Source organism: Hemitrygon akajei, chromosome 8 (assembly GCF_048418815.1).
Source record: "Hemitrygon akajei chromosome 8, sHemAka1.3, whole genome shotgun sequence".
NCBI classification, from domain to species: domain Eukaryota; kingdom Metazoa; phylum Chordata; class Chondrichthyes; order Myliobatiformes; family Dasyatidae; genus Hemitrygon; species Hemitrygon akajei.
The window spans coordinates 125,795,093-125,867,181 of record NC_133131.1 but is presented as its reverse complement, the minus strand read 5'-3'; the positions used below and the strand labels follow the sequence as shown (position 1 = coordinate 125,867,181).

At 42.4% G+C, this 72,089-nt stretch overlaps 2 protein-coding genes across 5 annotated transcripts in view; both read left to right on the top strand.

Annotated features, from left to right (window-relative positions):
* Positions 1-202, top strand: part of LOC140732239 (STEAP1 protein-like) — an 18,966-nt gene extending 18,764 nt beyond the window's left edge. For all 3 annotated transcript variants that reach the window (XM_073054578.1, XM_073054577.1, XM_073054579.1), the window contains exon 5: positions 1-202. This exon is cut by the window's left edge and continues 3,641 nt beyond it. The gene's annotated coding sequence lies outside the window, so the exon portion shown is untranslated.
* An 11,968-nt stretch (positions 203-12,170) lies between these two features.
* LOC140732238 (metalloreductase STEAP2-like) lies at positions 12,171-68,779 on the top strand. Of its 2 annotated transcripts, none has more exons than XM_073054576.1 (6): positions 12,171-12,261; positions 30,292-30,345; positions 33,045-33,538; positions 47,239-47,766; positions 61,465-61,629; positions 67,499-68,779. In XM_073054576.1, exons 3-6 carry the CDS (start codon positions 33,047-33,049, stop codon positions 67,781-67,783), a joined length of 1,470 nt encoding a protein of 489 aa, XP_072910677.1. In that variant the 5' UTR covers positions 12,171-12,261; positions 30,292-30,345; positions 33,045-33,046; the 3' UTR covers positions 67,784-68,779. The 2 variants fall into 2 exon arrangements, with proteins under 2 accessions (XP_072910677.1, XP_072910676.1); XM_073054575.1 differs by lacking the exon at positions 12,171-12,261 and adding an exon at positions 12,330-12,357.
* Positions 68,780-72,089: the final 3,310 nt, after the last annotated feature.

Genomic DNA, 72,089 nt, shown 5'->3' with positions numbered 1-72,089 from the left:
GAATAAGACAAAGTTGCTTCATATTTGCTACCAGTTGTGCAGTAACCAAGTATTATTTTAAAAAAATTTAGTCATCAGTGTGTAAGCTGATTACTGTAATGTTAAAAATAAAGCTTTTTAGCTCTTCAATATTGAAGCCTGACTTCATGTTAATTATTATACTTGGTTGTGAAATTCTGTAATAAAGAAACCAAAAATTAAATGGTTGATAGATTTTAGTCATTGCACTTTTTCTCACAAAATCAGGGACAGGGTGGCTTTGGTATTGAGGAACATCGATATTTTGTGTTTTACTGCACTATTCTCTAATATTATCATGTAAAGAGTTTCATTTAGTACAACCAAATTCTTCCAATGTTTCTCTGTCTAAAACAAAAAATTGATACTCTTGCTGTTAGTGGTTGTATTTACCTGTGAAATAGACATTAGTTTGAATATGTTATATGGTTACTTTTGTAAAATACATGCCTTATACTTTCACATAAAGCACTGCAACTTAGAAGCAGGCCCTTCGGTCCATCTAGTCTGTACTGGTCTGATCCTCCATCTAGTGCTATCTACTTGCACCCAGACCATAGCCCTCCATACCCCTCTTTTCTATCCTAACTTATCTTAAATTGAACCCACACCTACCATACCCGCTGGCAGCTTATTCCACACTCACACCACCCTCTTCAAGGAAAGACATTCTTGCCATAGAGGGAGTACAGAGAAGGTTCACCAGATTGATTCCTGGGATGGCAGGACTTTCATATGAAGAAAGACTGGATCGACTAGGCTTATACTCAACGGAATTTAGAAGATTGAGGGGGGATCTTATTGAAACGTATAAAATTCTAAAGGGATTGGACAGGCTAGATGCAGGAAGATTGTTTCCGATGTTGGGGGAGTCCAGAATGAGGGGTCACAGTTTAAGGATAAAGGGGAAGCCTTTTAGGACCGAGATGAGGAAAAACTTCTTCACACAGAGAGTGGTGAATCTGTGGAATTCTCTGCCACAGGAAACAGTTGAGGCCAGTTCATTGACTATATTTAAGAGGAAGTTAGATATGGCCCTTGTGGCTAAAGGGATCAGGGGGTATGGAGAGAAAGCAGGTACAGGGTTCTGAGTTGGATGATCAGCCATGATCATACTGAATTGCGGTGCAGGCTCGAAGGGCTGAATGGCCTACTCCTGCACCGATTTTCTATGTTTCTACATGAAGCAATTCTTCCTCAGATTCCCCTTAAACATGTCACCTTTCACCCTAAGCATATAACCTGTAGTTCTTGTCTTATCCAAGCAGCCTATATGTATTCACCCTACCTCTGTCCCTCATAACTTCATATCTTGGCCTCCATTGTTTGGGGTCGACCATGGATGTTGTGTCCTCGCTGTTGAAGTCAATATGCAAGCCAGTACGCAGGCCAGGGCAGTACAATATGGGGAGCAAGCTGTGGTCCGTGCAGCAGGCTCCCCATCTCCATGTGGTATATGAAACCATAGGAGCAGCAGAGACTGATACAGTTTGGGACCAGTGGCATCACAAGAGTTGCCAGTCAGCATTGAACTCAAAGCAGGACTGCCTTAGGGACTCTAGCTCTGGATTTTTCCTTGGGGGTTTGCTCCCAAAGCATTCCCCATGAGTCGTATAGACACAAGGCGGTGTAGTTTTGAAATTAGTTTTCTCCTAGCTGATCTGCCAGCCATGGCTGATCTCCCCAGAGTGACTGGGTTTTTAGGCACCAGCAACCCACCTTTGCCCCTTCTCCCATCAGTAGAAACGATTCCGCCAGGATTAGTAGCTAAGCCACACATGAAGGCCAGGGATTTGGACTTGGTTGTCAGAAACTAATTGAGTTGCACGCCAATGGGAGCATTTAATAGTGAGTGGGAGCTTATCCCCACTACCTCCTTCCAGTTTTGACAACCTCAAGGAACCAATTCTGTATACTTCAATAAGATTTCCACACATTCTCCAGTACTTCAGGGAATAAAATCATAACCAGTTCAACCTATTCCTGTAACTTAGGTCTTCAAGTCCCAGCAATGTTTGTGAAAATTCCTCTGCAGTCTTTCAAATTTATTGATGTCCTTCCTATTGGTAAATGATCACAACTGCACTCACCACTCCAAATTTGGCCTCACCAATGTCTTATATCACTTCAACATAACATCCCAACTCCTGTACCTAATACTCTGATTTATGAAGGTTGATGTGCCAAAAGCTCTCTTTACAACTCTATCTGCCTGTGTTGACACTTCCAAGGAATTGTGGATCTGTATCCCCAGATCCCTTTGTTCTACCCCCACCTCAGTGTTCTCCCATCCATTATATCAATCCTACTATGGTTTCTCTTCCCAAAGTGCACATCTCATACTTCCCTGCATTATACCATCTCACATTTTTCAGCCATTTTTCTGGCTGGTCCAGATCACTTTGCAAGCTATGGGTAGCCTTCCTCACTGTTCTTCCTCCCCCAATCTTAGTGTCATCATGATGCACACCAATGTCTTTAGCTATCAGTGATAACTTGAATTGCTTAAAAGAACAGGAGCTGCCTGTTCAAACGCTCGTTGTAATGAAATGCATATCCATCTTGGGCAGATGGATTTGACAAAGATGAAATTGCAGTTTTCACCGGCGTTCCCTGGGGATTGGTGCTGGGAAGTTTTCACCGGCATTCCATGGGGATTGGTGCTGGGAAGTTTTCACCGGCATTCCATGGGGATTGGTGCTGGGAACTTTGCTGTTTAGAATGTATGAATAATTTGGAGGTGGATATAGGAAGCATGATCAGTAAGTTTACAGATGAACAAAGACTACTGGAGTTGTGGGCAGTGCGGAGCATACTCATACATAGAGGGTGATATGAAAGTGTTGATAGGTGGCAGAAGGAGTTTAATCCAGATAAATAAAAGGTGATCCATTTTGGGTGTACACATGAGGTTAGGGACCACACTATTAACGGAAGAGTCCTTGGGAGAATTCAGAAACAGAGGGACCTTGGCATTCCAAGTCCAACGATTCTTGAATGTAGCAGCAAAGGTTGATAATGTGGTTAAGTAGGCATATTCAATTCTCTGAAGACCTGATACTGGCCTTCATTAGTCAGAGCATAGAATACATGAGCAGAGAATTAATACCCCTTTATAAAAACCTTGAGCAGAACTTAGATGGAGCACTGCATGAAGCTCTGTTCACCACACCACAGGTAAGATCTGATAGCTATAGAGAGGGTGCAGAGGAGATTACTGAGACTGATGTGGGCTGGGAAGGGGCATTTCAGCTCTGAGGAGAGATTGAAGAAGATAGGCCTGTTTTTCCATGGATTGGAAGAAGCTAAGAGGAAACAGGATTGAGGAACTGTATATAAAATAGTAAGTGGTATACATAGGGTAGTTTGTTTACCCAGTGTTTTACCAGAAGCCAATAAAGCCACACAAACACAGATCTTATTAACGAATATAAAACAAAAAATGTATGGAAGATGTTTATCCGGAATGCTATTAAGCAAACAAAAGAACATAAATCGAACAAACTAAGAGTGTTTAAGTCTTCAATTCTGAGAGATTTTTCTTCATAGACAGTAGGCAGATGTGAAGTGAATTTCCTGATGAGGTGGCTGAGATGAAAACCCCTTCATTATTTTTCGAAATTACTGATGTACAAGTGGAGGAGCTTAGGTGTGTTCAGAATAAAAAGAAGTGATGAAAGGCTTTTTTGTCTATGCTGTACTTCAGAGATAAGTAAAGTTTCTTACCATGCCTGTGGCCCAGAATATAAATGACACTTGCTCTCTGCCAAAGCACAGTTTAGTAAAATATGGTAAGAATTCACAGAAAAATGTCAAAATATAATTTATTGATTTAAATGATTCATTAACTGATATATTCATGTTCTGTTTTACAATAAATGGTTTTCTTACTCACTCTGCTTCCTCTGTAGAAAAATTACCCCTTTGCATTACAATATCTTAGCTTTTGTCTTTTTAACTCCTTGTCCCAGCCTCGTTTTGATGACTTTGAAAACATTAGCAGCTTTTCACAACCAAAAAGGCTTGCATTTTCTGCATGATGTCACTAAGAGCATTACAATTTGGCAGTGGAGGGCTCAGAATTAATCATTATTCAGTCATAAAAGGGGTAATGTTATTTTCTTAGGAATTTGATTGATTGCTCAGTTAAGAAATGAGGAAAAAGCCATGTTTGTGCTCTGACTTTCAGCGGATATATTATTTTGATGTGACTTACAGATGCACTATGGATAGTTCTCACACGGTTAACGAAATAGCTGGAGATGACACACTCATTCAGAAACAATTCAAAATCAGAATCAGATTTATTATCATTTTTGCAGCAGCAGTATAATACAAGACATAAAATAGTGGTATAATTTACAAAAATAAATGAATAGTGTAAATATGAACAAGATCATGTTCGTGGGTTCATAGACCATTAAAAAATCCGATAGCAGAGAGGTAGAAACTATTCTTAAAACTTTGAGTGTGACTCCTGTACCTCTTCCCTGATGGTAGTAGCACAAAGAGCCATAGCCAGGATGATGAGAGACTTTAATTATGGATGCCACTTTTAGAAACATAGAAAACGTACAGCACAATACAGGCCTTTCAGCCTGCAAAGCTGTGCCGAACATGTCCTTATCTTAGAAATTTGTGTAAAAAACTTACCCCTGACATCTCCAATGTACCTGCTTCCAAGCACCTTAAAACTGTGACCTCTCGTACTAGCCATTTCAGCCCTGGGGAAAATCCTCTGGTAATCCACATGATCAATGCCACACATGATCTTATACACCTCTATCAGGTCACCTTTCATCCTCCATTGCTCCAAAGAGGAAAGGCTGAGTTCACTCAATCTATTCTCATGAGGTGTGCTCCCCAATCCAGGCATCATCCTTGTAAATCTCCTCTGCACATTTTCTATGATTTTCACATCCTTCCTGTAGTGAGGTGACCAGAATTGAGCACAGTACTCCAAGTGGGGTCTGACCAGGGTCCTATATAGCAGCAACATTACCTCTCGGCTCTTAAACTCAATCCCATGGTTGCTGAAGGCCAATGTACCATATACCTTCTTAACCACAGAGTCAGCCTGCGGAGCAGCTTTGAGTGTCCTATGGACTCAGACCTCAAGATCCTTCTGATCCTGCACACTGCCAAGAGTCTTACCATTAATACTATATTCTGCCTCCATATATGACCTACCAAAATGAACCACTTCACATTTATGGGATAAACTCCATCTGCCACTTCTTAGCCCAGTTTTGCATCTTATCAATGTCCCACTGTAACCTCTGACAGCCCTCCCCACTATACACAACACATCCAATCTTTGTGTCATCAGCAAATTTACTAACCCATCCCTCCACTTCCTCAAACAGGTCATTTATAAAAATCACGAAGAGTAAGGGTCACAGAACAGATCCCTGAGGCACACCACTGGTCACCAACTTCCATGAAGAATATGACCCATCTACAATCACTCTTTAGCAAACACAAAGTACACTGCAGATGCTGTGGTCAAATCAACACGTACAACACGCTGGAGGAACTCAGCAGGTCGGGCAGCATCCGCTGAAATGAGCAGTCAAAGTTTCGGGCTGAGACCCTTCGTCAGGTCTGAAGAAGGAGGGGGCAGGGGCCCTATAAAGAAGATGGGGGGAGGGTGGAAGGTGGAAGGTGCCAGGTGAAAAACCAATCAGGGGAAAGATCAAGGGGTAGGGGAGGGGAAGCAGGGAGGGGATAGGCAGGAAAGGTGAAGAGGGAATGTAAGGGAGTAGTAGAAGAAGGCAGAATCATGAGAGAGGTGATAGGCAGCTGGAAGAGGAAGCGGTGTGAAAGTGGGATGAGGGAAGGGAGAGAGAGGGAATTACCAGAAATTGGAGAATTCGATGTTCATACCAAGGGGCTGGAGGCTACCCAGACGGTATATGAGGTGTTGCTACTCCAACCTGAGTTTGGCCTCTTCAAGGCAGTAGAGGAGACCATGTATGGACATATCCGAATGGGAATGTGAGGCAAAGTTGAAGTGGATGGCAACCGGGAGATCCTGTCTGTTGTGGCGGACGGAGCAGAGGTGCTCAACGAAGCGGTCCCCCAATCTGTGTCGGATCTCACCGATGTAGAGGAGGCCGCACCGGGAGCACGGGATGCAATAGATGCTACTCGTTGAATACTCATTTCAATGGATGCAGCCCGAACTCCTGAGTTCCTCCAGCATGTTGTACGTGTACAACCACTCTTTGCCTTCTGTGGCAAGCCAGTTTTGGATCCACAAAGCAATGTCCCCTTGGATCCCATGCCTCCTTACTTTCTCAATAAGCCATGCATGGGGTACCTTATCAAATGCCTTGCTGAAATCCATATACATTACATTTACTGCTCTACCTTCATCAATGTGTTTAGTCACATTCTCAAAAAATTCAATCAGGCTCGTAAGGCACAACGTGCCTTTGACAAAGCCATGCTGACTTTTCCTAATCATATTATGCCTCTCTAAATGTTCATAACTCCTACCTCTCAAGATCTTTTCCATCAACTGAAGTAAGGCTCACTGGTCTATAATTTCCAGGGTTATCTCTACTCCCTTTCTTGAATAAGGGAACAATATCTGCAACCCTCCAATCCTCCAGAACCTCTCCCCATTGCTGATGCAAAGATCATTGCCAGAGGCTCAGCAATCTCCTCCCTCACCTACCACAGTAGCTGAGGTACATCTCGTCTGGTCCCGGTGACTTATCCAACTTGATGCTTTCCAAAAGCTCCAGCACATCCTCTTTCTTAACATCTACATGCTCAAGCTTTTCAGTCTGCTGTAAGTCATCCCTACAATCGCCAAGATCCTTTTCCGTAGTAAATACGGAAGCAAAGAATTCATTAAGTAACTCTGCTATCTCCACTGGTTCCATAGACACTTCTCCACGGTCACATTTGATTGGTCCTATTCTCTCACACCTTATCCTCTTGCTCTTCACATACTTGTAGAATGCCTTGGGGTTTTCCTTAATCCTGTCCGCCAACGCCTTCTCATGACCCCTTCTGGCTCTCCTAATTTCTTTGGGTTCTTGTACCCTACTATCCTTTCCCTGTCTCATTAGAACGTACCTATGCAGAACTCCAGGCAAACATCCCCCGAACATTTGCTTCCAAGATCTTGCATGACAGCCTCATATTTCCCCTTACTCTAAACGCTTTCCTAACTTGTCTGTTCCTATCCCTCTCCAATGCTATGGTAAAGGAGATAGAATTGTGATCACTATCTCCAAAATGCTCTCCCACTGAGAGATCTGACACCTGACCAGGTTCATTTCCCAATACCAGATCAAGTACAGACTCTTCTCTTGTAGGCTTATCTACATCTTGTGTCAAGTATCCTTCCTGAACACACCTAACAATCTCCACCCCATCTAAACCCTTCACTCTAGGGAGATGTTAATCAATATTTGGGAAATTAAAATCTCCCACCACGACATCTCTGTTATTATTACACCTTTCCAGAATCTGTCTCCCTATCTGCTCCTCGATGTCCCTGTTACTATTGTGTGGTGTACAAAAAACACCCAGTAGAGTTATTGACCCCTTCCTGTTCCTAACCTCCACCCACAGAGACTCCGTAGACAATCCCTCCATAACTTCCTCCTTTTCTGCAGCTGTGACACTATCTCTGATCAACAGTGCCACGCCCCCGCCTCTTTTGTCTCCTTCCCTGTCCTTTCAGAAACATCTAAAGCCAGGCACTCAAAGTAACTATTCCTGCCCCTGAGCCATCCAGTTCTCTGTAATTACCACAACGTCATAACTCCAAGTACTAATCCACACTCTTAAGCTCAGCCACTTTGTTCACAATAACCTTGCATTAAAATAGACACATCTCAAACCATCGGTCTGATCTTCTCCCTTCTCCATCACCTACATATCCTCCCTTTCACATTGTCTCCAAGCTTTCTCTATTTGTGAGGCAACTGCCGGTTCCTCCATCTCTTCAGTTCGGTTCCCACCCCCCAGCAATTCTAGTTTAAGCTCTACACAATAGCCTTAGGAAATGTCCCTGCCAGGATTTTGGTCCCCCTGTGCTTCAAATGCAACCCATCCTTTTTGTACAGATCCCACCTGCCCTAAAAGAGGTCCCAATGATCCAGATATCTGAATCCCTGCCCCCTGCTCCAATGCCTCAGCCACTCATTTATCCTTCACCTCATTCTATTCCTATACTCACTGTCATGTGGCATAGGCAGTAATCCCAAGATTACTACCTTTGTGGTCCTGCTTCTCAACTTTGTTCCTAACTCCCTGCAGTCTGCTTTCAGGACCTCCTCCCTTTTCCTACCTATGTCATTGGTACCAATATGTATCATGACCTTTGCCTGTCCTCCTTCCCACTTCAGGATATCGTGGACACGATCAGAAACATCCCGGACCCTGGCAGCTGAGAGTCAAACTACCATCTGCGTTTCTTTCCTGCATCCACAGAATCGCCTGTCTGACCCCCTGACTATAGAGTCCCCTATCACTACTGCCTTCCTCTTCCTTTCCCTACCCTTCTAAGCCACAGGGCCAGACTCTGTGCCAGAGGAACGGCCACTGTTGCTTCCCCCAGATAGGCCATCGCTCCCCAACAGTACTCAAGCAGAAGTACTTATTGTTAAGGGGGACATCTACAGGGGTGCTCTCTAGCATCTGACTCCTGTCCTTTCCTCTCCTGACTGTTACCCACTTAGCTGTCTCCTGAGGCCTCAGTATGACTACCTGCCTATAGCTCCTATCTATCACCTCCTCACTCTCCCTGATCAGATGAAGGTCATCCAGCTGCATCTCCAGTTCCCTAACACAGTCCCTTAGGAGCTGCAGCTCAATGCACCTGGACATCCCACATCTGACACCAAGCACAGAACACCGGCCTCACACATATAATTCCTGTCTGAATTCTACACAGGCAACCTACCTTGCCTTGCCTTGCCCGTTATCGCCGAAGCGCCTTTAAGCCAAAGCTCTCCTACTCTGTTTCCGTCTACTCCATAGCCCGCTTGGTAAAACTGTCTCCTTTTAAACTCTTCTTGCTGGTCTAACTGGCTGACATCCACGTGCTTGCGCAGTCGTGCCTCGATCAAACTGCTGAAGAAATAACAGCTAAACATCTAAAGCCTGTCACTCGACGTAAGCATTCCTGCCCCTGAGCATCCAAGTGTCTGTAATGGCTACAACATCATAGCTCCAAGTACTGATCCACGCTCTAAGCTCATCCGCTTTGTTCATAATACTTCTTGCATTAAATAGATCTGAGGCATCTTTCTTAAATCAGTATTTATATCATGGTTTCAGTTAATTAACCTGTTTCTCTATTCCCGATCTAACCTTGATACCTTGTTTGGTATTGACATAAGAATAACAATGAGGCTAATTAAGAGAATTTGACTGAATGCTCTGTGGTCTGCACAATAGTTAAGGGCAAAGTTGCTGTTGGAGATACTACAGTCCCCCTAAGGTTTTAGGATACTCAGCAACAAATGCATTGGCCTATTAATTGAGTACATGCTTATCAACTGAATCTAAGAAAAAGGATCAGGAATGTATCACGAGCCACCATTCATTAAGATCAAGGCTGATCTTCTTCAGTGCTATTTTCTAGAACTATGCCCATATCCCTTTCTTCTCAAAGTCCATAAATGTACTGATCTCTCTTTTGAATGAACACACGCATCAAGCCGCCACTGTGTGCTGAGGTAAAGAATTGCAAAAGTTCATCACCTTCTGAGTGAAAATCATCTCTGCCCTAAAATGCATGTCCCTCAGTCACAGACTGTGTCCTGATTTTAGCCAAGTGAAACATTTTTGTGTGGGAAGGGGGCATTTGGGATCGATGTGCCTGATCTGTTTTGTTCATTTTTTTTGTGCGGGAAAAGGGATTTGGGGGTTGATGTGCTTGTTCTGTTTGTTAGTTTTTTTGTGTGCAGGAGGAGGGATTTTGGGGTTGACATGTGCATACATGGGTGTAGAATCATAGTTAATTAAAATATGGAAAAATTAGAATTAAAATTAATATGGTGGAAGGTTGAAGTGGACCCAGTTGGTCTAAAGACATGTTTTCATGCTGCATCCTCCTATGATTCTGTGTTCTTGCTTGTTAATCCTTCATTATAGATTACAACGTTTTCCCATGCTAATTACAACTGGAGTGGTCAGAAATTTGCATTTTTCTATAAATATACTTTAAGAAAAAAACGTACAAAGGTAGATGATATAGAATTCTCCTGCAATGCACATAAATTGCTGGAGGAACTCAGCAGACCAGGCAGCATCAATGGAAAAACGTTTTGGGGCCGAGACCCTTCGGCAGGTCTATCTGGCCCGCTGAGTTCCTCCAGTATTTTGTGTGTGTTGCTTGAATTTCCAGCATCTGCAGATTTTCTCTTTTTTTGTGGTTAGAATTCTCGTGCAGCCATTTTTAGTACATGTTATGTCGTTCCATTCACAGTTGGTTGCAATGGCACCATATTTTGCTCCAGCAAAGTACCTATAGAGATTTTACACAACTTCCTGTCCCGCAGTGTGGATTGATGCGAAGGCCTTAAACTGTGGCTCTTCCCAACAGAGCCTCTGAAGCGGATATGCTAATGTACATTTGACATTTTTAGAGAACACTTTAAATGGCCTCATATTGAACACGCGTCGATACCCGCATCATTAATGTGTTTTCAAGAACGGGGGGCATACCTTCCCACTTGAACCACCCTTGGTTATCTAGTGTTTGCAGCTAGGATGAGGGGGCTGGATTTTGAGTAGCAGTAAACTCAGTCGTTCTCTCTCTCTCTCTCTCTCTGAGTTTACAGTTAATCTCTTGAAGTGAATTGTTACGTGTGGTTTAAACAGGAACTGCATCCCACTGTCAACGGGTCAATTGTTTGGAACCCATGAGTGATATCTACTTGTTTGGTGCTTACCATTAAACATGAACTGGGATTGGATATTCTGAATAGCTTTAGGATAACGGAACATTGGAGTCGAAGCACACCAACGAGTCCTTGAAGCCGTCCCCGCGCTCGCTCAGATCATGATTAAAATGGGCACACTCAGCCGCTGAAACTGCCTTATTTTGGAACTCCTTCCGTGACGGATTGTAATCAAGTTTAGGCAGTGGTTACTGTGGTAACTGATGTTACAAAGCAGCTTGAACAGGGGCCGGCTGGAAAGCTATGTTTTAGTTTTCAACCGTATATCAACGGAATAACATAGTGCGTTAGTGTGACAGTAAGGGGTCGCCCATTGATGCTATTACGCGACCTTTTGTACAGTGCAGGCTGCCTTCCATTTTCATGGCTCAGTGCCTAGTGCCCCGTGTCACTTTGTAGACCATATAATCTTTCAATATATATTGAATTTTTGTTTGTTTACCGTAGTATTCAATATATATATATATATCTTCAGCGGTTGGGTGTGCCCATTTTTAAGCTATTTTATGCATTTATATTTATTGTGTTTTTATCGTTTTCTTGATCTTATTGGTTAATTTTGTTTGCTGCATCGGTTCCGGTGTAACAATTATGTCGTTCTCCTTTACACTAGTCTACTGGAAATGGCATGAAACTATCCTGAATCTTGATCAAGAACTGTATTAGGGTTAGGGATAGGGTTAAGATTTTGGATGACATTATCAGCGTGTGGTGCGTGAAATCTGAAAGGGGCGGCAGTGACACAAGGATGCTATCTCCACCGTGCAAATGGTCACAGGATTATTACAACATTCTGACCTAAAAGGAGAATTGCTTAAATTATAGCTGGATTGAATACTACTGCAAACAAACAAAAAACAAATAACCTCCACACCTCTAAATCACATCAAAGCAAAGGCATCACTTGTGGTGACAAATACATTGTTTAGTTCAAATTTCTGAAGGTGGAAGCATTTAGGAAAAATGACACGGGCGACATTCATTCCGTAGACTAAGCGGGGGAAGTAGCAATCGGGCCCAGTCCCCACTTTAGATATATATATATGTATATATACGTTCTTGCTTCAGATGTGGGCGCTTTATTTTAATCTAAAATTCAAGAGCAGGTTTTAAGTATCTTCATCGGTGTGTTGTAACTGCACTTGGATTCTAACTTTTATTTAAATAGAGAGATCACCCCTCAGTTGAGAGGTGGAATGGATACTTCCCGAGAATTGGGATGAGAGGGGGAAGGGGAGTAGCCAGTTCTTCCCAAGGTTGTTCGCGGTTATTTAGGGAAGCTCATTGACAGTGCCTACGGTGGTTATAGCGGGTAAGTAGAGACGAGAGAGCAGGAGATGGTACCAGTGAAGATACGGAGATATGTTGCAGTTTGCTATTAGAACAGACAGAAATCGACCGACCACCGGTAAGAACCCTTGAGCCCAATTCAAACAGCTACCCGGGTTTTCTGGTATCCGTAGTGGTTAGAGAAAGGCTGCTGGTTGTGAGGCATCCAGGGTGAATGCTAGTTAACTTGAGGGCTGACTGGGGTTTCCTTGGAAACAGTTTAGTGTTAACAAAAGCTGGGCGCCGGTTTGCTTTTGTGCTGTAAACTCGGTAATGCCTTACGCAATCAGCCTGATTTCTGCGATGTGGAGTGAAGTGGTGGCTGGGAGCGGATCTTTTTCATTTCTCATTTGTGTGTGGCGGCGGTGAGCGGACGAATAGAGTCACTGCCAAGGCCAGGATTTACAGTATTGCCACCCAGACAGTCGTAGTGACCCACTACAATACTGTACTCCTGAAGCTGTTGTTTAGGAATGATCCAGGATTTAGCGTTAGCAGCGCCTATGAGATCGGGGAGAAGAGCGATACAAGTTGGGATATATGTAACATAAGGGGAAGTCTGCAGACATTAGTGTTCCTGTGCACCTGCTGGCCTTGTCCAACTTGGTAACAGAGGCCACATATTCAAAGTAAATTTATTATCATGTTTAGGTAACATTGTCATTATTTAAAAGAGTGAGAAATGGGGAGCTAGTTAACTTGGCAAAAGTTGTAGGAAAATGCTGAAATAAGTTATAAAGGAAGTGATTAATAGTGCACTTGGAAAAAATATAAGAGGATTGGACAGATTCAGTGCGGATCCAAACATTTTTGAGAAATTTGTTTTGAGCTGTAGCTAGCAGAATAGAAATGGAGAAACTAATAGTTGCTTCCTTTGGATTTTCAGAAGGTATTTGATACAAATTAGATAGATAGATAGATAGATAGATACTTTATTCATCCCCATGGGGAAATTCAACTTTTTTCCAATGTCCCATACACTTGTTGTAGCAAAACTAATTACATACAATACTTAACTCAGTAAAAAAATATGATATGCATCTAAATCACTATCTCAAAAAGCATTAATAATAGCTTTTAAAAAGTTCTTAAGTCCTGGCGGTAGAATTGTAAAGCCTAATGGCATTGGGGAGTATTGACCTCTTCATCCTGTCTGAGGAGCATTGCATCGATAGTAGCCTGTCGCTGAAACTGCTTCTCTGTCTCTGGATGGTGCTATGTAGAGGATGTTCAGAGTTTTCCATAATTGACCGTAGCCTACTCAGCGCCCTTCGCTCAGCTACCGATGTTAAACTCTCCAGTACTTTGCCCACGACAGAGCCCGCCTTCCTTACCAGCTTATTAAGACGTGAGGCGTCCCTCTTCTTAATGCTTCCTCCCCAACACGCCACCACAAAGAAGAGGGCGCTCTCCACAACTGACCTATAGAACATCTTCAGCATCTCACTACAGACATTGAATGACGCCAACCTTCTAAGGAAGTACAGTCGACCTAAATTCAACCTAAATTCGAAGTAAATTCAACCTGAGAGTTATTAAACAGAATTAGAACAGATGGCTGTGGAGATTAATAGACTAATGTCAATTGAAAGTTAACAAAAAGAAAACAAATAAGGAGTAAAACAGGTTATTTGCAGAGTGGGGAGGTATGATCAATGGAATATCACAGAGTGGTGCTGGTGACCCAACCTCCTACATCAGTGATTTGCATGAAGCACTCACGTGTAACGTATCCCAAGTTTTCTGCTGATACTAAGCATGGTATGAAGAGTATACAGAGAGATTTCAAGCTAGGTTAACAGGCAAAGATATGGTAGATGGAATATAATCCTAAAGTCATCCATTATGATAGAAAAACAGGTGGAGATTTTATTTTAAAGTGAGTGACTGAAAGATGTTGATTTCAAAGGAGGCGGAATAGCCTGGTACACAAGTCACTGCAGGTTTTGCATTCAAGTTTATTATCTGACTGTACATGTATACATCTGTGGTGCACCTACAATACATACATCACACACAGCACATGAAACAAAATATTACCACAAATAAGTTACTAAAATATAATTCAAAATGCATGGGAAGTGCAAAGCACTTGACAGTGAACAACACACAGCTTGCTGTGCTGGTGACAAGACCTTGTTGATGACAGAGTATTCATTAGTCTCACAGCCTGGGGGAAGAAGCTGTTACTCAGTCTGGTGGTCCTAGAGAGATTGTGGGATGGGTGGTAGGGATCCTCAACGATGTTGTTGGACCCTTTGTATACAACGCTCTCAGCAAATATGACGAATTGGCAGGGGGGGGGGTGGAATCCCAACTCTTGGTGGTTTTTAACTATCCTCTGTAGGGGCTTGCAGTCTGATGCCTTGCAGGCAGTTTCTGTGCCACATAATGATGCAGCCTGACAGGACACTCGTGATGGTGCTCCTGTAGGAAGTTGTTAGAATGAGGGTGGGGAGAATTGCACACCCCAGTCTCCTCAGAAAGTGTAGATGCTGCTGTGCTTTCTTGACTAGTGAGGAGATGTTGTGGGTCTAGGTTAGATCACCAGTTATAGGCACATCAAGGAACTTTGTGCTCTTCATTCTCTCCACAGCAGAGCCTTTGATGTGCAATGGAGAGTGGTTGACCTGTGCCTGCCTGAAGTCCACAATCATCTCTTTGTCTTGTCCATGGTGAGACTCGGGTTGTTCTCACACCATTTGACAAGCCTCTCTGTCTCCTCTCTGTTTGCCGACTCATCAGTGCTGATGAGGCTAACCACATTAGTATCACCAGTCAACTTAGTGCTCTAGTTTGATCTGGATCTGGCAGTGCAGTCATGGGTCAGCATCATGAAAGCAGTGATTTGAGCACATAGTTCTGGGGGGAGGCACCACTGCTGAGCATGATGGAGCTTGAGATGTTATTGCCAACTGGGACTTTCTGTTGAGAAGTCCAAGATAGTCAGTTTCAGAGAGGGATGTTGAATCCCAACAAGGACAGTTTACTTACCAGCCTCTGGGGGATTGTGTTAAATGCTGAGCTGAATTTGATAAATAACATCCTGACGTACGAGGAATCATTTTCTAGGTGGGACAGGGCAGAGTCCATGGAGTATTAGCACATCTCCAAAAAGCTTGTATCTTACTGGATTATATTTACTGTAATATATTGCCACTGATGTAGATGGCTTGAGAATTTCAACATTTGTTTAATAAAAATCTACAAATGTCAAGAGCCTGAAATCAACCACCAAAAAAAAGCAACACCAATCAGTAAAATGATTGTTATATCCAGCACTGCTCACTGATAATGGATCTCATAAAAAGGGATGTTTTGTCGAAATTCAAATTGTCAATATTCAAACTAACTGGTAGAACATTCTTGCATTTAAGAGATTTGTCCTCCTGTTCTCTTCTCCTATGCTCCAAGGTACTATATTATAACTGTAAGATGTAGCCAGTGACTTACAGTCCTTAGCGCACTGTAGAGTACTTGTAGATGCCACTGACTGAGTGTATGTGATGTGACTTTACCAGAACCCAAAGAGACTTTGTGGATTTGGGTTGGGTGTTCAATCTGATCAATTCTGTGTCAGGCTGTGCCTTCTTGACTAGGTCATTATCCAGGTTAGGATGTTTTGCTTGGTATTGCCACAGTACTGTAAATTGTCTTTCCATTTACCAAACAACACCTAATACTACTGCGCTAATATAAAGCTAAATACTCTTATTTCTGTTTCCCAATCACCTTCCTATTTTAACCAATACACTGTACTGTGCAAGTCTTAGGCATTTCAATGTATGTTTTGACATGCATGTGATTAATTTATCTGAATCATAAGATAGTAAGACATAGCAGAATTAGTCCATTGGACTCTTTGAGTTGGCTCTGCAATGCCATCATGGCTGATTCATTTTCCCTCTTAACCCCATTCTTATACCTTCTCACCATAAACTGTGACACCCTTACAAATCAAGAACCTATTGTCCTCCACTGTAAATATACTTGCCTGAGGCAATGAATTCCACATATTCATCACTGTCTGGCTAAAGTAATATCTTCTCATCTCTGTTCTATTCCAAGTCTGTGCCATCTGGTTCTGACTATCCCGCTTTTGGAAACACCCTCTCCACTTCCACTCTATTTAGGCCTTTCGATATTCAGTAGAGTTCCCCACTCTGATTAATATGGTGCCAAGCTGCAATGTTCACAAGGTTATGGCTTAGACTTGGTTGTTTTCTAACATTCGTAGAGATGGTTTTATGGTGTTGTGGGTGTTAAGATCAGGTTAAAGTTTAAGGACAGGGATAGGGGGAAGTAAGAGGTTAGAGGGAGCAAATGAAGAGTCAGGGGCAGGAGCCAGGGTCCAGGTTAATGCACTCCATGGTTGAAGCCCAGTGGTCCATTAGGCAGATGTATGGTCTGTGGACTCCATAGAAGAGGGCAAGTGAACCCCATCTCCCTAGGTCGGCAAGTCCCTCCAGGTTGGCGAGTTCACTCTACCTAGTCCTTTGAATAACTGGTGGGTTTCAATAATATACCTTCCTAATTTTTCTGAACTCCAGTGAGGACAGGCCCAGAGCCATCAAATACTCTGCATATGTTAATATTTTAGTTCCTGAATCATTCTTGTAAACCTCCTCTGGACCCTTTCAAACACCAGTGCATCCTTTCTTAGATATGGGGCCCAAAACTGCACAATAAAAACTCCAAATGGGGTCTGGTAAATGTCTTATAAAGCCTCAGCATTACATCCTTGCTCTCAAAATGAATGTTAACATTGCATTTGACTTCTTTATCACTGACTCAACCTGCAAGTTAACCTTTAGGAGATCCTACACTGGACTCCCAATTCCCTTTGCACCTCTGATTTCTGAATTTTCTCCCCATTTAGAAAATAGTCTATGCCTTTATTCCTTCTACCAAAGGGCATGGCCACACTCTTCCTTGCACTATAGTAGATTCCATTTACCACTTCTTTGCTCATTCTCCTAAGTTATCCAAGTCCTTCTGCTTCCTCAAAACTAGCTGCCACTCTTCGTTGTATCATCTGCAAACTTGGCCACAAAGCCATCAATTCTATCATCCAAATCATGGACATAAAATGTAAAAATGTTGTATAAGGCATTGGTGAGGCCAAATTTGGAGTATTGTGTACAGTTTTGGTCACCGAATTACAAGAAGTAAATTAATAAGGTTGAAAGAGTGCAGAGAAGGTTTACAAGGATGTTGCCGGGACTTGAGAAACTGAGTTACAGAGAAAGGTTGAATAGGTTAGGACTTTATTCCCTGGAGCATAGAAGAATGAGGGAAGACTTGATTGAGGTATATAAAATTATGATGGGTATAGATAGAGTGAATGCAAGCAGGCTTTTTCCACTGAGGTTTGGGGAGAAAAAAACCAGAGGACATGGGTTAAGAGTGAAGGGGGAAAAGTTTAAAGGGAACATTGGGGGGGGGGGGGCTTCTTCACACGGAGAGTGATGGGAGTGTGGAATGAGCTGCCAGATGAAGTGGTAAATGCGGGCTCAGTTTTAACATTTAGGAAAAACTTGGACAGGTACATGGATGAGAGGTGTATGGAGGGATATGGGCCAGGTGCAGGTCAGTGGGACTAGGCAGAAAAATGGTTTGGCACAGCCAAGAAGGACCAAAAGGCCTGTTTCTGTGCTGAAATGTTCTATGGTTCTAAGCAACCCAACATTGACTCCTGCGGAACACCACTGGTCACCGGCAGCCAACCAGAAAAGGCTCCCTTTATTCCCACACTATTCTTTCTGCCAGTCAGCCAATCTTGCAGAGTATACCATGGGCTCTTATCTTGTTAAGCAGCCTCAAGTATGTCACATTGTCAAAGGCATTCTGAAAATCCAAATAAGCAACATCCACAGACTCTCCTTTACCTATCCTGCCTGTTTCTTCCTCAAAGAATTCCAATAAATTTGTCAGGCTAGATTTCCCATTTAGAAAACCATGCTGATTTTGGCCTATTTTATCATGTGCCTTCAAGTCCCCAGAAACCTCATCTTTAATAATAGACTCCAACACCTTCCCAATCACTGAGGTCAGAAGCTTCCTAATCCTCTAGGTTCTCACTAACTTTTGCTATATTGTATGCCCTCTGTTTTGCTTTTGTACTGTCTTTGACATCCCTTGTCAACCACGGTTACATCATCTTTCCTTTAGAATTCTGCACCTTCGGCATGAAGTCACTTGACATGACAATCAAATCTTTGGTACTCTCAGTATCACAGAAAGCAAGGTTGATAATGAGAGGAAACAAATTGCGATGTTCCTGTTTTGATTTGTAATTGAAATAGAAAACTGTATACGCACTTCGTTTTCAATGCATCTGAAATGAGCATCAGCATGTGAATAAGAGCATAAGCCATGGATTTGGAGTAAGCTATACAAGCTGTTGTTCTTGCTATGCCATTCAATCAGATCATGACTGACCTTTTACCTCTGCACTAGTTTTCTGTACTACCCTTGTATCCCATAATTCTCATAGTAGCCAAAATTCTGCAGTCTTTGTCTTGAATATATTTGGACTAAACTTGAATCATTTAGGCGCTCAACAGTTATGGCAGGGCTTGAATACTATCACTTCCTATAAAGTTAAATCAAGCAACATAGGTGCAGCAGGGCTTCGCTTCCAGGTGAGCTCAATACCTTCTGTGCTCACTTTGATCATCAAAACATGGAGGAACCATCACAAACTTCCACAGCCCCCAATGACCTTGTCATTTCTGTCTGTGAAGCTCCATGTGAGCAGCCTTCAGGAAGGTGAACCCACGAAAGCATCCATCCCAGACAGGGTACCTGACTAAGATTTAAAGACCTGTGCTGATTAACTGGCACAATTAATCAGTTCAATGGTTCAAATGAATATCAGAGAATATATACAGTTTATAAACTGAAATTCTTGCTCTTTGCAATCATCCAGAAAACAGAAAACAAACCCAGAGTATTAATGACAGAAAATGTTAGCCTCCCCATCCCATGCACAAGCAGCAGCCAAAGCATCAACCTTCCCTCACTTACTCCAGCAAATATATATGAGAGATATAGAAAGAGGTATACAGATAGATATGGCTCAAGTGCAGGATCCTGCTTTCTGCCGTGAAGAGCCGTATTTTGAGCTACAGCTGTACAGCACAGACTCAAACAGGACCCCAGCCTCCTTGAAAAGGAAAAAGAGACATGAAGAAAGAAGGATTAGCTGATTCACAAACAAATTGGAAGAACTTGCCAGGGTCTGCAAAAATCTTGGCGCCATCTTGTTTTGGGAGTCTGAGGTACCCAGCTGCTTAAAGCAGGCTTCAGTTGTATCAGCGCCCCCAAAAAAGTGTCAGGACCTGTTTCAATGACTATTGTCCAGTAACTCTTAGACCCACTGAGATGAAGAGTTTTACGAGGTTGGTGATGAAACATATCAACTCCTGCCTGAGAAACTACTTGGATTCACACAGGAGCAACAGGTCCATAGCAGATGCCCTTTCATGGGCTTTTCACTCAACCCTGGAACATCTGGACACTAAAGATGCATGCATCAGGATGCTCCATATCGACTACAGCTCAGCATTCAATCCATCATCCTCTCAAAGCTAATCAACAAACTCCAAGACCTTGGCCTCAATGCCTTCTTATGCAATTGGATCATTGATTTCTTCACATGCAAACCCCAGTCAGTTTGTATTGGCAGCAACATTTTCTCCACAGTCTCCATTAGCACATAAGGTTGTGTGCTGAGCTCCCTGCTCTACTTGTTTACACTTATGACCGTGTGGCTAAGCACAGCTGCAACGTCATACTCATGTTTGCTGATGACACCACAGTGGTAAGCTGAGTCAAAGGTGGTGATGAATCAGCATGTAGGATCTGGCAGAGTGGTGCCATAACAACAATCCCTTACTCAATATCTGCAGGACTAAGAAGCTGATTATTGATTCCCAAAGAAGGAAACCAGAGATCCATGAGCCAGTGTTCATTGGGGAATCGGAGGTGGAGAGGGTTGGCAATTTTAAATTCCTCGGTGTTATTATTCCCAGCATGTAAGTGTAATTACAAAGTAACATGGCGCCACCTCTGCTTCCTTAGGAGTTTGTGAAAATTTGGCATATCTACAACTTCGACAAACTTCTATAGTTGTGTATGGAGAGTAGATTGACTGGCAGCGCCACGGCCTGGTATGGAAGCACCAATGCCCTTGAACAGACAATCCTATAAAAAGCAGTGGATATGACCCTGTCCATCACGGGTAAAGCCATCCCACCATTGAGCACATCTATATGAAATGCAGAACCCTACCACCCAGGACATGCTCTCTTCTCACTGCTGCCACCAGAAAGAAGGTACAGAAGCCTCAGGACTTGCACCACCATGTTCAAGAACAGTTATTACCATCAGGCTCTTGAACCAAAGAGGATAAATTCACTCAACTTCACTGGTCCCATCATTGAAATGTTCCCAGAACCTATGGACTCGCCTTCAAGGACTATTCATTTCATGTTCTCTATTCAGTGCTTACTTAATTATTATTATTTCTTTCTTTTGTATTTGCATAGTTCATTTTTTTGCACACTCATTGAATGCCAAAGAAACTGCTATGGTTATTATTGGTTTCAATATGGTGACATATATGCACTTTGATAATAACTTTACTTTGAACTTTGGTGACTAATCAGAGTTTCAAAGATTTAGTAGCAATATGTTGAAGGAAGGTCTCATCTGTCCTGCCTGTGTAAAATGGTATTGTACCTGAGTAATGCTTATCATTAGAGAATATCATTAGAAGAATAGCCCTTAACTCGGCAGTGGAGTTATCAGGGCACCATCATGATGGTGTTTCCGTAGCAAACTATTCTTGTTTTTATGAGGCCAAGTTGCTAACTCGATGCTCAACCCGACTTGGATTCGAACTCAGGAACCTTTGCTCCGGAGTCCGGCGCTGATATTATTGCGCCACCAAGCGGGACAGTGCTTATCAGAATCAGGTTTTATATCACCAGCATATGTTGTGGAACTTGTTAAATTTGTGGCAGCAGTACATGATAATATAGCAAAAAACTGAATTACAGTAAATATATATAATAATTAAATAACTCCCTTGTTCCAGACAGCCCAGCTAAGGGAAACATCACTATATCTGCTCTGACTAGCTTTGTTTACTCTTAAAAGAGGATGAAATTATATTTATTTGTTTACTGTGCAGAACTGGCCTTTTGAGCCCAATGAGCTACACCAATATTTAACTCTCGCCTAATCACGGGTCAATTTACAATGACCAATTAACCTACTAACCAGTGCACCTTTGGACTGTGCACCCAGGGGAAACCCACACAGTCAGACAAACTTCTTACAGATGGCAACAGAATTGAATTCCAAACACTGGAAAGCTCCAAACTGTAATAGCGGCATGCTGACCACAATGCTTCTGTGCAGTTTGATGATATTACCCCTTATTCTTCTAAGGCCAGGTAAAGGATTAATCTCTCATTGGTCACTCCGCAGTAATCTAGAATCATAGTGGCAAACTTTTTACTGCACTCAGAATCAGAATCAGCTTTAACATCACCGGCACGTGACATGAAATTTGTTAACTTGGTCCTCTCTGTCCAATTTGTTAATTGGAAACCAGTTCTCCATACAGATTTCTGAGGACTCTGGGTATTTATGGTAAGGTATTTGTATGATTGTACTCTAATCCTCTTGTTATAAAAGCAAACATGCCATTTACTTTAAATAACAAAAATCTGGGCAACAAGTCAGACTGCATCTATAGAAAAAGAAGCAATTAACATTTCAATTGCAGGCCCTTTTTGAATTCCCTATTCATTATAATGATTTGTGTATAAAGACATCCATTCAGTTCCCACTGAACTATTGTTAATCTTTCACCTTTTTAAAATAAAACATGCCTCTTTTTTTCTCTTTATTTCTACTAAAGTGGATAACCTCACATTTTTCTACATGATGTTCTGCTGTATCTGCAATGTTCTTAGCTATTGATTGAACACAGAAGCTTCGCAGCCATCCATTAACAAATCAGTCCTTGTTTAATGTAGGATAACAATGTTGAAAGCCTCTAATAGTCCATTACTGATCTGTAGTTGAAGGAATTTCCCTTGGTTTTAACCATATAGCCATATAACAATAACAGCACGGAAACAGGCCATCTCGGCCCTTCTAGTCCGTGCCGAATGCTTACTCTCACCTAGTCCCACCTACTTGCACTCAGCCCATAACCCTCCATTCCTTTCCTGTCCATATACCTGTCGAATTTTTTTTAAATGACAACATTGAACCAGCCTCTACCACTTCTACTGGAAGCTCGTTCCACACAGCTATCACTCTCTGAATAAAGAAGTTCCCCCTCGTGTTACCCCTAAACTTTTGCCCCTTAACTCTCAACTCATGTCCTCTTGTTTGAATCTCCCCTACTCTCAATGGAATAAGCCTATCCACGTCAACTCCATCTATCCCCCTCATAATTTTAAATACCTCTATCAAGTCCCCCCTCAACCTTCTACACTTCAAAGAATAAAGACCTAACTGGTTCAACTTGTTTTGCCAGCATTATTTTGTATCTTGGGCTTGTCCGTTAGTTATGTTATGTACCCAAAAAGTCACATTCATTTTGGACTTTTAAATGTGCAACAAAGGTTCCCTGGACTATTTTTTTTGACAGGAGGGCATTGACCTTTGAGGAAACTGGGCTTCTATTGGCCAGGAGTTCAGAAAAATGTTTGATAGGTCGGTAGAAGGTGATTGTGTCGTCTTGCCGATGACTTCTGCTAAGGGTTATTGGTAGAATCTGATTAGATGTGAAATCTCCCTCTGCAATTAATCTTTGACTTCTTGACTAAGAAACAGCAATCAGTAAGGAAAGGCAGCAGCACCTCCACCATGATTATTCTGTACTCCAGTGTCCCACAAAGTTGCATCCTCAGCCCCCTTCCCTTCTCCATGCACACTCATGGCCAAAATTGTGCTCTAACTCCATCTACAAATTTGCAGATAGCCCCTGACAACCAAGTCCAGTTCTGGGTCTTCTCGTGTGGTTTAACTACTAAACCGGGAGGAGCAGTTTCTGCTGTTAGGAGAAAGGGCAAAGATGGGTTACTGCAACCTTAAAACTAGCCACATCAAGCAGATGGGTCTTGTCAGCCGTGGTTGGCAGCTCATCTAGGAGAAAGAAAACTCTTAACTTCAGACCCTGCTGCCTTGTGGCTATACCCATTCATGGGAAAGGCTTTGGGAGTAAACACCAAGGGGAAAATCTGGAGCTGGAGTCCCTAGGGCAGGTGTACATTGAGTTCAACACTGACTGGCAACTCCTACAATGCTGCTGGTGCCAAAGTATCAGCTTCTGCCGTTCCTTTGGATTCATCAGCTGCATGGAGGGAGAGCCTGGTGCATGGGCAACAGTTTGTTCTCCATGTCATACTGGCCTGGCTTGTGTACTAGCCTGCATATCACATGGACAGACAGCTAGGACGTAATATCAATGGTTGACCCTGACCAAATGAAGTAGGCCATTTCACAAATAACATGGAGTCAGAGTACATGAAGGAGATTGAGAGCTAAATAACATGGTGTCATGGCAACAACCGAGATTGTGAACTTAAAGCTCCCAGGAGTGAGTATCACGAATAACCAATCCTCACAGAGGATCAGAAGAGGAGAGAGTGAGCAATATCAGGCTCCCGGGTGTCAAGATCTCTGAGGATCTAATCTGGTCCCAACATATCAATGCAGCTATAAAGAAGACAAGAAAGCGGTTATATTTCATTAGGAGTTTGAGGAAATTTGGTTTGTCACCCAATACACTTGAAAGCTTCTACAGATATACCATGGAGAACATTCTGACTGCCTGCATCACTATCTGGTATGTGGGGGGGGGGGGGGGTTTACTATGCAAGATGGAAAGAAACTACAGAAAGTTGTAAAATTAGTCAGTTCCATCTTGGGTGCTAGCCACCGTAGTTTCCAAGACATCTTCAAGTAGCGGTGTCTGAGAAAGGTGGTGTCCATCATTAAGGATCCCCATCACCCAGGCATGCCCTCTTTTCATTGTTACCATCAGGTAGGAGGTACAGAAGTCTGAAGGCACACACTCAGCGATTCAGGAACAGTTTCTTCCCCTCTGCCGTCTGATTCCTATGTGGACATTGAACCCATGAACACTATCTCACTTTTATTATTTCTGTTTTTGCACTACACACACACACACACACACACACACACACACACACACACACACACACACACACACACACACACACACACACACACACACACACACACACACACACACACACACACACACACACACACACACACACACACACACACTGATTTACTTTATTCCCCCTATATTATCATGTATTGCACTGAACTGCTGTCACAAAGTGAACAAATTTCACGGCATATGCTGGTAATATTAAGCCTGATTCTGATTCTAAACTGCCCTGATCCAACCATGTTGATGCCATGACCAGAAAGCTCTCCAAACCCTCTTCCTCAGGAGGCTAAAGAAATTTGGCATGTTTGCCTCAAGCCTTACTAATTTTTCTCAATGAACCATAGAAAGCATCCTATCTGGAGGAACCTCGGCTTGGTATGACAACTGTGGCCACAAGAGACCACCAAAAGTTGTGTACATAGCTCAGGACATCCCCTCATGGACTCCATCTATACTTTCCACTGTCTCAGTAAATTCAAATACTCCACTCACCCTGGACGTTCTCTTCTCCACTATCCTATTGAGAAGAAGATGCAATAGTCTGAAAGCATGGACTACCAGGCTTGAAGACGGTTTCTACCCTGCTTATAAGACTATTGAATGGTTCCCCAATAAGATGGATGAACTTTTGACTTCACAGTCTACCTCGTTATTATCTTTCACCTTATTGTCTACCTGCCCTGCACTTTCTCGTGGGCTGTTGCATTCTGCATTCTGTTATTGTTTTATCTAGTGCTATCTCACTGCATTGTGTAATGATTTAATCTATGTGAACAGCATTCCAGACTACTTTTTCACTCACCATGGTATAAACCAAATCCATACTTGCAATTTCAACTCTTGCTCCAGTGATCAAATCAAATCGGGAATAATTACCCACTATCCAAGAATTGTTGTGACTAAAGTAAATCCAGAGGCATAAAAGATAGAAGCTTATGTAGTAGGAGTAAACCATTTAGCTCAACAAGCCTTCTCTGTTATTCACCAAAATCATAAATATAAATATAAATATACACACTCCCAGGAGCAAAAGACCTCCAGGGTGATTTTTACAACATTAAGAGGTCACTTAGCAGAAGTAGACTGGAAATTAGTGCCAGGGTGGTGAGTGACACTTACAAATCTGGTCTTGTCTGAATGTTGAGGTGTAATGAATTTTGTCTAAACCAAATTTTTCTAAGGCAAAGCATTTTGAGTGCTAGAATTTTTCCCCTACTCTCGTCATACATTCTGATTGTAGATTAATCAGGAAAATAATCTCCAATCTTTGCTGTCAGAGCTCCTACAGAAATCCAAAGGTAATGATCAAAGCAAGCATACAACACACACGTTTCTAGCATCTGCAGATTTTCTCTTGTTTATAGCAAGCATACAATGTGCATGAAATTAATTAAATTACAGTAAGATGATTTACAAAAAGTGAAATAAATTGAAAATGGCAATGGATATAAGATAACAAAGGTGGGAGTGAACAAAAATCATCATGGTCAGAATTTTGGCAATGGAGTTGAAAGGTGAGTCATTAAGTACCAGCAGAGGCATGGTTTTATTAAGAAACTAGGTAGATTTTTAAAAATTGCTGATTAGAAATCATGTAATTGAGAAGTTTACTCTGAAATCATTGGAGTTATCCAATGACTTGGTGGCCATTACAATGTGGAGAATTCTTGACATTTTTAAGAACTTTTTAAATTTTTAAGAAAATTTTTAATACTGAAATTGTAAATTGCATGAAAGTTTTTTAAGATTAAAATCTTGTATTATATGTAACATACACAAAATGCTGGAGGAGCACAGCAGGTCAGGCAGCATCTATAGAAAAGAGTAAACAGTTGACATTTTGGGCCAAGATCCTTCTTCAGGATGAAGGGAGAAGGAGGGGGGAGGGATGCCTGAATTTATTGGTGAGGGAGGGGAAAGAGGCTAGCTGGAAGGTTAGGTGAAGTCAGGTGGGTGGGAATGGTCAAGGGCTGGAGAAGAAAGAATCTGATAAGGGAAGAGGGTGGACACAGGAGAAAGGGGAGGAGGAGTGGACCTGGGAGGAAGTAATAGGCAGGTGAGAATAAGTAAAAGGTCAGAGCGGGGAATAGAGGAGGGAGGGTGGGATTTGCATACCAGAAGAAGAAACAGATATTCATTCCATCAAGTTGGAGGGTAACCAATCGGAATATAAGGTGTTGCTCCTCCACCCTTAGGATGGCCTCATCTTGGCCCAGGAGGAGGCCATGGATCAACGTGTTGAAATGGGAATTGGAATTAAAATGTTTGGCCACTGGGAAGTCCTGCTTGCGGCGAATGGTACGTAGGTGCTCGATGAAGTGGACCCCCAATTTATGATGGGTCTCATCAATGTAGAGGAGGCTTCATTAGGAGCACCGACCTCAATAGACAACACAAGCAGATTTTCAGATGAAGTAACACGTACAACACTCTGTAGGAACTCAGCAGGCCAGACAGCATCCATGGAAACGAGCAGCCAACGTTTTGGGCCGAGATCCTTCATCAGAACGGGAGAGGGAAGGGGCAGGGGCCCTATAAAGAAGGTGGGATGAGGGTGGGAAGGAGAAGGCTGGTAGGTGCCAAGTGAAAAACCAATCAGAGGTAAGATCAAGGGGTGGGGGAGGGGAAGCAGAGAGGGGATAGGCAGGAAAGGTATAAAAGGAATGTAAGGGGAAAGCACTGTGTAGTAGAAGGCAGAATCATGAGAGTGGTGATAGGCAGCTGGAGGAGGAGGCTGAGTGAAACTGGGATGGGGGAAGGGAGAGGGAGGGATTTACCAGAAGTTAGAGAATTCAATGTTCAGATGAAGGTTCGCAGATGAAGTGTTGCCTCACCTGGAAAGATTTTTTTGGGGCCCTGAATGGTGAGAGAGGAGATGTATGGACAGTTATAGCACTTTGGCCACTTGCAGGGATAAGTGCCTGGAGGGAGATTAGAGGGGAGGGATGAACAGACAAGGGAATTGTGGAGAGAGCAATCCTGTGGAAAGTGGACAGTGGAGGTAGTAAAGATATGTTTAGTGTTAGGCTACATCCACACTAGACCGGATAATTTTGAAAACGGCGGTTTCGCTATAAAAACGATAGGCATCCACACTATGCGTTTTTGAAAATATCTCTGTCCACACTGAAACGGAGATTTCAGCGAATCTCCTCCTCCTGCGCATGCGCAGGACACATCTACCAAAAACAAGTGACATGTTTGGTGTCGAATCTCGCCATAGAAGTGCGCATTTGTGTAGTTACAGACTAGAAAGACTTAAAACAACGGACAGCTGTTGGCTCTCGCACAGGAGAACTTAAACCTAAAAAAAACAAATACTGGAGCGTACGGCTGCAACCGACAGGGAGTTCACAGACAGATTGACCCGGCTGACGACAAACATTGAAAAACTGACTAACTCTGTTGCATTAATAAAGCACCTTGTTAAATGTGTAAAACATGTCTGCATCAGTGTTATCTTGTATTTTGATACAATGTTACATTAGGCTGTTACACATCTATTGTCAGAGAAGTACTTGCGTAAGTAGGTAAACCACCTTCATGCGAGAAAGGACAGAAAACAGGGCAAAGTGAGTACAGTATACTTATTTATTCAGTAAGTTATGGGTCAAAGTATTTGGTGAGTACATTTCTAGCTCTTCTGGCTTCAGTCTCTTTGCCGTCTGTTCTGAAATTGTTAGGTTGCGTTCAAGAAAACAATGAAATAGCGTGCTGCCGTCTGACAGCATTTTCAAAAGTCTCCAGTTACCCCATCCACACTGATCAGCCTGAGCAGCGTTTTCAAAAATACCCACCCTGGAAAGCGTTTCTGAAAAGCTCCGGTTTCGGGGGACGAAAATGCCATTTTAGTGTGGACGGAGGGTAAAAACGAAGAGAAAAAGCTTCGGTTACGGATTTATCCGGCGTAGTGTGAATGTAGCGTTAGAGTTCCTTTGGTGATGGCAGATTTTGGGGAGGATAAAGTGTTGGACGTGGAGGCTGATGGGGTGGTAGATAAGGACACGAGGGACGCTATTACTATTGCGACCATGAAGATGGGTTGAGTACAGATGTACTGGAAATGGAGGATATGCAGGTGAGGGCAGCATCAATCATCGAGGGAAGGGAATCCTGTTCTTTACAGAAGAAGGACTTTTGGAATAAGAAGCTACATCCTGAGAACAGATGCAGCAGAGACTAAGAAACTGAGAAAAGGGAACAGCGTTTTTACCGGTGATAGGGTGTGAAGCAGTATAGTTGAGATAACTATGGTAATCAGTGCGTTTATAAAATATGTCATTTGACAGTTTGTCTCCAGAGATGGAGACAGAAAGATCAAAAAAAGGAAGGGACGTATCAAAGATGGACCAAATGGTAGGATGGAAGCTAAAGGCAAAATTGATTAAATTTACGAGCTCAACATAGGTGCATAAAGCAGCTCCAGTGCAGTGGAGGAAGAGTGGGGGAGCATGACCAGGGAAGGCTTCAAACATAGATTGTTTTACATAACCAATGAAGAGGCAGGCATAGCTTAGGCCCATGCGAGTGCCCATGGCTACCCCTTGGCTCTAGAGAAAGTCGAGGAACCAACAGTGAGGACCAGTTCTGCCAGACGGAGGAAGGTAGTGGTGGCAGGGGATTGGTTGGTTTTTCTTTCAAGAAAGAAGTTGAGGTCTTTGAGGACATCTTGATGGGGGTTGGAAATATAAGCGTATAGGGACTGAACATCCATGGTGAAGATGAGGCAGTTTCATAGGGCCAAGGAATTGAAAGTTACTGAAGATCGAGGGCATGAGAGGTGTCTCAGATATAGGTGGGAAGGGACTGTATTACAGTATATGATTGTTACATTAGCAACAGGTTTTCTTGATATCAGCAACAAAAACTTCATGGCCTACTGGAAGCTGTTTTGAAACCAGAAGAATCTGTGAGCTGGGAAAAACCATGTAGCCATCTAAAGAGAAGAGGAAGCACCAATCACATTTGATGAAAGGTGATAAGAGAGTCTATAAAAACTAGGCAGCATGTGCACACAAGGATAGGTGCTACCATTCTCGGGCAAAGTGGTAGCCAGTGTGGAGCCATAAACTCCACATCTCGAAACTGAACTAAATTTAGGTACCTGTCCTGATAGGTGGCCTACCTTCACCAGTCCCTGGGGTAATTCTTGGATATGGAGCTTAAGTAGAGGGCAAGGGTCAGCATGGCACAACTAGCATCCATGTTTTCTTTAAAGTAGAGTGGGGTACGTACCTTGTTAAACTTGGGACAGGAGGGTCAATAGCACTAAAATGTTTCAGGATAGGACAGGCCCGTGTTTGCCAATCCAAGCAAAATTTGGAAATCCATTAGTGAAGTAAGTGCAAGGTTTAATAATGTTTTGCTACATAATGTCTACATTCTAGAGTTTTATTGATTTAATGGGTAGTATAATCCTATGCCAAGAGTTGAGGGCACAGAAGAAGGTGAGAAGGAGAGAGGAAAGCATAATGGTACAGAATGATTCATCAAGAGTTCAAGGTTCATTTTATTATCAAAGAATATATGCAGAATGCTACTCTGAGATTTGTCTTTCCAGATAGCCATAAAATACAGAAAACCATAGAAGTTGAAAGAAGGACATCATGACTCATTCTGTAGAACTGTGACATGTTGCTGGGCAAAACAATCCATACAGATGAGTTCCTGATGTTCTTTCGCAACAAAATATAATTATTCAGAACAAGGAAATAATTTTTCAAGGTCACACATTTCATCATCCAAATATTAACAATGCCTTCCTTATTTTCTCTCTGCCAGACATTAGACATTCTTATCAATTATCTGAGAAGATCGGGGAAAAAATATAATAAGGTCAGTTCCTGCATCAGTCCTTCTCAAAGCAATGTTCTGCTCGTAATTACATATTTTTTTTGTCATTTTTCTTTGTTGGCAGCATTCAGAATTTTGGATTAAGTATTTTTATTATGTGTTTGCAATTTTCACAAAACATTGTAAAAATAAGATACACTTCCAGTTGAATTGTGATCTCTTATTTTAAACTGAGATTATCGACGGGTTTAAAATTGTAAATGCATTACTATGAATAGCAGTGCACTCCAATGAAGTGAAGCATTTACTCTTGAACTTGTGTAAATGTTGTGATGGAGATATACTGCTCTGGATCCTACACTGTGCAGTTCAGTTTTCAATCTGACAGTGTCTAGTTTAATTTTAAGAACCTGTTTTAGTGAATGTATTTTTGGAAGTTTATAAGGTGGGTAATAAAATTTGCATTGGCTGAAGTATGTTTAGTTCACTTGTGCTGGTTTAAAGAAAAAGGCATCAAAAGATGAAAATTTCAACTTAGCAAATAAATATTTAAATACTTTCCACCAAATTCATTTTCCTGACTTTACAGTACAACAAAATATAAACTCACAAGGTACTATTTTTAATATACTTTATCAGTGTTATAATTATGTGCGCCATTGAATGCCAAGAGGCATACATTACAGAGAGAGCTTGAGGTTGGTATAGTTAGGTGAATGAAAAGAATAGAAGTATGCCTTATAAATAGACTACAGTACTGAACATTGTGTACACCTGTAATCTCCTGTTTTTATTTCATATTTTTAGCATTAGCAGTATGTTTCATTTTATCATAGTCAGTTCCTCTGTGGATTTGGAGACAGAGCATAGAACAGCTCAGGAACAGCCCCTTTGGCCCGTGAGGCCTGTGTCACCCACAGTGACAAATTAAAATAAACTTTCTTTTGCTTGCTCATTATCCAAATCCCTCCATTCCCTGCATGTTCCTGTGCCTTTGTAGATGCCTGTTCCACCACTCCCCGACAACATGTTCATGCACCTACCCCTCTTTTTTAAAAAAAAATACTCTACAAATCTGCTTTCAACTTAACCCCGATAATCTTAAAGCTAAGCTTTCTAGTATTAAATATTTTACCCTGGGTAAAACACCTGGTAAATGCACACAGTGAAACAAATCAATGGAAGATCCACTTGTCTTAACAGAAGAGGTGAAATCAAAAATTATTAAAGATGAATTGGCTTGCCTGCAGAAAGCAGAGGGTCATGGTGGAGGGGGTACATTCGGATTGGAGCGTTGTGACTAGCGGTGTCCCACAAGGATCGGTTCCGGGACCCCTACTTTTCGTGATTTTTATTAACAACCTGGATGTGGGGGTGGAAAGGTGGGTTGACAAGTTTGCAGATGACACAAAGGTTGGTGGTGTTGTAGATAGTGTAGAGGATTGTCGAAGATTGCAGAGAGACATTGATAGGATGCAGAAGTGGGCTGAGAAGTGGCAGATGGTGTTCAACCTGGAGAAGTGGGAGGTGGTACACTTTGGAAGGACCAACTCCAAGGCAGAGTACAAAGTAAATGGCAGGATACTTGGTAGTGTGGAGGAGCAGAGGGATCTGGGGGTACATGTCCATAGATCCCTGAAAGTTTCCTCACAGGTAGATAGGGTAGTTAAGAAAGCTTGTGGGGTGTTAGCTTTCGTAAGTCAAGGGATAGAGCTTAAGAGTCACAAGGTAATGATTCAGCTCTATAAAACTCTGGTTAGGCCACACTTGGAGAACCGTGTCCAGTTCTGGTCGCCTCACTATAGGAAGGATGTGGAAGCATTGGAAAGGGTACAGAGGAGATTTACCAGGATGCTGTCTGCTTTAGAGAGTATGCATTATGATCAGAGATTAAGGGAGCTAGGGCTTTACTCTTTGGAGAGAAGGAGGATGAGAGGAGACATGATAGACGTATACAAGATATTAAGAGGAATAGATAGAGTGGACAGCCAGCACCTCTTCCCCAGGGCACCACTGCTCAATACAAGAGGACATGGCTTTAAGGTAAGGGGTGAGAAGTTCAAGGGGCATATTGGAGGAAGATTTTTTACTCAGAGTGGTTGGTGCGTGGAGTGCACTGCCTGAGTCAGTGGTGGAGGCAGATACACTAGTGAAATTTAAGAGACTACTAGACAGGTATATGGAGGAATTTAAGGTGGGGGGATATATGGGAGGCAGGGTTTAAGGGTCGGCACAACATTGTGGGCCGAGGGGCCTGAACTGTGCTGAACTATTCTGTGTTCTATACTACTGTAACTACAATGAACAGTTTAAGAAAGTATTAGCTTTCACACGAATGGCTGTATGTCCATTCCCTAGCTATCTAGTTCATGGAGTGAAAGGGTGGATGTGCTTTAGCTCATGAAGAACCTGCGACTATTTGCATTTATGAATGTGTCCATGGATAAAGTTGCAATGTTTACATACTCAGAAGGATCTTGTTTTGAAAGGGGAAAAACATGGTTGGTTATGAGATCATTTGTGGCTTTGCAAGGCATGTTTTTTCTTCTTCTTTTGAAGCTGGCATTTTGAAATGGGACTTTTCTGGATTTGGGCCAAACTGTATCGAAGAGTTCAGTGTGGCTTGAAACATTCCCATCCATCTTCCTGCCATTTCTACCGCTTTAGCCCTTTTATTTAAAGAGGAAAATCAGTTGTATTAGAATTTGTTCATGTACTAAAATAAGTTCTCTTTCTTTCAGCAATGGACTTGATCTCCATTGTGAGAAATATGAAAGAAGCCAGTGAGACCCTCTTGCCAAATGGCACAAACAGCTTTAAGGAATCATCCAAGTCTACCATAGGGATTTTGGGAAGTGGAGATTTTGCCAGATCGTTGGCGATCAGATGTATACGGTCTGGATACTCGGTTATCATAGGAAGCCGAAATCCCAAACGGGCTATTGGATACTTCCCTCCTCTTGCTGAAATCATGCACCAGGAGGATGCTGTTATAAGAACCAATCTCATATTTGTTGCCATACATCGTGAGCATTATGCTTCCTTGTGGGACCTCAAGCACTTGCTGATCGGCAAAATCCTTGTGGACGTGAGTAACAATGTACGAATAAACCAGTACTCGGAAGCCAATGCCGAATATCTTGCTTCGCTATTCCCAGATTCCACAGTGGTAAAAGGCTTTAATGTAATATCTGCATGGGCACTCCAGTTTGGTCCAGAAAATGCTAACCGACAGGTAAGAATATGTAATATTTGTAGCTTTTCTTTTTTAATCTTTTTATTAATATCAACATATTAAGATAACAAAAATTGATACATAATTATTCGGATTACAAAATTAAAACTTAACATAGATGGATATATAAACAATAGGTACAAAAGAATTAAGTCTCTCAAAATCATACATGATACAAATATAATGTGTACAAGTCAAGAAAACTAGGTGTAACAATATGAAAAAAAGCAGAAAAAGAAGAAAAAGAAATTTTTTATACCCCAAACAAAACAAAAAAAAAGAAACTACTCTAACAAGCTAACCACTAACTTAAAAAAAAGAAAGAAAAAGAAACACGGGCTGTTTATAATATCTGAGAAAAGAAAAGGAATCATAAGTGTCATCAACTCCAATCCTCTCTACATATATATAATCAGAAATGGAAAGAAATGGGTTTGGAAAAAGGTCAAATTACATCATATGAAAATATTGAATAAATGGCCTCCAAGTCTTTTCAAATTTAATAGAAGGATCATATATGGCGCTTCTAATTTTTTCCAAATTTAAACATAACATAGTTTGAGAAAACCAATGAAATGTGGTAGGGGGATTAATCTCTTTCCAATTCAACAAAATAGATCTTTTAGCCATTAATGTAAGAAATGCAATCATCCGATAAGCTGAAGGAGATAAATGAATTGGCTGTGGATTCTATGGGTATTTTGGAGAAAATGTTAGAAATAAATCCTTTTCAGAAAGGTGTATTAGCAAATGTTTACAATATAATTATGAAAATACGTTCAGAGGTTTCTTATAAAATTAAGAATGATTGGGAAAGGGAACTTAATTTTACTATTTCTACTGAGAAATGGGAAAAAATTCTTCAATTAGTTAATTCATCCTCTATATGTTCCAAACATTCATTGATACAGTTTAAAGTTGTGCACAGGGCTCATATGTCCAAGGATAAATTAGCTCGTTATTATTCCCATACAAATCCTATATGTGACTGATGTCATTCTGAGACAGCCTCTCTAACTCATATGTTTTGGTCATGTCTGTCTTTGGAAAAATATTGGAAAGATATCTTCGATATTATTTCCATAGTATTGAGTATTGATTTACAACCTCACCCTATCGCCACAATTTTTGGCTTTAAGTAGAATTCAAATTTTAAATGTGTGGTCAAATTAATTAGTAAATAAATAAGTGTATTTTAATTGAATCAGCAATATTTAGGGATTTGGTTTTCATTGCCCTAAATTCAGATGTATTGTTTCGTACCCCGTAACTGGGTTAACAGACCAGCAGAGATGGAAGGATACGTTGGAGTCTGGTGGTACCGAAAACTAAAGGTGTTTATTAGTAAACTAAGCAATACATTATCAAAAATGCAAATATACATATAAAACAGGTTAGCAATGATAAACATAGAAGTGTAGGAATAATAATCAACAATAATAAACAAGCTCTATCAATGTCTAGGGGTAAATGAATTGTCATAAGAGAATATAGAGTTCAGTTCAGTTCATGTGTGCTGAGGTAGTTGCAGTTGTTGTATTGTAATTTGCTGGAGAGAGAGCGAGCAAGCGAGATGTAACAGCTGCAGCAGGCAAACCTTCCGTTGTCTTATTCCTTCATACCGTTGTGGTCATTCAGTTATGACCCTCCGTTCTCGGCTAGACCGTTCTTCTGTGGTGGACTTGTCACTCTGGCATGAGTGGACGCGCACACAAGTCCCCACCGGTCCTGCCGTCACACTGAGCTTTGCTGACTGATCTCCTGATTCGGTCCTTGAAGCCCCCACCTTCCTGTGGGTGCACAACACTTGGTCAGTGTCCACTGGTGTGTCTGAGGGTTGGCTCCCCACACCTGTCTTTTATCCCCACTGACGGGGTATCAACCATCCATCTACTCAAAATGACCATATCCATCAAATCAGGTCACTCCTGCTGTCTCCTTAGGAATGTTAACGAGCAAAGTAACGTCCTTGCAGCGAAAGGTAAACAATCCAGGAAGCCATAATACATAAATCAACTGTGTGTGTCTCTCTCTCTTATCTGTGGCAGATGTCCCTGCCTCTGTGCTTCATCTCTCTCTCTCATTAGCAGCATAGCAATATTTCATAGTTCTCAAGGGGGGGGGGGGGGAATGGTTAACTCTGCACTCCATTTCCATCAGGTCTGTTCAGCACTCATAACACCCCCATCCATCAAGGAATTTTCACCAGGGTGAAAATTAACTATTAAAGCACACTACAGAGTCTAATATAATACAGAAGTGGTCATTAAGTAAAAGAATAATACAGATATACTTTCAAATTAACACCTGGATAAACAATCAGCAATTACATTGTCACTCCCCTTTACATGTTGTATTCTAATATCGAATTCTTGTAACAGACTCCAACTTAATAACCACCTATTTTTATTCTTCATGTTAGTCAAAAAAAAATACCAATGGGTTGTGTTCTTAGCTTAGGCGTATATTACAAAATGTGAACCAATACATGTGTGATTATAATGTAGTACATTACAGAAGTTTGTACAAATACTAATCTCTATTTTACTTTTAAACTTAACATTCAGTCAATCTACTATGATATAGTCTTTATCTTTCACAAGCTTCGTCAAAAAAAAAGTCAAATTCCCGTAAAACCAGATCCTGTTATTCAAAGTGGCATTTGGTCAACCCTTGCCTCTTTTCCACTTAACTCTCACATGGTTAGCTTGCTCACCACTATGGAATAGGCCTTCACAGACTCCCTTCACAGGAGCTAGCTTATCACTAATGTTTTCCAAACTAAGCCTATTTGCTGAACTTCCACACCACTCATTAATTTTAAGCAGGTCATTAATTTTATCTTCAGGATCTTTAATTCTGTTAGTTTCCCATTTAACATCTGCAGGTGATCCCTCTTGGTCAAAACAACACTTCAAGCTTTGCCTCTCCAAATCACATACTTGAACAACATCACCAAGTTGTTTATCCTTAAATTTCAAAACAAACTGTAATTGATTCGCAGGCACCTTGTTAACAAACCATTGTTTAGTTAACGGTCTCTTCCCTTTGATCAACAGTTCTGACACCAAACCCGACTTTAAATATACTTTATTCAAAAGTCTAGGAACAATACTTTCCCCTTTTCCTTCAATAAAATTCATCTCACAAGCTTTCATCTCCTCACTAACTTTTAACACAAGCGACTGAGAATCTTCACTTTCCACTGGTGCCAAGGTTAACCCTTTCTTCACTGAACCAAGTCCATCTGACCCAAAAGGACTGCATTCGTTTACAACTAAGTCAGACCCCTCAGTCTTTTCCTGAGCTTCAACACTAGGTTCAGTACCCTGTGCATCCACAGGTACTTCCTCAACCTGCACACAGGCCAACACAGGTCTGCCTCTCCTAGGTTTTCAATACCAGTTCCCCTTTCAAATTCCAAGTTCCCCTGATCCTCTCAGTTACTCTCTGGGCGACTCCCCTCCGGAGTAAACTCAACCTTGCGGGTTAAAACAACCTCATCTGCTAACCCAGCAGACTCCCTCAAGGTAGCGGCATCCTCTTAATCTAGGACTACCCTTATATCATCGGGAACACACTTAACTTCTTCAACTACATCCAGCTCCTTCAAGCTACATAAATCACCAGTGTCCAACCCTGGACCTTCCAGCTGCCACATCTGTTTCTCAACTTGTCTCTGTGCCTCCATAACCTCCTTCCTCACTCCCAAGTGTCCACCTAGGGGTATCTTATGGGCCAGGTTCAAAATTTCGTTCCTTGACAACACTAAATCTGCTTTCTCTCCCTTACTTTCCTTAGCTCCACTACTCTTTTACTCTTCATCCGGTAACCCCTTTTGATACAAGGTCGGTAAAAACGTCTCTGCTAAATCAACACTGGGCTCATTTAAACTGGTTCCTGTCTCAGCCGCCTTTCTAGACATGCTGTGAGTTATTGCACAGGCGGGATAAATCTTGGAATCTATGGGCAGGTCCTCAGCACTTACAGGCTTGCTTGTCAGCTTCACTGCTGAATACACATCACCACCTGCAAGATCATTACCATGTAGGACGTCCACACCGTCCATCGGTAGTTCAGACTGCACCCCTATTTCGACTGGTCCAGATACCAGGTCACATTTCAGAAATATCCTGTGCAAAGGTACGGCCTCAGTCCCTTTTCCGATACCTTTTAACACATTTACCTCCCCAGTCTCGGTCTCAACACCGAAGTCTAACACCTTCCTTAGGATCAATGACTGACCAACCCCAGTATCTCTCCAGATCCGCACTGGAACTGGGGTTTCTCCTTCCTTCACAGATACCATCCCTTCTGAAATAAACCTCTCACGCTCCTCTTGGGCTCTATCTAACCTCGCCTTCCTCATCGGTCTGCTGACCGGCTCAATGCAACCAGTCGGAGTTGCCGTCTTTCCCTTTCCTGTCTCCTTCTTCGGAGCAAAGCACTTAGCTGCTATGTGGTCAGTTTTCCCACAATTATAACACGTAAAGTTGGGAACCTTCTTGCCAGCCTGCTTTTCCTCCTCCTTGCCTTTTCCAGTAGTCCCCGGCTTATTCTCTGACTTAGGCAGTGGGCTCTCTCTACTGTCCCTACTGCCTCTTTGGTAGCTCTTATTTGGGGGAAACTTTATCTTGTGGATTAAGGCATATTCATCTGCTAGCTTGGCAGATTCTGATATGGACTTATTCTTCTTCTCATTCAGGTATGTCTGGATACCATCCGAAACACAACCTTTAAATTCTTCGATCAGAGTTAGCTCTCTTGGGCGATAGAAATCCTCCTCCAACCCTTCTGCAGTGCACCAGCATTTAAAGTACACACACTTCTCGTATGCAAACTCTGTGAACGTCTGATTCCACTGTTTCCTTAAGTCCCTGAACTTTTGTCTATACGCTTCGGGTACCAGCTCATAGGCCCGAAGGATAGCCTGTTTTGCTTCCTCATAATCCTCTGCAATTCTGCAGACAATGCAGCATATGCTCGTTGAGCCTTCCCTTTAAGTACACTTTGTAACAACACCACCCACTTATCTCTAGGCCACTTCTGGTTCGCGGCCACTTTTTCAAAATGCAAGAAGTACCAATCAATGTCCGTCTCCTCGAACGGAGTTACCAACCTAATCTCCTTACTAACATTAAACTTTTCCCTACGGTCTGCCCTGCTATCCACACATTGCCATTTCTCCCTCTCGAACTGTCACTGTTTTTCTGCCTCCTCTGCCTCCAACTTAATTCTCTCCAGCCGCATCTGTTCTAGACGTAACTGGACCTCCCCCTTCCCTACAGGAAAGTGTTCTAACACCTCTGGCTTGAATATCTTCCATGTGACATAATGTTAAGCTATCTTACATTGTATCTCAGCCTTCGTCATCCCTTTCTTAACCTCCTTGAGTTCCAAGGTCTCCACCATATCCCACAACTCAGACTTTTTAGCCTTCTCTAAACCCACAGGGTACGGACTTAAGCTCGTCAACATCCATTTCTGCTGTTTGCCTCTCTGGTGTCTCAAACAACCAGATCAGACTAAGGGAATTCTACCCCGACTCACTGGCCCCCCCAATTTGATAATGAAATCCCAGACGAGCCCCCAATTTGTTACATACCCCGTAACTGGGTTAACAGACCAGCAGAAATGGAAGGATACGTTGGAGTCTGGTGGTACCAAAAACTAAAGGTGTTTATTAGTAAACTAAGCAATACAATAACAAAAATGAAAATATACATATAAAACAGGTTAGCAATAATAAACATAGAAGTGTAGGAATAATAATCAACAATAATAAACAAGCTCTATCAATGTCTAGGGGTAAATGAATTGTCATAAGAGAATATAGAGTTCAGTTCATGTGTGCTGAGGTAGTTGCGGTTGTTGTAATTTGTTGGAGAGAGAGAGGGAGAGAGAGAGAGCGAGATGTAATAGCTGCAGCAGGCAAACCCGTTGTCTTCTTATTCCTTTGTACCGTTGTGGTCATTCGGTTATGACCCTTCGTTCTCGGCTAGACCGTTCTTCTGTGGTGGACTCGTCACTCTAGCATGAGTGGACACGCACAAGCCCCCACCGGTCCTGCCGTCACACTGTGAGCTTTGTTGACTGATCTCCTGATTCGGTCCTTGAAGCCCCCACCTTCCTGTGGGTGCACAACACTCGGTCAGTATCCACTGGTGTGTCTGAGGGTGTCTCTCCACACCCGTCTTTTACCCCCACTGACGGGGTATCAGCCATCCATCAACTCAAAATGACCATGTCCATCAAATCAGGCCACTCCTACTGTCTCCTCAGGAATGTTAACGAGCAAAGTAACGTCCTTGTAGCGAAAGGTAAACAATCAGTGAAGAAGCCATAATACATAAATCAACTGTGTTTCTCTCTCTCTCTTATCTGTAGCAGATGTCTCTGCCTCTGTGTTTCATCTCTCTCTCTCATTAGCAGCATAGCAATAGCAATATTTCATAGTTCTCAAAGGGGGGGCAAATGGTTAACTCTGCACCCTATTTCCATCAGGTCTGTTCAGCACTCATAACAGTATCAAACGTCAACAGAGAATTTGACAGTACTCTTGCTGTTGCTCTTGATTGGTAATGATTCATAGGATGCAACTACTCAGTTGAATTTTTTTAATGTCTGTGTATTAATCTAAAAATGCACTAAGCTGAAGTGGAAATAAAACAAAAAAAATGCAAATTCTGGAAATCTAAATCTAAATAAAGAACAACCTAAAAATATTTAGCAGGCCAGGCAACTGAGAAAAGATAAATAGTTAACATTTCAAACCCAGTACTAGGGAAGGGAGAAGCAATCTGATCGAGGTGCAGTTGAAAATTATTGCAGTAGGAAAGGTTGTACAAAGAAAATAAAGATGATAGGCAAAAATGCCCAGTTACATGAAGTCAGAAAAAGTGAATTATCTAAAGATGGAGAATTGAAGGAGCAGTGCAAGGTTAGTAGTTGTCACCTTCATCATCATCATGTGCTGTGCCAGATGACGTAGGCAATCACACTCTCACGACTATGAATGTTATTGGCAATTTTTTCTACAGAAGTGGTTTGCTATTGCCTCTGGGCAGTGTCTTTACAAGACAGGTGACCCCAGCCATTATCAATACGCTTCAGAGATTGTCTGCCTGGTGCTAGTGGTCACATAACCAGGACTTATGATCTGAACCAGCTGTTCATACGACCATCCACCACCTGCTCCCAAGGTTTATTGTGACCCTGATCAGGGTGGCTAAGCAAGAGTACTGTATCTTGCCCAAGGGTGACCTGCAGGCTAGCGAAGGGGAGGAGCATCTTAAATCTCCTTTGGTAGAGACGTATCGCCATCTTGCCACTTATATTAGGAATAGAGCTTTTTATTAATATGAAGTCAAAGTATAGTAATGCACACAAAATTCTGGAGGAACTCAGTAGGTCAGGCAGCTTCTATGAAAATGAATAAACATGTGACGTTTTGGGTCAAGACCCTTCTTCAGGACTGGAAGGGAAGGAAAGGAGTGGACCAAGAGAGAAAGGGAAGAAGGAGAGGCACCACGAGGAGGTGAGAAGAAAGGGTAAGAGGCCAGAGTGGAAAATGGAAGAAGAGGAAAGAAGGGTGGAAAAAAAGGAGAAATTTAAAAATCACCGAATGGAGAAATTGATGTTAGTGCCATTCGGTTGGAGGCTACATAGATGGATTATGAGATGATAATCCTCCACTCTGAGAGCGGCCTCTTCATGGCAGAAGGGGAGACCATGGACCAACATGTCATAAGGAATAAGGATAGGAATTAAAAGTTGTTGGCCACTAGGAAATTCTACTTTTGGCAGACTGAGCAGAGGTGCTCAACAAAGCAGTTCCCCAAGTTATTTTGGGTCTCGCCAATGTAGAGGAGAGCACATCGGAACACCAGGTACAATAGATGACCCTAGCCGATTTGCAGGTAGTGTTACCTCAGTTGGAAGGACTGTTTGGGGTTTGACTGGAGGTGAGGGAGGAGGTGAATGGGCAGGTGTAGCACTTCTCTCGGTTGCAGGAAGGAAATGGGCAGGGATGAATGACCAAGAGAATGGTAGGTGAAGATATCATTTGTCCCTCCCTACCAATCTCCCTCCTGGCCCATACCCCTGCAAGCAAGAGAAATGCTGCACCTGCCCATTCTCACCCTCCCTTACCTCATTCACGGTCCCAAACAGTCTTTCTAGGCAAGGCAGTTCATCAACTGCAAATCTGTTGGTGTCGTCTATTGTTTCAAGTGCTCCCAGCATGGCTCCCACATCACTAAGACCCAAAGTAAGTTGGGAGATCACTTTGCCGAGCACCTCAATGCCGTCTGCCAAAAGCAGAACTTCCCAGTAGCCAATCATTTAAATTCCTATCCCATTTCAGTCCATGGGCTCCTCTTCTGCTACAATGCGGCAATTCTCAGTGTGGAGGAGCAAAGTGTTATATTCTGTGTAGGTAGCCTCCAACCTGATGGCATGAACATCAATTTCTCTTTCTGGTAATATTTAAATTTTTCTTTTTTTTTCTTTCCCCCTCCCATTTGTCACTCTAGCCTCTTACCTCACCTACCTATCACCTTCCCCTGGTACCCTTTCCTCTTCCTTTTCTTCCATGGTCTACTCTCCTCTCCTATCAGATTCCTTTCTCTCCAGCCCTTTACCTTTCCCACCCAATTGGCTTCACCTATCATCTAGCTTGTCTTCCTTTCTAGCCCTGATGAAGGTTCTCGGCCTAAAATGCCAACTATTTTTTTCATTTCCTTTAACCCTGCCTGATCTGCTGAGTCCTTCCAGCATTTTATGTGTTGCTCTGGACTTCCGGCATCTGCAGAATCTATTGTGGTTAAGGTGAAGCAATTTGTAAAATGATAAACAATTAGGGACTAAATATAACTGATTAACATTTTCATTAGATTCTGTGTTGGAATAAATTAACATTGACTTTTGAAATGTTATTTATCCATTAACAATATCCCTTACACCACTCTGACAGGAATAACATTGATTATTGGCCACAAATTAACAAGTTCGATTCAGTTGGACATAAATGGCATTAGTATTTAAACTTCTCAGCTGGGTGATTTGGTTAATTATGACTTCCAAATCATACTATTATAAGCTTACAGCAAATCACTGATATTCCTTCGAGAATGTATTGACATTAATTAAAAATATAACACTACTCAACTTCCTGTCATGTTATTAATCATGTGGCAAAAATGTGAACTTGTAAACAGCATTACTCTTTATACTCATTAACATTATCAGACGCCTATTCCAGGGCACTAACACCTCAAAGGATTACGAAAGTGTTAACCCCTTGTTTCACATCTGATCTCAGCAGCTTGGTCTTTTTACTATCTTGTGTATCCAGATGAAGGGTCTCACTAGTTGTCCGTATCTCTTCATAGATGCTTCCTGACCTTGTGAGTTCCTCTAGCAGATTTTTTTGCTCCAGATTTCAGTACATGCAGTCTTTTGTCTATATATAATGTCATAAATATTATACCTTTTTAGATGTTCGGGTTTCTTTGTAATGTTTTTACTTTCAGATTTTTGGCATATTGCAATGATATAGTTTGTTTTTATTATCCCCACTATTAGGTAGTTGTGTCACTATTTAACTTGAGAATATATTTACCTCTGTCCAGCCCTCATCCTGTCCCACCCCACCTAGGAAAATCTTGAGGAAAAAACATGGTACTTCTAACCACTCAGAATCTGGCGCCTGGTATCCAAGATGAAATTGTAGCTTAAAGTTTATAAACAAATAACAAGAATATGTTGCATTCAATTAGCAAAGTACAGCCTGTTCTCTGCAATAGAAGCTGTCACAGTACGTTACAAACCAAGCCAGATTCTTGCACCGTAGATCCAGCTGTATTCTTTTCTCAGCTGATCGCAGCTTTTGCCCATGCTTTAGATAGCATTTACTCTTATTTTGTCACCTCGATCTGTGTCATTTAAAAATGGTAAATAGTCAGCACCAAAGGTAAATAAACAAATGTATGGAATTCCCAGCAGCAAGAGCTAACATGCAACAATTATCTGAATGTGGAGAATCAAAGGAGCAGTGCCAAATCCTTAGTAGTAGAGCTTTTTTTAAATATCAAGGCAATAAGTTATGGTAATTTGTAAACGACAAGCCATTAGGGATTAAATATATATGACTGGTAGCATTTTCACTTTTAAAATGTTAAGGAAAAAATACAATTGCCTTGTATCTTTCCAACCATTTATGTCATCTCGTAAGTAAGCAGTTACAAGCAGCTATAACTGCACCCAAACATTCATCTCATATATTCTCAGCATATTAGCTACTGAATCACAGGATGCCTGAGATTTATTAGAATGAGGTGTTTTACTGCTGGATCAGTAAAATACATAATGCATGCACCACTGTGCCATCCTTCCAATAAGAGACCCTTTTAAACACATGAACATATAAAACATTGAATAGCCAGTTACAAAATAAACTCATCTAATTTGCTCTAAACTTTTCATCTTGGAGGTATGTATAGCCTTTAACTTGGACAAATGGTTGCTTTCTCAGACTATTCAGCACACAGCAATCCCATTCAGTCTCATTTCCACTGTGCTCATCCCACTCCCTCCTTTTATAAGATGCCCCTTTTTCAAGCCATGATGTAATTTATTTTTTTTGTGGGAGGGGGGAATAATTGATGGCCTTAGCTTCAAGGGCAGTATATAGCTGAAATATCAACTTTCCATTTGAAACAAAGTAATGGAAGCAAAGCTGGTCAGGCAATTTTAGCAAGAGAAAGTTCTCTTTTCTGGTCAGAGAGACTGGGAAGCAGAGAGGACAATTTAGTTTTAAATGTATAAAGGTTGAAGGGAGTGATGGATAGTGAATATTTCTAATAGGATAAGACCAGTTGAACCAATATTAAACCAGAACTGATCTGTTCTGAAATAAAAGAAGAAATTGGATTACCTAAAAAGTAATCAAATTTGATTGAGTCCAGGACGCAATTTTCCAAAATAGGAGATAAGAATGGTTCTTTAAGCTTACAATGGACTTCAGACATCAAGTCAGATTGGAACTGGGATAGAAAATTAAAGTGGCAGGCGTCTGGAGGCTTTGTGCCACCGTCTGGACTGAATGCAGGTAGACTGCCATAGCTAGCGTCACTGTACTTTCTCCAACTCTACCTTCTCCATTAATTCTTCCAGTGCTTGTCTCCTTTGAATCTGTGCTGACTTGTAACATGGGTGCTCCTGATGAAGGGTCATGACCCCAAATATTGACTCTCTTTATTCCTCTTCACATATGTTGCCAGACCTGCTGAGTTTCCCCAGCATTTTGCTCCTGAAGCGTCTTCCTGCTTCTGAACTGTGACTGCCCAGCCGCAATGATTTTCAGAGCACCTGGTTGCATTCCTTCAATTCCCCACACTTGTATCAATTGTATCCCTTTTCCAGCATTCAGGATTTGGTATCCAATTCAACAACCATGTCTAACTTTCTCCATGTTCGGACTAACCATCTCTGCTGTAGTAATTTATCAGTAATATTGGTTTTGTACTCTCTCCACTAGTACAGCCTGACGGGCTGAGCATTTTCTTTAGACTTACTTATCATAGCTTTTGTGTCCCTTTTCTGTATTTTCTAACTGCTACCATTAGTTTATGAAATAAATGACTTCAACAGTTTATTGCTGCAGTAACCCTGGGTATACCCTTCAAGAGAAAATCTTTTTTTGTCCTATTCATCTTTCTCTCTCTGCAACTTAAAACTAACTTGACAGAATTGTGAAGGAGAGACAACATTCTCACATTTGAAATGTTAACTCAGTTTTTCTTTCCACACATGTTGCTTGACTGTGAACTGAATCCAGCATTTTGTATTTTAATTCATATTTTTACCATTTACAGTTCTTATTAAATTTCATTTTAAGTACCATTTAAACAAAGGTTTATTTTTACCCCGCCTGCCTTCAATGTGTAAGTAATTCCCTTTTTATTGTTAGATTTCTTAAAGTTAATTCTTACTCCCAAACTATAATAATTTTAAAAAATGTACATTGTAGTAATTAAGATATAGGAGCAGCAATTAGGCCATTTGAGCCTTCAAACCTGTTCCACCATTTCATGATGGCTGAGCCATTTTTCCTCTCAACACCAAACTCAGGCTTTCCTTCCCCCCTGCCCCCCACCCCCTGTATTCCTTCATGCCCTGACCAATCAAGAATCTATCAACCTCTGCCTTAAAAATACATAAAGAGTTGGCCGCCACAGCAGACTGTGGCAATGAATTCCACAGATTCACCTCCCACTGGCTAAAGAAATTCTTCCTCATCTTTTTCTATAAGGACATTCCCCCCCCCCCCCCCCCCCAGCCCTCCATTCTGAAGCTGTGTCCTCTGGTCTTAGATACTCCCACCATGGGAAATATCCTCACCACATCCACTCTGTCAAGGCCTTTCACCATTTGATAGGTTTCAATTAATTCACCCCTCATTCTTCTGAATTGCAGTGAACACAGGACCAGAGCCATCAAATGCTGTTCACATGACAAGCTATTCAATCCTGGAACCATTTTCGTGAACATCCTTTGAACCCTCTCCAGTGTCAATATATCCTTTCTGAGATGAGAGGCCCAAAACTACTCACAATACTCCAAGTGAGGCCTCACCTAGGGAGGTTCTACAGCATTTTTAAATTATTATCTCTGTTGTGGTCCTAAAACACATGGCAACAATATTAGGATAGCAGTGTCAATGTGCATAATGCAGACTTAAGTGCTTACTCTGAAGTATGAAAGTAGTTCTGAGCCACAACATTTTGACTTTTTAATTGTATGTTTAAAATCCAAGTTTTAAAAATAAGATTATTTCTTCTCTATTTCTTAATTTTAGCCTTGTTTTATAATCATTGGACTTTTCAGCGTGTGATGGAAAATCTACTCGCATGAGGTGAGGGCCTCTGTCAGTCAGAGTTGACCATGGATATTGCATCCTAGCTGTCTGGGCAGTACGATATGGAGAGCAAGCTCCCCTCTCCACGCATCTGATGAACCCAAAGGAACGGCAGTGATTGATACTGTTTGGTACCGGCAGTGTTGCAGGAGTTGCATGCCAACATTGAACTCAATGTAGGGCTGCCCTAGGGACTCCAGCTCTGGATTTTTCCCTGTGGGTTTACTCCTGAAGCCTTGCCCATAAGCAGGTATATCCACAAGGCAGCGGAGGCTTGAGATCAGTTTTCCTTCTGCTAGACGAGCTGCCAACCATGGCTGACAAACCCCATCTGCCCAAAGCGACTGATTTTAAGGCAGCTGTAACCCACCTTTGCCCCTTCTCCTGTCAGTCGAAATGGTTCCACCGGGCTTAGTAGCTAAGCCACACGTGAAGGCCAGGAGCTGGACTTGGTTGTCAGAGGCTATTTGAGGTACATGCCGTTGGGAGAATTTAATAGGTAGTGGGAGCTTATCACCATTACCATCCAACTGTAACAACCTTAAGGAGCCTACTCATAGGAAAATCTACTCATAAATTTAAGAATAACATGCAATACCTCATTGCCTGTTTTCTTAATGTTTTGTCTGCAAAGTGATTTGATACTAAGATTCATTGTATGTAATAGAAAAAATATTTTTTGTTTTTGAGATGATATTTGATTGCATCTTTAACATGATGTCTTTAATGGAAAATAGTTTGGGATTTGCTCACACTTGCTTTGTTTTCTGTTATCTATCAGATATACATTTGCAGCAATGTGGTGGAAGCCCGACAACTGATAATTGAACTCACTCGGCAGCTGGGCTTTATTCCTGTTGACATGGGAACATTGTCTTCAGCTAAGGAAATAGAAAATATGCCCCTACATCTCTTCACCCACTGGAGAGGCCCTGTGCTTGTGGCTATTGGCCTAGCCATATTCTTCTACATATACTCGTTCATCCGTGACATTGTACACCCCTATGTGAAGAACAAACAAAGCAACTTCTATAAAATTCCAATCGAAATAGTGAACAAGACTTTGCCTGTTGTTGCTATTACTCTCCTTTCACTTGTGTACCTGGCTGGATTGCTAGCAGCTGCTTTTCAGTTGAATTCTGGAACTAAATATCGTCGGTTTCCTGTCTGGCTGGAACATTGGCTGCAATGTCGGAAGCAGCTTGGGCTCTTGAGTTTCTTTTTTGCCTCTGTTCATGCAGTATACAGTCTTTGCCTTCCAATGCGACGTTCAGAACGATATTTCTACCTCAACATGGCTTACCAGCAGGTAATTTTTTAATAAGTGACGTTTGAACTTTGCTCTTTTTAAAAATCAATTTGTTGTTGAAATTATTTATTGCTGAGATAGTTAACCTGCCACCGTTGCACATGTGCCTTTGAAGTCCATGATAAACTGAGATAAACTGGATGAGGTATTTATCTTACTCCTACTTTGTTGATATTATTGCTTGAGCCACAGACCCCACACTGTCCAGAACACAAAACGCCAGGGGAACAAGCCATTCAGCCCACAATGTCTGTGCTGACTGTGATGCCAGTTTAAACTAGTCATGTTCTATCCTTCAATTCCCTGCCTGTTCATGTGTTTGTCGAAACACCTATTGAAAGTTGCTGCAATATTTTCTTCCACCACCTCATCTGGAGCATGGGCCAGGTGCTATTAATTTACACTGACTTTTGCCCCCTGACACACTCAAATTTCTGGCATACTGCTGGTGTTTTCCACAATTTATTGAGTCTGTCCACCAGTTCTTTATCCCCCATTATGACATCTCCAGCATCATCGTCCAGTGGTCCACTCTCTGCTTTTTCACTCTTTAATAGAACCTTTGGTATTCTCTTTTATATTATTTACTAGCTTACCTCAATATTTCTATACTTCATTGGGAGTTCTAAGAGATTTGGTATGTCAACAAATACACTCAAAAACTTCTATAGATGTACCGCGGAGAGCATTCTGACAGGCTGCATCACTGTCTGGTATGAAGGGGCTGCTGTACAGGACCAAAAGAAACCGCAGAGGGTTGTAAATTTACTCGACTCCATCTTGGGCACTAGCCTACAAAGTACCCAGGATATCTTCAAGGAGCAGTGTCTCAGAAAGGCAGTAGCCATTATTAAGGACCTCCAGCACCAAGGGCATGACATTTTCTCACTGTTACCATCAGGTAGGAGGTACAGAAGCCTGAAGGCACACACCCAGCGATTCAGGAACAGCTTCTTCCCCTCTGCCATCCGATTCCTAAATGGACATTGAAACCTTAAACACTACCTCACTTTTTAAACATATATTATTTCTGCTTTTTTTTGCACCATTTTTTAATCTATTCAATATATGTATACTGTAATTGATTACTTTATTATTAATATGGTGGTGAAGAAAGCTTTTGGTATGTTGGCCTTTATAAATCAGAACATTGAGTATAAAAGTTGGGATGTAATATTAAAATTGTACAAGGCATTGATGAGGCCAAATTTGGAGTATTCTGGTCACCGAATTATAGGAAAGATGTCAACAGAATAGAGAGAGTACAGAGGAGATTTACTAAAATGTTACCTGGGTTTCAGCACCTAAGTTACAGAGAAAGGTTGAACAAGTTAGGTCTTTATTCTTTGGGGTGTAGAAAGTTGGGGGGGACTTGATAGAGGTATTTAAAATTATGAGGGGGATAGAAAGAGTTGACATGGATAGGCTTTTTCCATTGAGAGTAGGGGAGATTCAAACAAGAGAACATGAGTTGAGAGTTAGGGGGCAAAAGATTAGGGGTAACATGAGGGGGAATTTCTTTACTCAGAGAGTGGTAGCTGTGTGGAACGAGCTTCCAGTAGAAGTGGTAGAGGCAGGTTCGATACTGTCATTTAAAGTAAAATTGGATAGGTATATGGACAGGAAAGGAATGGAGGGTTATGGGCTGAGTGCGGGTCAGTGGGACTAGGTGAGAATAAGCGTTCAGCACAGACTAGAAGGGCCAAGATGGCCTGTTTCTGTGCTGTAATTGTTATATGGTTATATTATTTTATTCTTTCTTCTATATTATGTTTTGCATTGAACTACTGCTGCTAAGTTAACAAATTTCACAACACATGCAGATGATAATAAACCTGACTCTCGTTTTCTAACCTTATTGCTTTTTTTAGTTCTTTGTGTTGTTTTTTAAAAGCTTCTCATTAATTTTTGCTATATTATATGCCCTCTCTTTTGCTTTTGTGTTGTCTTTGACTTCCTTTGTCAGCTGCGACTGCCTCATCCTCTGTTTAGAATACTGCAACTTCTTTGGGATTAATTGTCCTGCACCTTCTGGCTTGCTCCCAGAAACTCCAGCCACTGCTGTTCTGCCTTCATCCCAGCTGGGTGTCCCCTTTGAACTAATTTTGGACAGTTCTCTTCTAATGCCTCTGTAGTTCCCTTAATCAACTTTAACACTAATGTATCTGATTTTAGCTTCTCCCTCTCAATCTGCAGGGAGAACCATATCATGCTATGGTCACTGGCTCTTGAGTGTTCCTTTTATCATAAGTTTCCTAATCAAATCTCGTTCATTACACAACATGTAATTGAAAATTACTTTTTTGCTAGTGGCCTCAAGCACAAGCTGCTCTAAAAAGACAGCTCATAAATATTCTACAAATTCCCTCCCTTGGGATCCAGCACTAACCTGATTTTCTCCAATCAATCTGCAGATTGAAATCCCCTGTAACTATGTAGCATGCCCTTTTTAGATGACTTGTCTATCTCTCATTGTAATATGTACCCCACATTCTGACTATTGTTTGGAAGCCTGTATATAACTCCCATCAGGCCTCCTCAGCCTCCTACACTTCAGAGAAAACAGTTAAAGTTTCTCCAGCCTCCTTTGGCATCTAATAACTCCCAAATCCAGGCAACTTCCTGGTGAACCTCTTCTGGATGTACATAAGTAACAATGGAAAACAATAGAAAAGGACACAGCATCTGTGGAATACAAAAGAATTAATGTTTCTGTTTGTCACCCTAGAAAAGAGGGAAAACGTGTTGGATTTCAGTAGCAAAGAAGTTGGGGAAGTGACGGCTAGAACAAAGGGATTGTTCGATAGGAGGAGACCAATTGGATTAATGGAGTGGTTAGGATATCAATTAAAATTTCAGTTATGTGGCATGTGGCTCTAACTATTTAATGTGTAAATGACAAGGCTGTGGAACATGCCCAGCAGGCCACACTACAGTCGGCCCTCCTTATCCGCAAATTCAACCAACCCCAAATCACAAAAACCCGGAAGTGCTCTTCCAGCACTTGTTGTTCGAGCATGTACAGACTTTTTTCTCTTGTCATTATTCTCTAAACAATGCAGTATAACAACTATTTTACATAGCATTTACATTGTATTAGGTATTATAAGTAATCTAGAGATGATTTAAAGTATACGGGAGGATGTGCGTGGGTTATCGTGCATCGGGATCGAAAAAAATTGGAAGTTCTCTTACTAAGTAAGACGGAACAGCTACATCCGGTATTATTTAGTGTCAGTTAGTCAAACGTTTGCATTCATATAAAGTATATATTTTACCTTTCTATGCATATAAAACACTTAAGAACGTATGTTTCAGCACCGGGCTCGGGAAGTTCCCAAGTTCGATCTAGTGACAGATCACTATGAAGTGCGCTCTCCACTGTGCCGGGTTGATGTGGAGGATCAAAACCCCAAAACCCAATAATTAAACCACTGTGTTGCTTAGTAATAATTGTAGCTTTCAACGGGGCACAGCCTTTCTCACTTTATCCTTTAAAGTTGTTCCGATCGTTGACCGATGGCGTTTCACCTCTTTCCGATCCCTTCATTATTTTCACTTTATTTTCAATCGTTATCGTGATTATTTTCGTGAACAGAAACACTGCGGATTCAGATCTCTGCCGCTGGGTCCTAATGTCCGCCACACTGAGACAGGTTAATTAAGGTCTCAGGTTCCGCTGGGTCCTAAGGTCCACCACATTGAGACAGGGGTTGTTGAATAAGAGACTTGAGCATCCGCGAATATTGGTATCCGCGAGGGGTCCCGGAACCAATCCGTCGTGGATAAGGAGGGCCGACTGTATACAAATTGAAAATGGTAATTAAAAAGTCAAAATGGTGATGGACAGAACTGGCTGATTCTGTTAGAGCCAGAAATAAAGTAAAGGTAAGTTACCCAAAGTTGAAATATTTGAGTCTGGACATTGAACTCTCTACTTTAGTTAATGACAAAGTCATTAACTGCATTTCATCTATTTCCTATATCTCTTCTCTCACCTCCTTCTCCATCTAGGCAGAGCAACAACAGAGATGCCAGTTCCTGTCCAAACTCTGTTGAATTTTTCAGATTAAAAATGCGCATGATCACTTTCCTGAAGGACCAACTCTGCACCAACAACAAACCTATAAAACTGTAATTATAGTTTTTGAGCCTTGCTTCAGGGGAACAAGACCAGCTGTAATATCTAAATTAACCAAATGAAACCTGCTGATGAAGCACAAAACAGAGCACTTTGTAACAAGGCATGTTACACATCTTGGCACTCGACACTGAATTCAACAACTTTAAATAACCAAACTCATCTATTTGTAAAGTCAATGTTTTTTCTCTCTGTCAATGTTGTGTGGCCTCGAGTAATTTCAAGAGTTTCTGTGTATTTCAGATTTTCCACCATCTGTGAATGATAAAGTGTTTGGGGGAGGCAGTGGAGTAAATTCTGTAAATCTGATATAACATCAAAATTTGCTGGACAACTTGCCACAGCTTTTGTGGAAAGAGAAGCTGAGTTCATGGTTCCAGCCAAAGATTTCAACATCTGTGGTTTTTGTCCTTTTTATTTATCTGCTTTTATTTTAACCTAAATTTGGGCATTTTAATAAATATTACGTTGTGGCGACCCACTTTCTGCGCAGGCGAACCGGCTCACAAATAGCCAGCACGCGGGGGGGAGACTTTGGTAATGCATCTCTGACATCATTTCCGCCCGGAGAGGGCGGGCGCTAAGGATTAAATGCCAGCGCTGCGAAGTTTGAATAAACTAGTCTGGAAACGACTTACTGACTGTGTGTCGTTATTTCTGCGCTGTGTGTAGCACATCGCTACATTGGTGACCCCGACGGTCCAAACGGGATTTGGACCAAAGATGACTGACTCTTCATCTGTTCACGCAGTTTCGCTAAAACTGCCGACTTTCTGGTCGCTGCGACCACGCGTGTGGTTTAGCCAAGCAGAAGCCCAGTTCCAGATTCGGCAGATACCTTCGGATTCCACGCGTTACTACCACGTGGTGAGCGCCCTTGACCAGGAGACAGCTGCCCAAGTTGCGGATTTCAACAGTCGCCCCTGGAAGAAGGCAAATATGAAGCATTCAAAGCGCTGCTCATTGGGACCTTTGGCCTCTCACGGCGTGAGCGGGGTGCCCGCCTGCTTCACCTGGACAGTTTGGGAGACAGACTGCTTTCGGCATTGATGAACGAGATGCTGTCTCTGGCTGACGGACACAAGCCCTGCCTCATGTTCGAGCAAGTGTTCCTAGAGCAACTGCCCGAGGACATACATCTGCTGCTGACCGACGCAGATTTCAGTGACCCCCAGAAGGTGGCGGCCCGGGCAGACATGCTGTGGAAAGCCAAGAGGGAGAGCGGGGTGTCCATCAGTCAGATTACCAGGCCACGTGCCCAACAGCGGACCAGACCAGGCCCGGCAGGGGGGTGCATACAACACAGAGGCAGGAGTGAAGAGGACAGTAAACAGTGGTGTTTCTACCAACAGCGGTGGGGTACTAAAGCCCACTGTTGTCGCCCGCCCTGCAAGGGCCAGCTGCCGCTAATGACTATGGCGGCTGGCCACCAGGACAGCCTCTTGTACGTCTGGGACAAACAGTCGGGACGCTGCTTCTTGGTCGACACCAGAGTGGAAATCAGCGTCTTGCCCCCGACGGGGTACGACACCCGCAACAGGAAGCCAGGACCCACCCTGAGGGCTGCAAATGGCAGCACGATACAGACCTACGGCACCCGCACAGTGCAGCTGCAATTCGGCGCCAGACGGTTCACGTGGGACTTCACACTGGCCGCCGTAGCCCAACCACTCCTTGGGGAGGACTTCTTGTGAGCTCACAGCCTGCTGGTTGACTTGCAAGGGAAAAGACTGGTACATGCCGAGACTTTCCAGACGTTCTTCCTGGGTGAAGCCAAGTTGCCAGCCCCACACCTGGACTCCATCACGCTGTCGGACAACGAATTTACCAGAATCCTGGCGGGCTTCCCATCGATTCTGGCACCGCGGTTCATGGCAGCCATGCCCAGACACGGGGTACAGCACCACATCCGACCCAGGGACCACCCCTCCACGCCCACGCATGAAGGCTCCCCCCGGAAAAGCTCCGCCTGGTGAAGGAGGAGTTCAAGAGGATAGAGGAATTGGGGATCGTACGGAGGTCTGACAGCCCATGGGCCTCCCCCCTGCACATGGTGCCCAAAGCAGCCGGGGGTTGGAGACCATGCGGCGACTACCGCAGACTGAACGAGGCTACAACTCCAGACCGCTACGTCGTGCCGCACATACAGGACTTTGCAAACCTGCACGGCGCAAGAATATTTTCCAAAGTAGACCTCGTCCGGGGATACCATCAAATCCCGGTGCACCCTGAAGACATCCCCAAAACAGCACTTATCACCCCGTCCGGCCTGTTTGAGTTCCTCCGAATGCCGCACAGACGTTCCAGCGGCTAATGGATGCGGTGGGACGCGACCTGGATGCGTTCATCTATTTGGACGACATCCTTATAGCCAGCAGTAGTCGCCAGGAGCATCTGTCCCACCTCCGCCAGCTCTATTCCTGCCTGAGTGATTTCGGCCTCACGATCAACCCAGCCAAATGCCAGTTTGGTCTTGATACCGTCGACTTCCTGGGCCACAGGATTACCAAAGATGGGGCAACACCTCTGCCCGCCAAGGTAGACGCGATCCGCCACTTTGCCCGGCCCAACACGGTCAAAGGCCTACAGGAGTTCGTTGGTATGGTGAACTTCTACCACCGTTTCCTCCCCTCAGCAGCCCGTATCATGCGCCCTTTGTACACCCTGATGTCGGGTAAAGGCAAGGACATTACTTCGGACAAGGAGGCCGCAGCCGCTTTCGTTAAAGCCAAGGAAGCCTTGGCAGATGCCGCAATGCTGGTGCACCCCAGAACGGATGTTCCGACTGCCCTCACGGTGGACGCATCTGACACAGCAGTCGGTGGGGTGCTGGAGCACCTCATCGAGGGGTGCTGGCAACCCCTGGCGTTCTTCAGCAAGCACCTATGACCACCCGAACTCAAGTACAGTGCTTTCGACCGGGAGCTGTTGGCACTGTATCTGGCAATCCGGCATTTCAGGTACTTCTTAGAAGGCAGGCCGTTCACCGCGTTCACGGACCACAAACCGTTGACCTTCGCGTTCACGAAGGTGTCCGATCCCTGGTCGTCTCACCAGCTGCAACATCTTTCCTACATCTCGGAGTACACGACAGACATCCAGCATGTCTCAGGAAAGGACAGCGTCGTGGCGGACGCACTCTCCAGACCAGCTGTCCAGGCCCTGTCCCTGGGGGTGGACTATGCAGCACTGGCGGAGGCGCAGCAGGCAGACGACGAGATGCCCAGCTACAGGACCGCAGTCTCGGGTTTGCAGCTGCAGGACTTTCTCGTAGGCCCAGGTGAGAGGACCCTCCTGTGCGACGTGGCTACGGGCCAACCTCGCCCCATTGTCCCGGCAGCCTGGAGGCGGCGAGTTTTCGACTCCATACACAGTTTGGCGCAAAAACTGTCCATCTATCAGGATGGCTGTCCGGCTGGTCTCCACCAAGTTCGCGTGGCGCAGACTTCGCAAGCAGGTCAGTGAATGCGCCAGAACGTGCGCGCAGTGCCAAACAGCCAAGGTACAGCGGCACACTAAAGCCCTGCCGCAGCAGTTTGAACCCACCCACTGGAGGTTAGACCACATTCATGTGGATATCGTGGGCCCCCTACCAGTGTCCCGAGGAGCGCGGTACCTCCTAACTATGGTAGACCGGTTCACAAGGTGGCCAGAGGCAGTCCCGCTCACCGACACATCTGCCGCTTCCTGCGCCCGAGCACTGATTGCAACCTGGGTAGCACGTTTCGGGGTACCAGCCCACATTACCTCCGACAGAGGCGCCCAGTTCACCTCCAGCCTGTGGTTGGCTGTGGCCAGCCTGTTGGGAATGCAGCTACACCACACAACTGCCTATCACCCACAGTCGAACGGACTGGTGGAACGCTTCCACTGTCACTTGAAGTCGGCTCTCATGGCCCGCCTGAGAGGACCTAACTGGGTGGACGAGCTTCCCTGGGTCCTGCTTGGAATTCGCACAGTGCCCAAAGAGGATCTGCACGCCTTGTTGGCCAAGTTGGTGTACGGCGCACCCCTGGCCATCCCAGGAGAGTTCATACCAGCCCCAAGGGGGCAAGAGGAAAACCCGCAGCACTCCTGGACAGACTACGCGAGAGGCTCGGCAACCTGGCCCCCGTACCGACTTCACAGCACGGACGGACCCCGACCCATGTACCCAAAGACCTGCAGAACTGTAAGTTTGTGTTTGTATGAAGGGGTAGACACCGGGCACCGCTACAGTGGCCGTACGAGGGGCCGTTCAAGGTGATCAACAACAACGGGTCCACGTACGCTCTGGACATTGGGGGGAAAGAGGAGGTTTTCACGGTGGACCGACTCAAACCAGCCCATGTGGACTTGGCGCAGCCGGTGGAGGTTCAGGCACCGCGGCGCAGAGGCAGACCTCCCAAACAGAGGCTGATCCAGACTGTGGACATTGGGGGGTGTATCGCCGGTTCTCGGGGGTGGGGGGTTATGTGGCGACCCACTTTCTGCGCAGGCGAACCAGCTCACAAATAGCCAGCGCGTGGGGGCAGACTTTGGTGATGCACCTCCAACGTCATTTCTGCCCGGAGAGGGCGGGTGCTAGGGATTAAATGTCAGCACCGCCAAGTTTGAATAAATTAGTCTTGAAACAACTTACCGACTACGTGTCGTTATTTCAGTGCTGTGTGTAGCACATCGCTACAACGTTATCATTGCTAAGGGTGGGAAGAAATTACACTGACTCAAGATTACTTCATTGTATTTCAGGACATAGAAAATGAATACAATATGTAAGATGAGTCAACTCAGACTGAAAATCATTCCATTTGACGTGAACTTTTCAGTCTGGCCTTGTGCCATTTAGACTTTATGCTCTGGAATTCTCTCCCAATCCCTCTACCTCTTAAGGCTGATTTATACTTCTGTGTCAAATGAACGCTGCAGGTACGACGTAGCCATGTAACCTACACTGTACCCTACGCCCTACCCTACGCCATAGCCTGACACCCACCTCTCCAAAAATGTAACTGCGCATTGCGGTGACACAGACAGCAACAACTGTGATTGGTCCGCTTGGTAGTATCGTATTTCCTCCTGTCTATAGGCATACTGTGCGAACACTGATGCAAAATAAATGGTTGGAGACGATGATCCAAATCGTCAAATCTACCTGCGGACATCCGAAAATATTTGAAATGCATTTCCTCATGCATGTCTCTCAGTGGCCGGACAAGCACAGAAAATTCACCCTCCTTTGCCTCAATCCGTTCAATGGTTGTACACACCATCTCGTCCGACGACTTCCCTCTTTTCTGCGTTGCAGTAATTTAAATAAAACCCTTGTTCAACATTTATTAGCTCCAACTCCAACATGATGTGCTCAGTCGCCATTGTTTGAAGTACACGAAGAAACTCTACACAGTGGCAGAGAAACCCCACTACTGACTAGCGTTTTGGAGGTGACGCAGACACACCAACGCACAAGTATAAATGCACACAACGGCGCAGGCTGCTTACGAAGGCTGTGGCGTAGGCTACTACGCAGAAATATAAATCAGCCTTTAGTCATCCAACCATCTGTTAAGATCCCCCTTTGTTTGATGGATGAGCTAGCTAACTTGTTTTAATGAATTTCAAATAGCCATGATATATTGCACCTTATACAGCCACTGCCCATTTCCAAAGACCTCTATGCCTAAGCATTTGAAGAACTCATTTATGCACTTAAATGCTGTCAGTGATCCAGCTTTGCCCTCTATTTCCTTCTCATCTGGAGACTATTCACTCACTTCACATGCAGGCTTTTCCCCACCCATCCCTATCCAGTTCCAATTGTTACGGTAGTGCTTTGTGTTTCTGCTTACCCATATTCACACCTTCCTCCCCCTCTATGCCGCATCCATTGTTCTTTTCCCATTCACTTTTGTTGGTCTCACCTGCCAGAGTCTTCCAACTCCATTCCCTACTTGCCTCTCCTACATGGCACTACTGCCTGTAATCTTGCACCTTCTCAGTCCACCAATCACCTCAGGATCCTTTATTGCCCCTCCCGTCCTGTCTCTTTGCTGGTCTTCTCACCTCTCTACTCTGGGAACACACACAAAATGGGGTGAAAGCAGGGGAGTGGGGATGTCTGGAAGAATTGGATCAGCCCATGATTAAATGGTGGAGCAGACTAGATGGGCCGAATGGCTGACTTCTGCTCCTATATCTTATGGTCTTCTTCCACCATCTGCAGATTTTCTCATGTTTTTGTCTGTACTCGCTGACCAGATTCGGGTTCAACAATTTCTTCCCACTCCTTTCTAACTGAACTGATCTATTCTAAACAATATTCTGGTAAATCTCCTCTGCACCCTCTCCAGTGCTATTACACCCTTTCTCTGCTTCAATAACCAGGACTGCTCACAGTACTCCAGCTGAAGTTTACCATGGTTTTAAAAAAGGGAGCATGGTCTACCCACTTCCATATCTGATGTCCTGAATAATAAAGGCCAATTTCCCATCTGACTTCCTAACTACGTTATTTACCTGCTTAACTCATGGCCTATGTTTTCCAATCTGTTTAATTAGACTTCCTGCAGACTCATTTTTCCTATGAGCTAATCAGGAACTCTAAAAATACAATGGTACACAAGAGTACTGTATTATTAAAGTTTCATGTTGCTTTTATGTGATTGTGAAGTTGGAAAATTATTCTCTCAGAGGAATGATAGTTTTCCATTTTAGGGAGCCATTTCATCTTTATAGATGGCAACTATTTCCTATTTGGATACAGAATCAAGAATGCTGCTCTCTAGTCCCAGCAGCTTGTGTCAACCCAACCTTAATGCATTTTCTGTTTTCCACAACAATCATTGACTTCGAAGAGATTTGCAGTTATAGTGGATTGTGGTTAATTGGTCTATTGGTTAATCAGGGCAGCCACTTATTTTGGACAACTCTTAAAGAAAAAATGAATCAAGAACTTAGCAGGAGGTCCTTTGTTTATTTGGGACACTACGCTGCTTTATTGGGGTAGGAGACTGTCAGTCATTTGCACTTGTGTGGCCACTGGACACTGCATTGTGCTTGGAGTGAACACTTGCATCATTTGTATGTGCTTATGTTATTATCCATTTGGGCCAATGGGTGTCGAATCAAAAGGCAGCTATTTTTCTTTTTTTTTTGAAATTTGACTTTAAAAAAAAGTTTTGAGACCTTGCCAAGATGCCGTGAAAAGATCTGACACTAGCCTACTGGATCATGTTAAAAGCCACCTACCAGATGTTGAAGAGGCCCTCTGTCAATGGTTTTTCATTGTAACTGGATGAGGTGAGCATGTGTGTCAGTGGACCAATGTCTTTTTTAAAAAAAAACAAGTCCGTTGGGCTAGCTGAGTTGCCACGGCATAAAAACTTTAATGCAACAGACAGTTGGTGGCTTGATGGAAATGTGGGCACCACATGAAATTCAAGAAAGGGAGTACAGACACATGGAGATTTACAAAACTCCCTGGCTTGCTTCAAAAACTTTGTGCAGATGTACGAGGGGTGATTGATAAGTTCGTGGCCTAAGGTAGAAGGAGTCAATTTTAGAAAACCTAGCACATTTGTTTTTCGTACATTTGCACACTTAGTCCAGCGGTTGTGGAGCTTACGGATCCCTTCTTTGTAGAAGTCGGCATCTTGGACCTCCAGAAGTGGTCCACAGCATGGGGTGATTGATAAGTTTGTGGCCTAAGGTAGAAGGAGTTGAGTTATTAACTTCAAACTTTCGGCATTTTCACTCAAGGAGTTGACCTGCACGTGCATGTAACGAGAGCTGCACAACTCATCTCCTTCTACTTTAGGCCACAAACTTATCAAACACCCCTGCTGTAGACCACCTAGAGGTCCAAGTTGCTCCTGCTGTGGACCACTTCTACAAGGAAGGGATCTGTATGCTCCACGACCGCTGGACTAAGTGTGTACATGTAGCAGGGGACTATGTTGAAAAATAAATATGCTAGGTTTTCTAAAATTGACTCTTTCTACCTTATGCCATGAACTTATCAATTACCCCTCATATCTACAATGCTAATGAAACAGGCCTTTTTGTTGTTCCATGCTGGCCATATCATTCAATTTGCTACAAACACACAACACTCAGGTTCAAAAAAAAGCAGTAGATAAAATAATTGTGTTGTTCAAATATGTCAGGAACTGATAAAATGAAATTGTGGATTATTGGGAAAAACATTAAACCTCAATGCTTTAAGTGGCTTAGAATGAGTAGTTTACTAGTAGAGTACTATGCTATCAAGAATGCATGGGTGGCTTCTGAAATTTTTAAGAAATGACTGATGGTTTGGGATATGGAGCTACAGTGGAAATCAAGCAAAATTCTTCCGTTTGTTGACAATGGTGCAGCACTCCCTAATGTAAAATGTTTGAGAAACATCCAGCTGGAATTTCTGCCTGCCAATACAACAGTTTTGGTGCAGCCAATGCATATGGGAATCATTAAAAAAATTAAAGATATTATGGAAAGTTCATTAAACCACATTCTCATAGCAATTGAAGCATGTCTACTGACGTCTTCTTCAACAGCCAAGGAAGTGAGTGCAACGGTTAACCTTTTACAGGCAGTACAGATCGTCAATGAGTTTGTGATAAGTAATCAGCAAGACAACTCAGAACTGTTTTGTTCACTGTGGTTTCAAGCATTCCGGCTTGTAAGTGAAGGAAACATCCGTGAATGAAAATGAAGCTATTTCACTACTTCAACAAGTTAGGAACTATGAAGAATTTAAAGGTATCAACAATCATCTTGAATGTTACAGTGAAAGTGAAAGTTTAAAGGACGCAATTGTTGAAAGAATTGCATTGAAACACTAAGGAAAGGAATATGACCACAAGAATAGTGATAAGGATGACATTAAACCTGGGCTACTGACTACACAGGATGCCAGGAAATTTATTGTTGGATAATGACATTACTTCATGTAGGAAGGCTATGAAGGCAGTCCATTATCTGCACTAGGTGCCTGTGCTGGTTTTGTTCAATTGCATTCAATCAATAGGATATGGCAGTGGAAACTCAATGAGTTCCTCCGTTGATGACCATTAAGAACTAATACAGTTTTATAGAACTGTAGTAATATTGGTGGTGTTCTAATTTGTTTTGTATTTCATTTAAATACTTTGTTTGTTACTCAGTTAAGCAGTTTGTCTTTTTTTTTAGACCTTGTTAACTATTTCCATGAAATTTTGGCTTTTTGGGGCTCCTGCTTAATTGGACCAATATGTCCTGGTCTCAATGAGTCCAATTAACTGGAACCCACAGTAGTTCCAAATCAAGAAGTGCATTTTCTTGTTTTGAATACACCAAAGGTCTTAAACTCAGACTACTCACTCATTTCATATAGGGCCCTGAAGACAACCACAAGTGATAACACTTCTTCCACATACCACTCTCTTGACTGCTTTGTTGTGTGTCAAAGTACATTCTTAACTGAGCCATAATTTCTTCATTTAAGCCTTGGAATGCCTGAAGTTATTTTTTTGTGTGTCATCTGAGTGTCTTGCTAACAGCCTGAAATTCTTGTCAAAAACTTTTGTGTTTTTTCTTAGGTACATCTCAATAATGAAAATTCCTGGAACGAAGAAGAGGTGTGGAGAATGGAAATGTATATATCCTTTGGGATAATGAGCCTGGGCTTACTGTCGCTCCTAGCGGTGACTTCAATACCATCAGTCAGTAATTCAATGAATTGGAGGGAATTCAGCTTTATTCATGTATGTTTTCCCCTTGATATCCACAAATAATATGTAGCGTTTAGCCTTCAGAGTTCTATTTTGGTTATTTTTGTCTGATGTATTACATTAGAGTCAGTTTAAATGGAATAGTGTACAATATTTTTCCATTTAACATGGTTCTAATCAAAATCTTTTATTTGTTGTCACCAAGAATTCATTCCTATCAGGAGGCTAAAGACAATAACTATATTGAACATATGGTGAGAGGTTAGAGGACCTGAACCAGGCACACATCTGAAAATGGTGTATTCACCTGAAACTATTTAACAGGATTACATGCATGCTAAAGATCAGAAGCAGTAAAGTATAGATATAATTTAATCCATGACTGAGGCTCTTTTGAGGTGGCATATCTAGTCCTGTCATTAACAGGACAAGAACCAGGAAGAAGGAAGAGCCAGGAACATCCATTTTTAAGTGTCTGAACCCACCATATATATTCAAAATTGGAGCATTTCTTGGCTTCAGCAAGCTCCTCTTTCCTGAACACACCTATGTAGATAAGCCTACAAGGGGAGAGGCTGTACTTGATCTGGTATAGGGAAATGAACCTGGTCAAGCATTTTGGAGATAGTGATCACAATTTTATTTCATTTACCATAGCATTGGAGAGGGATAGGAACAGACAAGTTAAGAAAGCATTTAATTGGAGTAAGGGGAAATATGAAGCTATCGGGCAGGGACTTGGAGCATAAATTGGGAACAGATGTTCTCAGGGAAATGTACAGCAGGAATGCGGCAAATGTTCAGGGGATAATTGCATGGCGTTCTGCATAGGTACGTTCCTATGAGATGGAAAAGATGGTAGGGTACAGGAAACATGGTGTACAAAGGCAGTTGAAAATCTAGTCAAGAAGAAAAGAAAAGCTTACGAAAGGTTCAGAAAACTAGGTAATGGTAGCGATCTAGAAAATTATAAGGCTAGCAGGAAGGAGCTTAAGAATGAAATTAGGAGAGCAGAAGGGGCCATGACAAGGCCTTGGTGAGCAGGATTAAGGGAAACCCCAAGGTATTCTACAAGTATGTGAAAAGCAAGAGGATAAGATGTGAGAGAATAGGACTAACCAAGTGTGACAGTGGAAAAGTGTGTATGGAACCGGAGGGGATAGCAGAGATACTTAATGAGTACTTTGTTTCAGTATTCACTACGGAAAAAGACCTTGGTGATTGTAGGGATGACTTATAGTGGACTGAAGTGCTTGAGCATGTAGACATTAAGGAAGAAGATGTGTTGGAGTGTTTGGAAAGCATCAAGTTGGGTAAGTCACTGGGACTTGGAGAGATCTACCCCAGGCTACAGTGGGAGGCAAGAGAGGAGATTGCTGAGCCTCTGGCAATGATCTTTACATCATCAATGGGGATGGGAGAGATTCTGGAGGATTGGAGGGTTGCAGATGCTGTTCCCTTATTCAAGAAAGAGTGTAGAGATAACCCAGGAAATTACAGACCAGTGAGTCTTACCTCAGTGGTTGGTAAGTTGATGGAAAAGATCCTGTGAGGCAGGATTTATGAACATTTGGAGAGGCATAATATGATTAGGAATAGTCAGCATGGCTTTGTGAAAGGCAGGTCATGTCTTACAAGCCTGATAGAATTTTTTGAATATGGGACTAAACACATTGATGAAGGTAGAGCAGTGTATATGGATTTCAGCAAGGCATTTGAGAAGGTATGCCGTGCAAGGCTTACTGAGAAAGTAAGGAGGCATGGGATCCAAGGGGGCCTTGCTTTGTGGATCCCGAACTGGCTTGTACACAGAAGACGAAGAGTGGTTGTGCCTCAGGGATCTGTTCCAGGACCCCTTCTCTTTGAGATTTTCATAAATGACCTGGATGAGGAAGTGGAGGGATGGGTTAGTAAATTTGCTGATGACACGAAGGTTAGAGGTGTCGTGGATAGTGTGGAGGGCTGTAGAGGTTACAGCGGGAAATTGATAGGATGCAAAACTGGGCTGAAAAGTGGCAGATGGAGTTCAACCCAGCTAAGTGTGAATTCGTTTATTTTGGTAGGTCAAATATGACAACAGAATACAGTATTAATGGTAAGACTCTTGGCAGAGTGGAGGATCAGAGGGATCCTGGGGTCCGAGTCCATAGGACACTCAAAGCTGCTGTGCAGGTTGACTCTGTGGTTAAGAAAGCATATGGTGCATTGGCCTTCATCAACCGTGGAATTGATTTCAAGAGCCAAGAGGTAATGTTGCCGCTATATAGGACTCTGGTTGGACCCCACTTGGAGTACTGTGCTCAGTTCTGGTCACCTCATTACAGGAAGGATGTGGAAACTGTAGAAAGGGTGCAGAGGAGATTTACAAGGATGTTGCCTGGATTGGGAAGCCTGCCTTATGAAAATGGATTGAGTGAACTCACCCTTTTCTCCTTGGAGCGACGGAGGATGAGAGGTGACCTGATAGAGGTGCATAAGATGATGAGAGGCATTGATCGTGGGGATAGTCAGAGGCTTTTTCCCAGGGCTGAAATGGCTGCCACAAGAGGGCACAGGTTTATGATGCTTGGGAGCAGAGGAGATGTCACGGGTAAATTTTTTAATCAGAGAGTGGTGAGTGCGTGGAATGGGCTGCCGGCAACGGTGGTGAAGCCAGATATGATAGGATCTTTTAAGAGACTTTTAGATAGGTACATGGAGCTTAGAAAAATAGAGGGCTATGTGTAACCAGAGGTAACTTCTTAAGTAAGTACGTGTTCGGCACAACTTTGTGGGTCAAAGAGCCTGTATTGTGCTGTAGGGTTTCTATCTTTCTATGTTTTCTATGAAAACATATTTTTCATATGTGAAAAGGTAATGATCTATGCTTCATATCACTACACATTATTTCTAAGCAAATGATCACGGCCCTTTATTTGGAGGATGGGAAAGGAAAAGATTAACAAGTTTATAATAAAGAAAATATTAGCAAGCTATTCTGTACAAAGATCACATATCAGCTAAAGACATCTCCGAAGGCAAAATACTCATTTGATATCAAAATGGAGCTGCATTGCTCATGAATATAATGTGCATTAAATGTTCATTTAGATCAGATGCCTAATGTTCATTTAGATCAGATGCCTGATGTTCATCCAAGATAATTTTATTATTAACTTTGTTCACCACTATCATTAAAAGATAAATTGAATTTACTTTAGCGTTACTCCTTTATTATGCAGTCTAGATGTCTTGGCATTGGTATAAAATAGATGCTAGAATGGAGAGTCATTCTCATGACTCACATAACAACAACACACACAAAATGCTGGTGGAACACAGCAGGCCAGGCAGCATCTATAGGGAGAAGCACTGTTGACGTTTTGGGCCGAGACCCTTCATCAGGACTAACCGAAAGGAAAGATAGTAAGAGATTTGAAAGTAGTGGGGGGGGGGGGGGGGATGCGAAATGATAGGAGAAGACCGGAGGGGGTGGGATGAAGCTAAGAGCTGGAAAGGTGATTGGCGAAAGTGATACAGAGCTGGAGAAGGGGAAGGATCATGGGACGGGAGGCCTCGGGAGAAAGAAAGGAGGGGTGGGGGGGAAGCACCAGAGGGAGATGGAGAACAGGCAAACAACTAAATATGTCAGGGATGGGGTAAGGAGGAGGGGCATTAACGGAAGTTAGAGAAGTCAATGTTCATGCCATCAGGTTGGAGGCAACCCAGTAGGTATATAAGGTGTTGTTCCTCCAACCTGAGTTTGGATTCATTTTGACAGTAGAGGAGGCCATGGATAGACATATCAGAATGAGAATGGGACGTGGAATTGAAATGTGTGGCCACTGGGAGATCCTGCTTTTTCTGGCGGACCGAGCGTAGGTGTTCAGCAAAACGGTCTCCCAGTCTGCGTCAGGTCTCCCAGTCACCAATATATAAAAGGCCACACTGGGAGCACCGGACACAGTATACCACACCAGCTGACTCACAGGTGAAGGGTCCCCTCACCTGGAAGGACTGTCTGGGGCCCTGAATGGTGGTGAGGGAGGAAGTGTAAGGGCAGGTGTAGCACTTGTTCCGCTTACAAGGATAAGTGCCAGGAGGGAGATCAGTGGGAAGGGATGGTGGGGGGATGAGTGGACAAGGGAGTCGCGTAGGGAGCAATCCCTGCGAAAAGCAGAAAGGGGGGGGAGGGGAAAATGTGCTTGGTAGTGGGATCCCGTTGGAGGTGGCGGAAGTTACGGAGAATTATACGTTGCTTGGTAGTGGGATCCCGTTGGAGGTGGCGGAAGTTAAGGAGAATTATACGTTTCCCCGTGTTTGCTCATGACTCACATTCTTGCTCATAAAGATTTATTGCTGGATTTCTTAACTTTACACTGATTTGGACAGTACTTAGCCTTTACAAGACAAAGGATGTTTTGTAACATTTAGAGCAATTTAAAACTACTGCTTGTTAATGATTTCCAGCAGAAATGTTTATGAATCTACTTTGCAAAAATAAATTACACCATACAAATATTTCCTTACACAGTCGTAAATTAAGAAGGATCCTGAATACCAGTATTGATGCAAAGTTTGTCATGACTATTAATGATACAACTGTACTAAACCATGCAGTACTATCCTCTCGGACAGAGACATTCACAACCCTGCATTTTCAATTCATCAATACCATGATCAATTTTTTTTTTGCTACTTCTCTGTCAAAAGAAGGTTGAAACAAGCAAATGCCTTTGGTATTTTCCATAAGCACTTCAGCGATTGTATATACATAAGTACACACTTCCTTTTCCTCTCAGAAATCCCATCTATGAATGAAAGCAGCCATAATTCTAATAAATGCAGGTGGTTTGCAACTAGATCCTGGTGGTTCCTGTGATCTCTAACAGGCAAGGGGAAAAATGGTTAATTGAAACTTAAGGACTGATGGCTAGGGGTTCAAAGTTTTGCTCTTCTGTTTAGAATAGTAACAAAAAGCAAATAATAATGACATAAGTGCTTCATGTCATGGCATTATGTTAACATTCATCTCCTTGTAATGAGAGTGATGAAATCTACAATAGCTACCTTGGTAGCATAAGTAGATTTTAACTAAATACACCTCCCTTTTTCAGTCATCTTTACATTGATGACTTCCCCATCATTGTATTCTTAACCAGTAGAAAACTAGTAGCAATAATGAACTTTGTACTCTTTAAATACCACAGTTAATTGTTTCATGTGCAGTTATGTAGTTTAAAAAAAAATCATTATGGGATCATATATAGGTCTTCAAATGGTAGCCAAGATGCAGACTTGAGATTGCAAATGGAGCTGGAAAAGACATATAATGAGAGTAATGTCACAATTGTAATGGGGACTTCAATATGCAAGGGGATAGGGAAACTCTGGTTGGTGTCGGATCACAAGAGAGAGAATTTGTTGCATGCCTGGCTTTTTAGAACAGCTTGTGCTTGAGCCTACTCAGGGAAAGGCTATCGTAGATTGGGTGTTGTGCAATAACCCAGATCTTATTAGGGAGCAATGTAAAGGAACCCTTAGGAGGCAGTAATTATAATATGATTGAATTCATACTACAATTTGAGAGGGAGAAACTTAAGTCAGATGTATCAGTACTGCAACAGAATAATAGGAATTACAGAGGCATGAGAGAGGAACTTGCCCCAGGTGGATTGGAGGAGGATGCTGGCGGGGACGACGGAAGTGCAGAGATCACCGAAGTTTCTGGGAATAGTTCACAAGGCACAGGATAGGTATGCCCCACAGAAGAAGTTGTTCTCAAATAGCATGGTTACGCGACCATGGCTGACAAAGGAAGTTAAGGGAAGGGCATATATTATTGGAATATCTATGCAATATTTAATATTGTAAGGAATTGTAAATCGATGTTACTAAGTATATCCATTCTTTTCTCTTCCAGTCTACTCTTGGTTTTGTGGCTCTGTTGATCAGTACTTTTCATGTACTGATTTACGGATGGAAACGAGCTTTTGAGGAGCAGTACTACAGGTTTTACACACCACCAACCTTTGTCCTTGCACTAATTCTACCTTTCATTGTCATCCTTGGGAAAATTATTTTGCTGCTTCCATGCATTAAGAGGAGATTGAGAAAAATACGCAAAGGTTGGGAAAAGAGTCAATTCACAGATGACTTTTCAACTGTAGTTCTTCAAGCATCTCCAGAAAGTGTTACTATTATGTGAGATTTTGTCAAAAATTGACTTCCATTTAAAGAATTCAGCATTATGAGAGGACAGTTGAGTTAATTTGATGTAATTAGATTAAGCATTTTAGAAATTTTAATTCCTTGTATTCTTCGTGTTTAATGATGAGAATATATATTGTACATAATAGTAAACAATGTATGACTGTTTTGTTTCAGGTGACTGTGATATTTTAAAGTTATTTTGAACTATATGATTAAAGTTATTTTACCAATTTAATGTCGAGATTCTTTAAGAAGAATCTTTTAAGTGTTTGTGTCTATAGTAATGCAAAGGATGATGAACTTGTTCTTTATCTGATGTTGCCGAGAATATTGCTTTACAATCAAGACCACAGACACCAAAATACCCCAACATGTATGTAGAGTAACACACTTAAAGCTTTTAGCAATAACTTTTAAAATGGTTGAAGAAACTGGATCCTTCTCTTTTAAGATTCATTATTGTACTGTGCTGTATATATTTTGAAGTCCTGGCTTTGAGCCCTGATCTGTATTTTTTTTTAATTTGGTAAATTAGGATGATTATTTCTCTAAATATCAGCATGCTTAAATTTGAAATTACTCTGAAATCTGTGGTATCAGTCACATGGGTGATACTCACACTGAATAAATTTTAACAAAATACATTGATTATTTTTTCCTTTTTTTGTTGTTTTCTGAGGAATAAGAGTGTATGTCACTGAAAGTAAAGCCCGTGGAAATAATTTTACAGTTCATATCAAAAACTTAAGCTTAAATTTTCTAAGTTGACATATCATTACACTGTTAAAACTAGCTTATCCCCTATCTTTGCTATGGTTAAATTTCACATGTTGTTAACTTGTATGGTTGTTTCTGTTCAAGTGTAACAAGCTGTAGGCTGTTTTTTTTGATTGTCTATCAATGTTATAATTTTACATTTGTCCTTGACTAACTTGATGGTCCAATAGACTAACTATTTAGTTACTGCAATAAAGATTACTTCCTTTCCAAACTTGTATTTAACTTTTAAATGTATTACTATTAAAAAGAATCTGCAGTATATACTTTCTCATTGGTATTTAAAAGATTACTTTCGCATGTAATCTTTGTCTAGTAAAATTTCAGTGATCCAGCATCCAATTGTTTAGAAATCCTGATGGTTCAACATCTGGATCACTGATTATTCAAGAATCAGAGATGAGGTTCAACCACAAACAGGGTGAACAGCTGGAAGCAGGTGCTCAGAGTGCTGAAGGGGCCAGGTTTGGTCTGTGGGCTGGGTATTTTCTCAAAACACCAAGGGCCAGGAACAGAAGTATGTTTGCACTTGTATATTTATTCGGTTCACTGGAATATTTAGAGTACTACTGATTTTGTAAGATTTTGTAATTATACCAAAGGTATAATTGCTCATCCTTCACTTCTTTGTCACAGTTATGAGACGCTGCTGGTTATCAAGAACATCAAGTATTGCGGGTCTGTCCCAGAAGGGAATTGCTGGATAGTGTGGAGGTGGATTTCTGTGCTACTTCAGCCACAAACTCAGAGTGCAATCCCATGGACGCTGCAGGTGATTGTCTTGGGACATTTTTGTTGTGATTGAAAGACCCTTTTGGACTTTGGTAATGTAGAATACTGAGAGTCCAATTCGCTGGCTCATTGGTGAGACCAGCAGCGGGGGAGCTGCGTGGCCCCGGACCAGGCTCTCGTTCACGCCTTGGGGCGTGTTGCAGCTGCCGAGGAAGGAGACGCAGAAGCTGGCTGTGTGACACTGGCTTGCACACTGGGTGGGGGGCTGGCCCCACCCGTCAGTGATGTCCTTGATCCAGGACAATAGCCACGCACCATTAATCTATAGGACATGACACTCAGGGATATGGGTTTTATTAATCTTTTTGTAATTGTATGTTTTTGCTATCATAGTTACATGTGATATATATGGTGTGTGTGATTGATGGTTCCCCACCTTAACCCCAGAGGAACACTGTTTTGTTTGACTGTAATCATGTGTATGGTTGAATGAAAATTCAACTTGAATTGAACTTGAGCTACAATATGTTAAGAAAAATTGAAATGAGTGTTTTCTTGAGTATTAATAGGAGTAACCTCCATAGTCTGGAGAATCTGCTGTGTTAGCACTATCAAAATCCCTAAAGTCCTAGACTAGTGGAATTTTAATGTCTTTTTGTCTTGTAATTGTATTCGTAGAATCCCCAAGGAAACTGAGAGCAGAGTGGGGCTGCTGCCTCTTGGCTCCAGTGATCCTCACTTTGGGTGCTATCTGTGAGGAGTTTGCTTATTCTGCCTGTAACCTCTGGGTTTCCTCCAAGTACTTCATTTTCCTCCCTCATCCCAAAAACCATACAGATTGTAAATTAAATGACTGCTGTAATTACTCCTGGTATGTGGGTGAGTGGTAAAAACTAGGAGTAGCCAATGGGCATGTGAGGTGATTAAAATGGGATTAGTGTAGGATTGGTGTACATGAGTTGGCCTGGATTTTATGGGCCGAAGGACTCTATCTATTACATGATAGCTTCCTATTAAATGTATCTGCTGCAATGTACTTTGACTTTGTGAGTGATGCATAATTTTACTTCTTCACAAAAATACTATCAAACGCAGTATTTCTCATTTAGCAAAGTGGACCTTGTTTCAGAAGCTGAAATAAAGGCTAAGAATGCTGGAAACTGTCAGCAGGTTAAAAACTGCATCTGCGGAAAGACAAGCAGTTTACCTTTCACATCAAATGTCCCTTCTCCAAAACTGAGAAAGATGTAAAACAAATGTGTTGCAAAGAGAATGTGGCGAGGGGAGGGGATTAATAGGACAAAGAGAATATTCCTGGTAGGGTAAGGAGAGCGGTGCCCAGGTGGTTCCAACATTTTTGAATCCATCTTCTGATTAGTTAGGGTTGCTGGAAACAGTAATGTACCAAGGGAAACGTAAAGCTGTATATTGCAGGGCAGATTGTTTTCTGATTCTGAAGTCAAAGGAAGGATGCTGGGGAAAGTCCAGCATCTCCGCCCACATTCACGGAGAGAGAAAATCAATTAATATTATAGATGGACAACCTTGCAGCAAAACTGGTCAGTTCTGTTACAAAGGATAAACCTGAAGGCAGCAATGTGACCAGACAGAGTATGGGACCTCTTTAGAGCAGTGCAGCGGAGGGGAGGGGGGCGCAAAGATTCATAGATCTGAGTGGAAAATGGATGGAGAATTGAAGTGATAAGCAACTTAAAATTCCAAAAAATGCCAGATATACACCACAAGAAATACTTCAACACAACTGCAACATTGGCATCTACCCAACACAAAGTAGAACAAAAAACACAAAATGCTGGCAGAACTCAGCAGGCCAGACAGCATCTATGGGAGGTGGTAGTGACGACGTTTTGGGCTGAAACCCTTCATCAGGAGTGTGATGACGTTTCGGGCCGAAACCCTTCATCAGGAGTAGAAGTAGAACATTGTAGAACAAAGTAGAACATTGTTCAGGTGTCAGCTATCCGCAAGTAGAAAGATAATTGCAATCCTGATAATAACTGGACTCTTGGCTTATTTTCAATCATCAGCAAAGTGACTGAGGTGGTTGTCAACAGTGCTATTAAGCACCATTTACCATCTATGTTTTCAGGAATAGAACCATGTTGGAAAGCAATATTCATGGTGAAAAGTGTTAGGCAGTGTAGATCTCATAAAGAGCAGATGCTCTATATTTCCAGCATCTGCAGAATCTCTTGTGTTTATGTTAGTGTCTATCTCTAATAAGATGGTTGGAGCCTGGAGGTATCTAATGGTGATTGCACAATGGTCTTCAGAAAGCAGAGTGGTCCTGATGTCATACAACAAAATGAGACAACCCACTTAATCAGCAGACAGAAAATACTGGAAGAACTCAGCAAATCAGGCAGTATCCATGGAGGGTAATAAATAGACGATGTTTTGGTCCTTGACCCTTCATCAGTAATCATCTGTAGAATCTCTTGTGTTCACAGCTTCTGATCCTAGCCTCATCAATCTTTTGGAAGCAAATAAATCTGCCATGATGGTATCAGTAGCACCATCCACAGCACAGTCCTTGTAAAGTCAAAATCCCATAGTCACAGACAACATACACTTCACTGTATCGTATGCTACCACTACCATTCTAAATGGAGGAAATTATGAACAGATCTAACAGCCCAGGATTGGGCTTCCATGAGGTGCCATGGGTTATCAGCAGCAGCAGCAATATTCTTAACCACAATCTGCAAACTTGTGGCCTGGCATATCCCCTGCTCTAACAACACCATTGACTGGGTGATCAACACTGGTTC

Coding starts and splice junctions, on each gene's coding strand:
- LOC140732238 (XM_073054576.1), top strand. CDS start 33,047: ATGGACTTGATCTCCATTGTGAGAAATATGAAAGAAGCCAGTGAGACC. Junction 33,539..47,238: donor CAGAAAATGCTAACCGACAG/GTAAGAATATGT, acceptor GTTATCTATCAG/ATATACATTTGCAGCAATGT. Junction 61,630..67,498: donor GGGAATTCAGCTTTATTCAT/GTATGTTTTCCC, acceptor TTTCTCTTCCAG/TCTACTCTTGGTTTTGTGGC.